At 50.5% G+C, this 68,009-nt stretch overlaps 5 protein-coding genes across 14 annotated transcripts; 2 read left to right on the top strand and 3 right to left on the bottom strand.

The window, feature by feature from the left end:
• The first annotated feature begins 15,405 nt into the window (after positions 1-15,405).
• On the top strand, positions 15,406-36,574 carry NYNRIN (NYN domain and retroviral integrase containing). 2 transcript variants are annotated; one of them, XM_069597680.1, is made up of 10 exons: positions 15,406-15,471; positions 15,613-15,827; positions 24,341-24,993; positions 25,110-26,286; positions 26,470-26,603; positions 27,509-27,639; positions 27,772-27,868; positions 30,288-30,389; positions 30,601-30,702; positions 31,863-36,574. In XM_069597680.1, the coding sequence occupies exons 2-10, from the start codon at positions 15,630-15,632 to the stop codon at positions 34,723-34,725; spliced, it is 5,457 nt and encodes a 1,818-aa protein (XP_069453781.1). In that variant the 5' UTR covers positions 15,406-15,471; positions 15,613-15,629; the 3' UTR covers positions 34,726-36,574. The 2 variants fall into 2 exon arrangements, with proteins under 2 accessions (XP_069453781.1, XP_069453780.1); XM_069597679.1 differs by having other exon boundaries at positions 25,110-26,603.
• Positions 36,575-38,139: 1,565 nt separating this feature from the next.
• On the bottom strand, positions 38,140-47,059 carry CBLN3 (cerebellin 3 precursor). 4 transcript variants are annotated; one of them, XM_069597690.1, is made up of 5 exons: positions 46,481-47,059; positions 46,080-46,199; positions 45,657-45,770; positions 39,805-39,966; positions 38,140-38,468 (listed from the first exon to the last, which is right to left on the bottom strand). In XM_069597690.1, exons 1-4 carry the CDS (start codon positions 46,778-46,780, stop codon positions 39,844-39,846), a joined length of 657 nt encoding a protein of 218 aa, XP_069453791.1. In that variant the 5' UTR covers positions 46,781-47,059; the 3' UTR covers positions 38,140-38,468; positions 39,805-39,843. The 4 variants fall into 4 exon arrangements, 3 of the variants coding, with proteins under 3 accessions (XP_069453791.1, XP_069453790.1, XP_069453789.1); XR_011258430.1 differs by lacking the exon at positions 39,805-39,966 and having other exon boundaries at positions 45,299-45,770; positions 46,481-46,874; XM_069597689.1 differs by lacking the exon at positions 39,805-39,966 and having other exon boundaries at positions 46,481-46,874.
• Positions 47,060-47,457: 398 nt separating this feature from the next.
• On the bottom strand, positions 47,458-48,297 carry LOC138444044 (basic proline-rich protein-like). The gene has a single exon (XM_069597384.1). It carries the CDS (start codon positions 48,295-48,297, stop codon positions 47,458-47,460), a length of 840 nt encoding a protein of 279 aa, XP_069453485.1.
• On the top strand, positions 47,617-56,458 carry KHNYN (KH and NYN domain containing). 6 transcript variants are annotated; one of them, XM_069597681.1, is made up of 8 exons: positions 47,617-47,910; positions 48,551-48,771; positions 49,595-50,715; positions 50,873-51,003; positions 51,090-51,186; positions 54,155-54,262; positions 54,469-54,570; positions 55,028-56,458. In XM_069597681.1, exons 2-8 carry the CDS (start codon positions 48,571-48,573, stop codon positions 55,278-55,280), a joined length of 2,013 nt encoding a protein of 670 aa, XP_069453782.1. In that variant the 5' UTR covers positions 47,617-47,910; positions 48,551-48,570; the 3' UTR covers positions 55,281-56,458. The 6 variants fall into 6 exon arrangements, with proteins under 6 accessions (XP_069453782.1, XP_069453784.1, XP_069453787.1 ...); XM_069597683.1 differs by having other exon boundaries at positions 47,728-47,910; positions 49,456-50,715; XM_069597686.1 differs by lacking the exon at positions 47,617-47,910 and adding an exon at positions 47,972-48,146.
• A 1,344-nt stretch (positions 56,459-57,802) lies between these two features.
• On the bottom strand, positions 57,803-61,152 carry SDR39U1 (short chain dehydrogenase/reductase family 39U member 1). The gene is made up of 6 exons (XM_069597687.1): positions 61,050-61,152; positions 60,621-60,727; positions 60,449-60,531; positions 59,935-60,056; positions 58,796-58,939; positions 57,803-58,534 (listed from the first exon to the last, which is right to left on the bottom strand). The coding sequence occupies exons 1-6, from the start codon at positions 61,063-61,065 to the stop codon at positions 58,122-58,124; spliced, it is 885 nt and encodes a 294-aa protein (XP_069453788.1). The 5' UTR covers positions 61,066-61,152; the 3' UTR covers positions 57,803-58,121.
• Between the last annotated feature and the right edge of the window lie 6,857 nt (positions 61,153-68,009).

Below are 68,009 nucleotides of genomic sequence, written 5' to 3'. Positions count from 1 at the left end.
CATTGGCTACTGACCATCGCCTCACCTGATTTGGGGGTCATTCAATTTTGAGTGGCTCTGGCTATGCTCCATTTCCTGCCTCCATCAGGACTTCACATGGTTTCCCTGAAGTTGTAGTACAAGAGAGTAGAACAGGAGGGTGATCTTTTCTTCTCCGAAATGTGACACTGTCACAAGTTTGCTCTGGCTTCATTGTTCATTGCTCTGCTGTGCTTAGTCACTCAGTTGTGCTTGACTCTTTGAGACCCAATGGACTTCAGCCTGCCAGTCTCCTCTGTCCATGGGGATCCTTCAGGCAAGAATACTGGAGTGGGTTGCCATGCCTTCCTCCAGGGGGTCTTCCCGACCCAGGGATAGAACCTAGGTCTCCCATATTGCAAGCAGATTCTTTACCATCTGAGCCACCAGGGAAGCCTTCAGAAGGAAGTGGGAAGTTGTATTTGATTGGGACCTCAGACTTCAGATAGGGTTTTGATGGGTTGAGGAAGTGAACGAATGTAATGGACAAAAATTCAGAGTCTGTGTTATCTTTGTGCAAAGCAGATGATCAGTATGGTCTGAATGTTGGGAAGGTGAACAGTGCATTTGGGGGTGGAAGGACATCAGATTGGGCTGAGTGATTAGTCCTGTAAGCTGGGTAGAATCATGATGTTCAGATAATATGCACTGATTTTTATATCTCATATTTTAGACTTCCTTTAAGATTGACTATGAGCAGGAGTATTAACAAAACCACTAAGAGCTAATGATTGTCAAATATTTACTATACATGCTAGTAAGCACTTTGGACTTCCCAGGTGGCACTAGCGGTAAAGAAACTGCCTGCCAATGCAAAAGATGTTAGAGACACAGGTTCAGTCCTTGGGTGGGGAAGAGCCCCTGGAAAAGCATGTGGGAACCCACTCCAGTATTCTTGCCTGGAGAATCCCATGGATAGAAGAGCCTAATGAGCCACAAGTCCATAGGGTCACAAAGAGTCAGACACGACTGAAGTGACTCAGCATGCATGCAAGCACTTTATGTGTTTTATCTCCTTTAAAGCCCCATAATCTCCCATCTCCTTGACAAGTAGTATTATCATCGTCTCTTTAAAGATGAATTTGGGATTCTTAGAACGAGGATGTCATCTCTGGACTACAAATATCAGAGCCTGTGCTTTTAATCATTATATTCTGCTGCCATCACCAAATGGGTTCCATGGATAAGAATATTGGAAAACCATTTGTAGGAGTTACTGTAAATGTCTGAGCAAACTCATGCCACAGAGAAAGTGGCATTCTTCTGTAACCTGCAGATCTGGATTCTGAGTCAAATCAGCGGTGAAGGTGGTGGGGGCATCTGGTGACTGGGCAGACTAGTGTAAAGATCACTTCCACAGCCTGGGCAAATGGTGTCTGTGGCATCTAAACCAAATAAATATCAGAAGATAAGGGCACATTCATGGGTCAGATAAGAAGGAGCAGTGAATGAATTGTTTGCAGAACACTAATGTAAGCACACCACTTCCTTTTTAGAAAGCTTGTAGGCTCCCTACTGCCTGCAGCTCTGAGTCTCACTGTTATTACATTATTGTATACATATAATTTTAAATAGGGCCCTAATGTGGCCCTAATGTAACTGTGGACTTTGGTTGGCACTGATGTGTCAGTGTTGATTCATCTATTGTTACAAAACCACCACACACCACACTGATGTGGGATGTTGATAGTGGCACGTATGTGAGTGGAGGAGGCATATGGGAACTCTGTACAGCACTTTCCACTCAACTCTGCTAAGAACCTAAAACTACTCTAAAAATAAAGTCTCTATGTTCAAAGTAAGGCGGGGTGTGAATTTCTGAGGTCAGTTTAGGAAACACAGGCAAATAAAGTTAATTTCTTAAAGCAGTTGCAGGACTTACAGCATTCCTTTCTTTCATAATGCTTAATACAATTACAATGAAATACTTAAGTCGTCCTTTTTGTTCAGTGCTAGAGATAGGCTCCAGGGACCATGATCACTGATGCACCTCTCATACTTAGAACACCATTTGGCACACAGTGGGCACTCACTACTTACTGGTTGAAGAGAAATCCATCTACCAGACTTGATGACAGGCTGGATGGGAGAGGCCAGGGAGCAGGAGGTGGACATAGCTTTGGAGTAGCTTTAATTAGCCATAGCCTTGTTAGAGATCCTGCTCCAAAGCTCCCCACAGCCTGTCCTGCTTTGTTTGACTTGTGCTGGCCTCTGACCTCTGGAGCCCCGCTTGGGCAGCTGGGCTCCCCACCATAGTGGTCTTCAGGAAGTCCTCATTTGCCCCAGTGACCCCCACCAGACCTCCAGCCTCTCCATACTGCTCACCCTAAAAGTCCTTCCACCCAGCTTCAAAGCCCCAGCCCCACACCCACAGAGCTCTGAAATATCGCTGGTCTTGGTGTTTTGCAACAATTACCCAAAGTGCACCAGTGTTTCATGGCCATAAATACAAGGAAAACGTGGGAGGGGTCCACGGGTGGCCCTGGGAAACCAGGGAGCGGATCCTCGTAAGCCCCGCCCCAGGCTTGTTCTAGGGAGGGCTGGAAATCTGCCAGGACTAAGGCAGGCAGAAATGGCCCTATCTGGAATGATGTTGGGGACAGAGACTCTTTGCCAGCTCAAGCCAAGATAAACAATAATCCTAAAACCCTAAAGCTGGTCTTTGTTTCAGGAATGAGTTCAAGAGAGATGTCACTGAGAAAATTCTCAATAACAGACGGAATCTATTCTTTCAGTAGTGATATATTTGTATAATATCAGCTATGTCTCCTTCCTGTTAGTATTAAAAACTCTAAAGGCAGTGCATGCGTGCTCAGTCGTGTCTAACTCTTTGCAACCCCATGGACTGTGTATAGTCCAGCAGGCTCCTCTATCTGTGGGATTTCCCAGGCAAGAATACTGGAGTGGGCTGCCATTTCTTTCTCCAGGGGATCTTCCCAATCCAGGGATTAAACCCAGGGCTTCCCTGGTGGCTCAGATGGTAAAGCATCTGCCTACAATGCAGGAGACTTGGGTTTGATCCCTGGGTCAGGAAGATCCCCTGGAGAACGGAATGGCAGCCCACTCCAGTATTCTTGCCTGGAGAATTTCAGGGACAGAGGAGCCTGGAGGGCTACAGTTTAAGGGGTCGAAAAGAGTTGGACACGACTGAGCAACTAACACTTTCACTTGCAACACTCCCACATTGCAGGAAGATTCTTTACCACTGAGCCACCTGGGGAGCCTATACTTGTTCACGAAAAAATATTTTTAAAATGTAGAGGACTCAAGCAGAAAGTGGAAGTCTCTTCCAACACTGCCTACCCACCCCCACTACCCTCATTTTAAAATCAAGTTCTATGTCTTGTTTTGCAGCCTGTGCCCTGCTCCCCCACTTTGAGGAACTGGTCAATCATCTCCCTCATTATTTTTATTGGCCATGTAATTTTCCATGGTCTCAGAGCACCATAATTCTGGAGAACAACCTGAGCAGGCACAGCCTTTAACACAGCAATTCTATTTCTAGGAATCTGTCCTACAGAAATGCCAACACCCGCTGAAAGGCTATATTACGTGAATGTTTGCCAGCAGTGAAACACGGGAAACAGTTTGTTAATTTGTCTTACAATTGGGGAGAGACAAGGAGCAAATGCTTTAGGTATGAGAAACTTGGTATCAGATAGAGGACAGGGGTTTCCTACTAATAAAAGTTTCCTTTTAGGGGAGTCCAAACAGATAGTATCAGCCTAGCTGGACTCCTGAGGTTTAAGCCAATAGAAGGGACATTTCAGACAGTAGAAAATTTTTTTCCCCCAAAGATAGAGGGTAGCAAGGGATTTAGCATTTTGTTTATTATTTTTGGTATAAAGCATAGAAAATCACAAAAATGTTTCTTTAACGTTAAGAAAAGCATAAATGTCACAAATACTGTAACATCCAGAAAAATATCATGGTATTTAAAAATTTTTACTGACTGCTGTGCAGTTCATGTGACCTATACCTCGGTGTGACCAGCCCAGATATGGTGATACACTGGGCAACAGGAATATTTCCGGAAGCCATTTCGACACAGGGACCCCAAGCAATAACTTGGTTCTGTCAGGGAGGTTACTCTAGGCCATATAAACCCATATCACCAACCTGTAATTAATGTGTCTCCAACCCACCTTCCGCCTGGCTTGGCTGCCCTGATGCCACCTGACACAAGGTGTCACAAGGTGTGACAGAGGGGAGTGTGAAAGGAAAGACACTGGTTTTATCAACTGGATTTTAAATATCTTTTGCAGATTTTACAAAAACACAAGATCTGAGCACAGCTGGCCAGGGCCTGTCCCAGGGCCTTAGCAGTGGCCTATGTGAGGGAAGAGCCCAGAAGCCTCAGCTCCCTTAGGGACACAGTGAATGAAGCTTTGGGTGTGGGTACTGGTGGATGGATTGGGGCAGCCAGCATCTGAAGGTACCCTCAGCCCTCCTTCCCTTGAACTTGGCTTTTTAAAGTTCATCCTCAGATGTCTTGGACATAGTTCCATATTAGGACAAATAGAGGACCTTAATTCTCAGTTCAGTTCAGTTCAGTCACTCAGTCGTGTCCAACTCTTTGTGACCCCATGGACTGCAGCACACCAGGCTTCTTTGTCCGTCACCAATTCCTGGAGTTTACTCAAACCCATGTCCATAGAGTCGGTGATGCCATCCAGCCATCTTACCTCTGTCGTCCCCTGCTCCTCCTACCTTCAATCTTTCCCAGCATCAGGGTCTTTTCCAGTGAGTCAGCTCTTTGCATCAGGTGGCCAAAGTATTGGAGTTTTAGCTTCAGCATCAGGTCTTCCAATGAATATTCAGGACTGATTTCCTTTAGGATGGACTGGTTGGATCTCCTTGCAGTCTAAGGGACTCTCAAGAGTCTTTTCCAACACCACAGTTCAAAAACACCAATTTTTCGGCACTCAGCTTTCTTCACAATCCAACTCTCACATTCATACATGGCTACTGGAAAAACCATAGCTTTGACTAGATGGGCCTTTGTTGGCAAAGTAATGTCTCTGCTTTTAATATGCTGTCTACGTTGGTCATAGCTTTCCTTCCAAGGAGCAATCATCTTTTAATTTCATGGCTGTAGTCACCATCTGCAGTGATTTTGGAGCCCCCCAAAATAAAGTCTGACACTGTTTCCTCATCTATTTGCCATGAAGTGATGGGAACAGATGCCATGATCTTCGTTTTCTGAATGTTGAGTTTTAAGCCAACTTTTTCATTCTCCTCTTTCACTTTCATTGAGAGGCTCTTTAGTTCTTCTTCTCTTTCTGCCATAAGGGTGGTGTCATCTGCATATCTGAACTTATTGATATTTCTCCTGGCAATCTTGATTCCAGCTGTGATTCATCCAGCCCAGCATTTCTCGATGTATTCTGCATATATGTTAAATCAGCAGGGTAACAATATACAGCCTTGATGTACTCCTTTCCCAATTTGGAACCAGTCTGTTGTTCCACGTCTAGTTCTAACTGTTAGTTCTTGACCTGCATACAGATTTCTCCAGAGGCAGGTCAGGTGACCTGGTATTCCCATTTCTTGAAGAATTTCCCACAGTGTGTGATCCACACAGTCAAAGGCTTTGGCATAGTCAATAAAGCAGAAGTATATGTTTTTCTGGAATTCCCTTGCTTTTTCCATGATCCAATGGGTATTGGCAATTTGATCTCTGGTTTCTCTGCCTTCTCTAAATCCAGTTTGAACATCTGGAAGTTCACATTTCACATATTGTTGAAGCCTGGCTTAGAGAATGTTGAGCATTACTTTAATAGCATGTGAGATGAGTGCAATTGTGCAGTAGTTTGAGCATTCTTTGGCATTGCCTTTCTTTGGGAACAGAATGAAAACTGGCCTTTTCCAGTCCTGTGGCCACTGCTGAGTTTTCCAAATTTGCTGGCATATTGAGTGCAGCACTTTCACAGCATCATCTTTCAGGATTTGAAATAGCTCAACTGGAATTCCATCACCTCCACTAGCTTTTTTTGTAATGGTGCTTCCTAAGGCCCACTTGATTTCGCATTCCAGGATGTCTGGCTCTAGGTGAGTGATCACACCATCGTGATTATCCAGGTTGTGAAGATCTTTTCTGTACAGTTCTTCTGTGTATTCTTGCCACCTCTTCTTAATATCTTCTGCTTCTGTTAGGTCCATACCATTTCTGTCCTTTATCGAGCCCATCTTTGCATGAAATGTTCCCTTGGTATCTCTAATTTTCTTGAATACATCTCTAGTCTTTCCCATTCTATTGTTTTCCTCTATTTCTTTGCACTGATCACTGAGGAAGGCTTTCTTATCTCTCCTTGCTATTTTTTGGAACTCTGCATTCAAATGGGTATATCTTTCCTTTTCTCCTTTGCCTTTTGTGTCTTTTCTTTTCTCAGCTATTTGTAAGGCCTCCTCAAACATCCATTTTGCCTTTTTGCATTTCTTTTTCTTGGGAATGGTCTTGATCCCTGGCTCCTGTACAATGTCAGGAACCTCTGTCCATAGTTGACCAGGCATTCTGTCTGTCAGATCTAATCCCTTGAATCTGTCACTTCCACTGTATAATCATAAGGGATTTGATTTAAGTCATACCTGAACGGTCTAGTGGTTTTCCCTGCTTTCTTCAATTTAAGTCTGAATTTGGCAATAAGGAGTTCATGATCTGAGCCATAGTCAGCTCCCGGTCTTGTTTTTGCTGACTTTATAGTGCTTCTCCATCTTTGGCTACAAAGAATATAATCAATCTGATCTCAATATTGACCATCTGGTGGTGTCCATTTATAGAGTCTTCTCTTGTGCTCTTGGAAGAAGGTGTTTGCTATGACCAGTGCATTCTCTTGGCAAAACCCTGTTAGCCTTTGACCTGCTTTGTTTTGTATTCCAAGGCCAAATTTGCATGTTACTCCAGGTATCTTTTGACTTCCTACTTTTGCATTTTGACCTTAATTCTACTCTCCACTTTTTGTTGAATGATAATATTTCATTATGTGAGTCCACATTTAGATTTTTTCCAATCTGCCATAACAAACGATGCTGCAAAGAATATCTTTGGTCATATATATTTTTAAAGCACATGTGAGAATATATCTGTAAAATACTATCTTAGAGTGCAGCTGGTGGGACACAGAATATATACAGTTAAAACACCGCCAATTGATGGATATTACCAGTTGCTGTCTTTGGAGTCTGTGAGGACATACCAGCAGGATACAAAAGTGGCTAACCCCGCGTGTTAACAGACATTGCTGATCCTTGCCACTTAGTAGGTGAAAAATGCTGTCTGGCTGTGGTTTTAATTTGTACTTCTCTTATTTGGAGTGAAGAGGAGCATCTTTTTAATATGTTTAAGAACCATCTTACATTTCCTCTTTTGTGGACTTTTTATAGCCTTTGTTCATTTTTCTGCTGAGTTAGACTTTTTCTTATTGATTTGTAAGATCTGTTTAAATACCAAGGAAACTAGGTCTTGGTCTGTGACATAATTGGCAAATATGTTTTTCCAGCTTTTCATTTTGTCTGTTGGTTCTGCTTAGGGTATTTACTTTCCTATGGGAAAAAATTCTATATTTATGTAACTGAATGTATTAAACAAGTTTTTAATGACTTCTGCTGTGGTGTCATTCTTAGAAAGTCATGCTTCTCCCAAATATAACAACAACAACAAAAATTCTCCCATAGTTTGTTGTAATATTTTCATGATGTTATTTCTGAAGTTTCACTTCTTTCTTTATTTTTGGCTGCATGGCACTTTGATGCTGCATGAGGGCTTTCTCTAGTTGCAGTGCTCCGGCTGGTTATTGCAGTAGCATCTCATGTCGTGGTATGTGGGCTCTAGGCATGCAGGCTTTAGTAGTTGTTGCCCATGGGCTTAGTTACCCCATGACGTGTGAAATCTTCCTGGACTAGTGTTCCAGGAATCTTGCTGAACCGTGTTCCCTGCATTGGCAGGCAGATTCTTAACCAGTGGACCACTGGGGAAGTCAGTGTCATTTTGATATTTAAATATTTGATTCTTCAGGAATTTGCTTTGTTGTATGAAGTGTGGTTTTATTTTATCGCAGAAGGCTATCTCATTGTCTCAAGATTATTTATTAAAAAATCCATGGTATCTCTTCAGTTCAGTTCAGTTCAGTTCAGTCACTCAGTCGTGTCCGACTCTTTGCAACCCCATGAATCGCAGCACGCCAGGCCTCCCTGTCCATCACCAACTCCCGGAGTTTACTCAAACTCATGTCCATCGAGTCGATGATGCCATCCAACCATCTCATTCTCTGTCGTCTCCTTCTCCTCCTGCCCCAACCCCTCCCAGCATCAGGGTCTTTTCCAATGAGTCAGTTCTTCGCATGAGGTGGCCAAAGTACTGGAGTTTCAGCTTCAGTTCCAAAGAACACCCAGGACTGATTTCCTTTAGAATGGACTGGTTGAATCTCCTTGCAGTCCAAGGGACTCTCAAGAGTCTTTTCCAACACCACAGTTCAAAGCATCAATTCTTCGGCACTCAGCTTTCTTCACAGTCCAACTCTCACATCCATACATGACCACTGGAAAAACCATAGCCTTGACTAGATGGACCTTTGTTGGCAAAGTAATGTCTCTGCTTTTAATATGCTGTCTACGTTGGTTATAACTTTCCTTCCAAGGAATAAGCATCTTTTAATTTCATGGCTGCAATCACAATCTGCAGTGATTTTCGAGCCCCCCAAAATAAAGTCTGACACTGTTTCCACTGTTTCCCCATCTATTTCCCATGAAGTGATGGGACCAGATGCCATGATCTTCGTTTTCTGAATGTTGAGCTTTAAGCCAACTTTTTCACTCTCCTCTTTCACTTTCATCAAGAGGCTTTTTAGTTCTTCTTCACTTTCTGCCATAAGGGTGGTGTCACCTGCATATCTGAGGTTATTGATATTTCTCCCAGCAATCTTGATTCCAGCTTGTGCTTCTTCCAGCCCAGCGTTTCTCATGATGTACTCTGCGTGTAAGTTAAATAAGCAGGGTGACAATATACAGCCTTGACGTACTCCTTTTCCTATTTGGAACCAGTCTGTTGTTCCATGTCCAGTTCTAACTGTTGCTTCCTGACCTGCATACAAATTTCTCAAGAGGCAGGTCAGGTGGTCTCGTATTCCCACCTCTTTCAGAATTTTCCACAGTTTATTGTGATCCACACAGTCAAAGGCTTTGGCATAGTCAATAAAGCAGAAATAGATGTTTTTCTGGAACTCCTGGTGTTTCAACGATCTAGCGATGTTGGCAATTTGCTATATACTAAATTCCGAGATGATGTTATGACCAACCTAGATAGCATACTGAAAAGCAGAGACGTTACTTTGTCAACAAGGTCTGTTGAGTCAAGGCTATGGGTTTTCCAGTGGTCATGTATGGATGCAAGAGTTGGACTATGAAGAAAGCTGAGTGCCAAAGAACTGATGCTTTTAAACTGTGGTGTTGGAGAAGACTCTTGAGAGTCCCTTGGACTGCAAGGAGATCCAACCAGTCCATTCTAAAGGAGATCAGCCCTGGGATTTCTTTGGAAGGAATGATGCTAAAGCTGAAACTCCAGTACTTTGGTCACCTCATGGGAAGAGTTGACTCATTGGAAAAGACCCTGATGCTGGGAGGGATTGGGGGCAGGAGGAGAAGGGGATGACAGAGGATGAGATGGCTGGATGGCATCACTGACTTGATGGATGTGAGTTTAAGTGAAGTCCAGGAGTTGGTGATGGACAGGGAGGCCTGGTGTGCTGAGATTCACGGGGTCACAAAGAGTTGATCATGACTGAGCGACTGAACTGAACGGAAATTCTGAGATGTAGTCCAGATTCTTTTCTAGATTTTTAGTCTGTTCCATTGAACAATTTGTCTATTCATGCACCAGTTACATATAGTAGCTTCATATATTTTGTTTCAGGACTTTCAGCTTCCAGAACTTTGAGAGACTACATATCTGTTGTTTTAAGCCATGTTAGGGAAATTAAAATGGAGGAAGTCTTGTTCAGGCTTCAAAAGCAGGAAATCAGGCCTCTGACCTGCTTCTGACCTGCCTGGATTCCATGCTTGCCAATAAACTCAAGTCAGGTGCCACTTTAGATAAGAAAGGGAATGGGTCTCAGAATTTTCTTGAGCCCTTGAGGGTCTGGCTAACCCCCAGGGTCTAAGAAGCCTCGTGATCTTTTCCCATCTGGGACTCCAGATTGCTGTTAATGAGGGACCTACCAGCGTTATTCAAGTCTGGATGTTGGTCAACATAATTTGGTGATGTATGTGCTGTTACTGTTCTCTATTGTTTATATTTCTCTTCTCTTAATGACTATATATTGAAATTAAAATGAATAATCCTCTATTAAATATTGAGATTTTTTGTTATGTGTGATGAATGTTTCTAATGAATCCCTCAAAACTAAAAAGAAAGTAAAACTTTCAGCAAAACAAGCCACCCACTTGGGGTAATTTGCAACAGCAGCTCCTCAGAAACTGATACAGTGAGAGAGCTGGGGTTTGTACACAAATCTTTGTAAGTCCTGTGTTCTGAATAGGAGTGCAAGGATATTCTTCCCTGTTCCTAAATGAGTGCTGGTGAGGGGAAGATTAGTATAAATTCAGTGCCCTGGGACCTCATTAGCTTGTGGTTGCTAAGGGATGAAGGGGTATGCTGCCTGTTCTCTGTCCCTTCCAGCCTCCCTCCTTGCTGTTCTCCAACCTTCCCTATGTCCTGGAGGCTGACGTCAGTGGCCAGTTTGACCCCGCTGCCTTTGGCTTTTTATGGAGTTTGGCCAATGCTTGACTACTGGCAGAATGTTGAAAGGTAGCTCCCTTCCAGCTTGTCAGTGGCTCTCCATCTTTCCCTAAGACCACAGATCACATCTTGTGGCCTTTGGCAGCTCCAGCTCTGGCCTGTTGTTTGGTTCCCCTATTCCCTTTCAGGCTTCCAGGTATTTGACTGCTTTCCCTCAACAAGCCCTAGAGTACTACTGGTTTTCTCACCAGTCTCTTACTGGTTTTCCTTAATCCTGCCCACTCCTCATAAAAGCCCCATTCCTAAAACTTCCTTCAGCCTCCCCTTTTGAGGGGATTATGTGTTTCCTACCCAGATCCTGACCAACATGGGAGCCCCTGCTTAACCCATTTCCTCAGCTCTTGTCTCCACCTGCTCATTTGGAACCACCTTAAGTGCTGATCTTCCATGTGCCTTTGGGAGGTCATTTCTGCTCTGATGGAAGCCTTCCAGGAGTGCAAGCCGCTCAGGCACTCTGGCAAAGTTAAAGGGAATCCTGCCTCCCCTTTTGGTCACTCCCTCACAAAGGTCCCAAGCAGGCTGACTGGCTCTCAGGGCTCCCCACCCTCCATCCCCAGGAACTGGGCTAGGTGTAGATCTGAGCTAGGCAGGGAGGTATTGAGAGACAAGCCTCTTTTCCCACGAGAGCCTTGGAGGTATAAGAAAGATTCTATTACTCCGTCAGTCTCACAGGGCAGGCCCCTGCTTTAACCAAGACCGCCTTCTCCTCTGAGGCCTCCTGGCAGGGTGTGCTATCCTGTTCTCAGACATGCCTGCTGCTGCTGCTGCTGCTGCTGCTGCTGCTAAGTCACTTTAGTTGTGTCCGACTCTGTGCGATCCCATAGATGGCAGCCCACCAGGCTCCCCCATCCCTGGGATTCTCCAGGCAAGAACACTGAAGTGGGTTCCCATTTCCTTCTCCAATGCATGAAAGTGAAAAGTGAAAGTGAAGTCGCTCGGTCATGTCCGACTCTTAGCGACCCCATGGACTGCGGCCCACCCGGCTCCTCCGTCCATGGGATTTTCCAGGCAAGAGTGCTGGAGCGGGGTGCCATTGCCTTCTCCGCAGACATGCCTAGACAGACCTAATTCTACTTACACTTGAGCTGGGATCCTTGTGTAGAAGGTTGAGAAGGTAGATTTGGGCTCAGGGGAGGAAGGTTTCCAATGCAACAAGGTTTAACCCAATATTCTAGGCAAGAAACCACTGAATGTATCTGTGTTGGAGAGAGATTTAGGTCAAACACTGGGACGAGCTCAGTGTGTTGTCATCTCAGTGTCTGCGGTCTTGTGCCCCCTCTAGCTGAAATATCATCTCGCCTGAGAGGACCCCTTTGGGAACTCTCCACCATCACACCTTGTCTTATTCTCAGCAGAGCATTTCTTATTCTCTGAAATCACAGCTGTTTTCTTCTTTCTTCACCCATTCCTTGAGGGCAGGGAGCTATCTTTCTTAGTCAATGCTATACTCCCAGGGCCCAGCTCATAGTAGACAATCAGTATGTGTTGAATTTGTTGAGGGAGTAAATGTGTTTGACTCAATGAATGAATTCAGATGAGGAAGACTGGATCGATCAAGGGACTTGGTTACCTGCTAAGAGCACATCAAGTTGTACTAGAACCAGGGTATATAACTAAATCTGCTACATCTAGGGGAGAGACAGGAGTGGGGGATGGGTTTGCAGGAAGGATGAGGAGAGCCCGATCTAGGCGATGGGCCGGTGGCCGTAAGCTGTAAAAAGACAGAACGGGACTTCCCTGGCAGTTCAGTGGTTAAGACTCTGCACTCTGCCTAAGGGGGCACAGATTCAATCCTTGGCTGGGGAGCTAAGGTCTCATATGCCATGCGGGGCGGGTGGCCAAAAAAAAAAAGGCTGGGAAGGAGGGGATCTCTGGGAAGGTATTATGATGTACTGGCCAGAAGTGAGGTGGAAGAAGAGACAAGAACAAGGTAGGGAAGATGAAAATGAACTGGGTGTCTACTTGGTGCCAGGCGATGTACCAGGTGCGGCACCCACGTGATCTAATTTACAACCCATGGCATAGGTATCATGGTTGCTGTTGCTCATTCACTAACCTGTGTCCGACTCTTTGTGACCCAGGCTTTCCTGTCCTTCACTATCTCCTGGAATTTGCTCAAACTCATGTCCATCGAGTCAGTGATGCTAACTAACCATCTCTTTCTCTGCTGCTCCCTTTTCCTTCTGCCCTCCATCTTTACCAGGATCAGAGTCTTTCCCAGTGAGTCAGCTTTTTGTATCAGGTGACCAGTGGAACAGTGTCAGACTTTATTTTTGGGGGTCCCAAAATCACTGCAGATGGTGACTGCAGACATGAAATTAAAAGATGCTTACTCCTTGGAAGGAAAGTTATGACCAACCTATATAGCATGTTAAAAAGCAGAGACATTACTTTGCCAACAAGAGTCCGTCTAGTCAAGGCTATGGTTTTTCCAGTGGTCATGTATAGAGGCGAGAGTTGGACTGTGAAGAAGGCAGAGCGCCGAAGAATTGATGTGTTTGAACTGTGGTGTTGGAGAAGACTCTTGAGAGTCCCTTGGACTGCAAAGAGATCCAACCAGTCCATTCTGAAGGAGATCAGTCTTGGGGGTTCATTGGAAGGCCTGATGCTGAAGCTGAAACTCCAATACTTTGGCCACCTCATGCGAAGAGTTAACTCACTGGAAAAGACCCTGATGCTGGGAGGGATTGGGGGCAGGAGGAGAAGGGGACGACAGAAGATGAGATGGCTGGATGGCATCACCGACTTGATGGACATGAGTTTGAGTGAATTCCAGGAGTTGGTGATGGACAGGGAGGCCTGGTGTGCTGTGATTCATGGGGTCGCAGAGAGTCGGACACAACTGAGCTACTGAACTGACTGAACTGACTGACCAAAGTATTGGAGTTTCAGCTTCAGCATCAGTCCTTCTAATGAATATTTAATAGGGATCATTGTCCCTATTTTATGGGAAATGGGGATGCAAGAGTTCAAATAAATGACCCTCTTCTTACCCCCTTATCAAGTCCCTGATGCCTGAGTTTGACCTTGTCCCACCCTCTGCATGGCCCCTTTGAACATAAGATTAAGCCTGAGAGTTTTCCTTCAGGATGTCACCGTGCCTGCAGTTCATAGTCAGTTGTAAGAGGGCAACAAGAAATAAGTGTTTATTCAAGGAAGGAGGGGTGGGGCCTGGGTAAGAGGCTGTCGTGTGCTTCAGAGGAGAAACTGAGGCACAATGAAGCAGGGGCTTCTTCTGATAAAGGGAGAGCAGTTAGCAGTGGGAAGAGTGGAGAGAGATGGGCGCTTCACTGGAGGGCCTTCTGCTGCAAGGCGCTCTGGAGGGGCAGCCCAGGGACAGCAGACCTTGGAGCCAGAGATGACATTGGTCCGCTTTTCTGGATTTTACCCTAGGGTAGGTGGGAGTGGAGCTGTGGCACAGGAGGGGCTGAATCCAGACCAGAGGACTGGGTGTGGGCCCCTCTCCCCGCCCCTTCTTTGCAATGGGGTGCCCCTGGCTCTTTGCCTGCACAGAAATGTGCCATGGCCCCTGCAGCCAGATGTCCCAGGGCAGGCCTGAGGTCCACTGCCCTTTGTCCCCATAGGTACACTCACGCCTGTCAGACAGAGGCTCTGGGTTTGGGGTTGGAAAAGGAAGTTCCCGGAGGCCCAGGATGCAGACTCTGCCCTCCACAGAGCCGGGTTCTGTTCAGGCCACAGGGCTGCATAAGGTGTTCTTTGTGCCCCTGATGCCTCCTGAGAAGGATGTTGGCGGCAGCCCCCCAGTCCAGGGCTGGTCCCTGACCACCGAGGCCTAGCAGCTGACTGGCGGCAGGTCAGGGGTTGAGGGAACCCTCAGAGGTTGTCAGCAACCAGACCCTCACTCCCATCCTAAAGCTTCCCCTCTCGGCTTAGCTCAAACTTGCTCAGAAAGGCTTTCATAAACAGTGCAAGTCTGAAAACTCCCGTAAACTCGGGCGCTCTCCCCGCCCCTCCAGGCCTGGGGGCTTCAGGAGGCTCCGGGCTGCCTGCCAGCCCCAGGCTGTCCCCAGACTTAGGGGCGGGGGGTGAGGGGGCGGTGCTTTTACCCTCTCCTTCCTGCTCGATCTCCGGCCCGGAGTTTTCCACAGGCCCCAGCCTCCCAGGCTCCCCACCCTGCTCTCCTTTAACCCTTTCTTGCGAGGGAAGGAGGGGCGCGGCTCTCGGTTCTCCTGGGAGGCCTAGGAGGCGGCAGGGCTGGCCGGAGGAACGGAGAGAAAGGCCGGGTGCCGGAAACCAAGCCCCCTCTCCCCCACCGGGGTGCCCTTCCTTCCTCTCCCTCCCCCTGGGGAAAGGGGAATGTGGAAGGAAATTAACTTTGACCCCCGGATTCTGGCTCTGAGCCCGAGACTTGAGTGGAAGGCAGAGGTTTTCAGGACCCCCGCCCCCGCCCGTCCCTCTCCCCCTTCCCCCGCCCCGCCGCCTCCCTCCGCGCCCCTTTAAGCTGCCGGGCAGACACAGTTAAAGTTCATCCTGGAGGGGCTGGCGCGGCGGTGAAGCGGGGGAGGGTGGGGGCGGAGGGAAGGGCGGCGGGAGCCCGATCGGTCCCACCCCCGTTGCAACCCCTGGCAGGAAGAGATTGTCGCGGGAGCCGCCGCCGAAAGGCTCGGAGCTCCGGGGGAAGGGCGCCCGAGCCGCGGCGGGTGGGTGCGCGAGCCGGGGGTGGGGTGTGTGTGTCGGGGGGACCCAGGCCGAGGCGGGGGCGCGCCGCCCGGAGGAGGGGGCGTGGCCTAGGCGCCTCCGGCCGGGGTACGCCGGTGACACTGTCGGCTCCCTTCTTCCAGGGGCGGGCGGGGCAGCCATGCTCCTGTCCGGGGGCGACCCTCCGGCGCAGGAATGGTTCATGGTGCAGACCAAGTCGAAGCCCCGGGTGCAGCGGCAGCGGCAGCAAGTGCAGCGCATCTTCAGGGTCAAGCTGAACGCTTTCCAGAGCCGCCCGGACACCCCCTACTTCTGGCTGCAGCTCGAGGGACCCAGGGAGAACATGGGCAAAGCCAAGGTAAACAGCGTCTGGCTTCTTATCACTTCCAGCCAGACCTTTCTCCCGCCCTTCGCGCCCCTTCCCTCCCCCTCCCCCCCCCCCCACTCGGGGAGGGAAGGGTCCCCAGAGGCCCCCCGACCTGGACTGGGCAGTATGGCGGGCAGGTACTGGGCCATTCCCTGCCGCTCCACTTCTGCAGCTTTGGGTCCTTCCCTCTGGTTCCTTCTTTCTTTTCTGCCCCACCCCTCTCTTGCGTGTCACTTCAGTCCCTCAAGTGTGTTGAGAAAGGCTCTGCGTTGTGTGTCCCCCCAGGAGCCTTCTCTGGCCAGGGGCCCGCATTTACAGCCTGTTCCTCCATCGGGGGAGCAACTTAAGGTCTGGTATTTCTGTGGTCTGTGCAGCGTATCTCTTTGTTCTCCACCCAGAGGCTGGAAGGCCCAGGTCTTTCTGCCTTCATGTAAGTCTCCTTAAATCCTGGGCTGCGTCTGGCAGCCTGAGCGCTGGGACTGGAGGGGCCATTAGAAACTCCTAGAGAAATGCTGGCATTTTACAGATGAGGTACTGGGGACTGGAGAGCGTCAGGGGATACTTAGGGTTGGGAAGGTGGGGGTGGCAGGGGCTCTGGGCTCAGCGCCCCACACTCTTGATGCCCTAGGCGGCCTCTTGCAGGGGCTCAGGGGCAGGGGTGCAGCTGCTCTGGAAGGTAGCAGGCTTTGGGGATGGGTGGGAATCCTCTGGGAGGAGGGCTGTGGGCTTCAGATGAAAGGGCCTGCTGTGTGGGGCTGGATGCTGGGCAGGCCAGGTCACCGTGTGCCTCTCTCGCGTTTGCTCTAGCTTCTCTCACCCGCTTCTCCTCCACTTGGGCCTCTCAGGTTCCCTCTGATCCCCAGTCATGGTCAAGGTCTCCCTCTTCCCCCAGATTCCCTTATCTTATCTTCTCCTGGTAGGAATACTACAGCCTCCCTCAGTCCCAGACCACCCTTCTCCCCCATGCACCCCACCCCACCCCAACACACTCCCCTTCCCCAGCTAGGTCTCTACCAGTATCCTAATTGGTCAAGGCCATGGGTGGGGGAGGCCCAGAACACGCTGGCCAGTGGACAGGCAGGCTAGAAAGTTCCTGCCTCAGCCCCTCCGCTGAGCTGCTTCGTCAGCAGTTTGTCCAGTTCTGACAGAGGTGCTGGGGGAGGGGAGGGGTGCCTGCCCACATAGCAGATGTGCAGGAGCCCTGGAGATGCAGGCTTTTCAGTAGCTGGGATAGGCGGGTTAGCCCGAGGAGCCTTCGGGTTCTTTGGGGGTCTTAATCTTTTTGTTAATTTGAAAGACACCCGCTCACCCTTTTGTGAAACTGGGGGTGTCTAGCTCCCCTGACCCCTACTTACATCCTTCATCAGCTTCTCCAGCCTCAGCTACTCCTCCTCCCACCGCTGCCTCAGGGTCCCTGGGGCCACTGACTTTCCCTCACACCCCAGGCCCTGCTAGTGCAGCCAGTGGCTTTCTCCAATCCCCCTCATCCCTCCCCATCCTTTCACCTCTTTCCCACCCGTTTTCTTCTGGAGAAAAGCACAGTTTAAGATGGAAACAGCATGAGGGGTTTTGGGTAACTCCCTGCCTTATTGTAAAGAATGAGCAGAAAGAAGAGATGAGTAGAGCTTTGGAGCGGGAGGGCAGGGAACGTGGGGAGGGTGAGGTTTTGTTCTAGAAGTAGGAGATCTGGGCTCAATTTGCTGTCACCAAGTTAACTGCTGGGACAGATGGGTGTGGTGGAAAGAGCTGGAGATTGGGGTTTGCTACCTTCTAACTGGCTGACCTGGGTCAAATCACTGACCTTCTCTTGAGCTTATTTCCTCATCTAGAAAACAATGTAGTAATACTCACTTCATAGAAGAGTTGGTAAGAGTCAGCTGAAATAATGCATGCTGACTTTTGCCAGTGTGGAGAGTTATAGGGTAGAGATGTCAGTAAGTGTTGTGGTTAACAAGCTGTGTAACTTTGAATGAGTTCTTTTCCCTCTCTGCGTCTGTCTCCTTGTTTGTGAAGTGAGAGGCTTGGATGAAATGCTTTCTAAGGTTCAGCGATCTGATGCAGGAAAATTTCCCATGTATAAGGATGTCTTGAGCAGCTGATTAGTAGCTCAGCGGTAAAGAATGTGCTTGCAATTTGGAAGACCTGGGTTCAGTCCCTGGGTTGGGAAGATCCCCTGGAGGAGGAAATGGCAATCCACCCAAGTATTCTTGCCTGGAAAATTCCATGGACAGAGGAACCTGGCGGGTTACAGTCCACGGGGTCGCAAAGAGTTGGACATAACTGAGCACACAAGAAGAAGGAAGTCTCGGGGTTTCCATGTAGAGGTGCTGTGGCTGACCCCCATCCCAGCTGTAAGGACACAGAACCATGCACCTTGATAGTGAGTTGATATACACAGCCAGCTGGCAGAGAGAGCTCAGTGAGACTGAAGCTTGTGGCATGGAGAAGGGGTGATAGATGTCCTGTCTGTGAGGGAAGAAGGGGTCAAGAAGGGTACGGGCTTCTTTGGAGAAGAGCTCAGGTGTGTTTTTCTATTATATGCACTGGTTTTCTAGGAAATCTCTGTAGAACTCGAAAGTACCTTGAAGTAGTTTTCTTGTGGTGGGATTTAAAAAATAATGAAGGCATTGCTGGAAATCACATTCCTAGGCAGCAAAAACAAGCCCTGGGGAGGCGTGACCTTTCTGAGGGGAAATCAGCAAGTAGAAAGGAGAGTTTTTAGTTAATGATCAGAGTCTCTCAGAGATAAGCCCTGCCCAGCTTTTCTGTCCTCCTTGACAACGGTGTGAAGAAGGATTGGGTGCTGAGAGGACAGGTGACAGTTCGATTCTACTCTTTTTTGGAGATGATGGAACAAGGTGAGGGGGAGCTCGAGATTGAGATGGGGAGCCGTGGGACAGGGTGTGGTTTGCTGACTCTGGGCTTGGCTCTCAGGTGCAAGTTGGCCTGTTCCTGCCCCACACGGACTGTGAGCAGTACCATGAAAGCTGGTAGTGGCCAGGGGTGTGCTGAAACTGGCTCCTGCTGACCTGTTGTTGAAAAGTCTTGAAGTTTTTGAGTCGGCGGAGTCCTATTCGTAGTTTGAAATCAGCCAGGATGGGAGTAGTTACACCGCAGAAATTAGAAAATGCTACAGATCAGGACCGCCCTTCCCACAACTGGCTCCCCACAACTTACCAGCACACATAATTGTGTTGTGAGCACCTGAGCCTTCTCCTTTCATTATTTGTTTTCATTTATTTTTTTTAAAAAGATGCTTGCGCATTTATTTCTCTCTCTTCCTCTCGAGCTTCCCTCCCACGTCCTTCCCATTCAACCCTTCTGGGTCATCACAGAGCACAGAGCTAAGCTCCCTGTGCAGGACAGTAACTTCCCACTAGCTATCTATTTTACGCATGGTAGTGTTTATATGTCAATGTACTCTCTCAATTCCTCCCACCCTGCATACGTGTAGCTGATTCATGTTGTTGTACAGCAGCAATGACATTGTAAAGCAGTTATGCTCCAATTTTAAAAAGATGCTTATTTACATTTAGTTTTATTTAGTTTTTGGCTTTGCGGCACGTGGGATCTTAGTTCCCTGGCCAGGGATCGAACCCGTGCCTCCTGTAAAGGAAGCAAGGATTCTTAACCACTGAACTGCCAGGAAGTCCCTCCTTTATCTTGAACTTAATTTTTCTTTATCAAAGTAATACATAATTTAAAAGGCCAGTAATTTTTTTTAAAATCCACAGTATAATGCAGTGATTCCCTGCCTTGTCCTGCCAACTCCCTCTTCTGTGCTCTTTCTTGTAGAAAATATCTGTTCTGGAATTTATACATCTCTACATTCCTAAAAAATATGTAGATCCTGTATCTTTCAATTAATTTTAGATACCTTTTTACTTCCTATTATTATAGGTGAGGACTTTCCTGATAGCTCAGTTGGTAAAGAATCCGCCTGCAATGCAGAGACCCTGGTTCAATTTCTGGGTGGGGAAGATCCCCTGGAGAAGATCCCCTGGCTACCCATTCCAGGATTCTTAAGCCTTCCCTGGTGGCTCAGAGGTTAAAAGTGTCTGCCTGCAATGCGGGAGACCTGGGTTCGATCCCTGGGTTGGGAAGATCCCCTGGAGAGGGAAATGGCACCCCACTCTAGTACTCTTGCCTGGAGAATCCCGTGGACGGAGGAGCCTGGTGGGCTACAGTCCACGGGGTCCCAAAGAGTCAGACACGACCGAGTGACTTCACTTTCACTTTCCAGTATTCTTGGGCTTCCCTTGTGGCTCAGTTGGTAAAAAAATCTGCTTACAATGCAAGAGACCTGGGTTCGATCCCTGAGTTGGGAAGATCCCCTGGAGAAGGGAAAGGCTACCCACCCCAGTATTCTGGCCTGGAGAATGCCATGGACTGTATAGTCCATGGATCGCAAAGAGTCAGACACGACTGAGCGACTTTCACTTTCATTATAGGTGAGGATTTAGGTCCTTTATATTGCCATCCCTTTTGTCTTCCCAATATAACTATATTTCATTTTCTGTTAAATCTGTATTTATTATTCACAACATTGTGCCCACGCAAATATCACTCACATCTAAACATTGAAGTGTACTATGATTGGGTTTTCTGTCTTACTTTTCAATTTTTTCTGAGGTAAAGAGCTCACACCGTACCTGTTTGTTTGTTTTCCTTTGAACCCATTGCTAATTCTTATAACTTTCAGTAGCTGCTCACGACAGTTTTCTGCAAGAATAAGGCTTTGATTTCAAGGTGGCCTGTTACAGATTTTTTCCTGGGGGCACCCTTCTTTCTGTCTGGTCAGGCTTGCGTGGCTATCATCCTGAGACTCCTGTTTGCTGTCATTCTTGGCATCCTTTTGCTGTTTGTTAAACACCTTGTTTCCTGAACGCTGTGTCTTTGTCTTGGGTTGGCGAAGCACGTCTGTCAGTAGCGTCATTAAGTTAGAAAGATGGTGCTGTGCTAAAGATCATGCTGATAACTGAGGTCAGCCTTCCTGTTTCTGGAATTCCACTCTTCAGCCTGAACTAGTTGCCCTCTATGCCTCCCAGAACAATGCTTGAACATAGTAGATGCTCAGTAGTGATTTCTTGAATGGATGAATACATTCTGAACTTTCTCTCCACAATCATTCTGGAGATTGTCTTTGCTTTTTTTCTGAGTTAGGTCTCCTTTCTTGGTTTTTCCTTTCTTGATTTGCTGGAAAATACTCTTCAGGAACTTCCTGAGAAAGGCTTTAGAGGAGGTAGATTCTTGGGGTTGCATATCTGAGTATCTCCATTGAATAGCTGAAGGTCACTTGATTGACAGTTTGGCTGGTATCGAATTATACATGGAAGACTATTTTCCTTCAGAAGTGAGAAGGCATTAATCTATTGACTTCTTGCTTTGGGGACATCTGAAGCTATTCTTGGTCCCTGGTCCTTTGATGTGAAGTGTGTTTTTCTCTCTGGAAGTTTGTAGTTTCCCCCACTCTTCTAAGATGCCCCAGGGAGACCCTTTTGTGTGGGCATCGGACTTCATCCATTGTTGGTTACTATGGCTGAATCTCTGAATGAGAAGAATGAGTTTCTCTGCACTCAGTGCTCACTGTAGACCTCACTGTTGGCCTTCTTCTCTTCCTCCATGATTTTGTATGCTACCCACACTCTCAAGTACACTGATCAGCTTCTGCAGAACAAACTTCAGTGGGTTGGGTGGTACTTGCTCAGCCTTTGTGTAGTGGGGTCGGTAGGCTCCCAGATCTAACTGCTCCTCAAACAACTTTATCTTAGTCCACCTTTTATTTAATTTTTTTTTTAATGTACTTGGCTGCACTGGTTCTTAGTTGCAGCTTGTGGGATCATCAGTCTTTAGTTGTGGTACGTGAACTCTTAGTTGAAGCATGTGGGCTCTAGTTCCCTGACCAGGAATTAAACCCGGGCCCCCTGCATTGGGAGCATGGAGTCTTAGTCACTAGACCACTAAATCCACTTTTTAAAAAATGTTCTCCTTCACTCCTAATTCTGGAGTTTTTTGGGTGCTCCTTCAGTCGTAATTCTGGAGTTTTTTGGTGCTGCCATTTTTTTTTTAACTTTTTGAGTATTCTGCAGTGTAATTTGGTGTGCTTCTGGAAAGCAGACAATGAATGGTAACTGACTTATGAGAAAGAAGAATCCTAAGTCAGGACTGATAAAGTATACAGCAGTAGTAAGCTGTCTGGTGGTATTATTTTTATTTAACTTACACATTGACCGATGACTCACAGGACACAGGGCAATATATTTTAACAAATACACAAGGTTTTTCTGTGTGTACTTCATTCCTGCGTCTTCTCTACTTCTCCTCTTGGAGAAAAAGGTCTGGGTAGGCGTAAAGCAGGAAATCTGCTCCTGATTTTTCTGGATGTAAAGGTCTGGGTGGGCTTAAAGCAGGAAATTTTCTCCAGATATTTTCTGGATGTGAACGCCTTTTTCCTTATCTTTTTTTTCTCTAATGTGCCATTGGCTTCCTTAGTGGCTCTGTGGTAAAGAATCCGCCTGCCACTGCAAGAGATGCAAGAGCCTCGGGTTCTCTCCCTGGGTCAGGGAGCTCCCCTGGAGTAGGAAATCACAACCCATTCTAGTATTCTTGCCTGGAAAATTCCGTGAACAGAAGAGCCTGATGGGCTACAGTCCATGGGGTCGCAAAGCGTTGGACACGACTGAATGACTGAGAACACACACTCATATAGACAGCATCATGGTTAAGACCTCAGACTTTGGAGTCAGAGTGCCTGAGTGTCCCAGCCTCTGTCTGTGTGACCTCAGACATCTGTCCTTTCTTGCTCACCTTAAATGGGAAGGATGGTAATTTCCATATAGGTCTGAGAGAGGAATCAACGAGTTAATGTATGTAAAGAGCCTGGCACCTAGCAAGGACTCAATAAATATCAGTTCAGGTTTATTATTTTGAAAGTCACCTCATTTCCAATATACATTTACATTTTCTTTCTTTCTTTACTGGCTGTGCTGTGGGCAGGCTGTTCTCTAGTTGCGGCGAGGGGGGGCTGATCTCTGTCTGCAGTGCGTGGGCTTCCCGTTGCAGCCGCTTCTCTGCTCTTGTTCGCACGGGCTCTGGGTGTGCCAGCTTCAGTAGTTTTGCGGTTCCTGGTCTCTAGGCCACCAGCTCAGTAGGTGTGGCACATGGGCTTAGCTGATCCGTGGCACGTGGGATCTTCCCATGACCTGGGCCAGGTGGAAGAGGTAAGCTCAGACCTGAGCAACCTCGCTCACCCACCACCTGGCAAGGGTGAATCTGACCAGGTGGAATAACTCTTATAGGTCTGAATACCGTGATCCCCATGTGGTCTTTGGGATGGCTGTAGGAGATCCAAAATGGAGCCTTTGTTCCTTATGGATCTGTCAGGGGAAGGCAGGAAGAGGGGTGACTGTCACTGACACAGGGGTGAGGAGGTGCTTGAGGATGAATGCCGTCATCAGGGTTGGCCGATTAAGAGGCAATTCCCATGGTTCCTTGGAGCCCATGGGGTCATGCTGGTGGAACTCAATCAGAGAGTAGAAGAACCCAACCTCTTCCATCCCAACGGAATGGGAGACTCTAAAGGCTGAGTGTGTGAGCCCTGGAAACATGAGGGCCTGGTGCCCAGATAGCCAGAGGCCTCCCTTCCGGCTCAACCATTGTATATATCTGTGGGGATCCCTTGGATACCAGACCAGGGACTTATCTTCTCCTCTGTCCCCTCTGGGCAACAGTTACCATGGTTACAGTTACAGGTTGTGCCAGAGACCTTCTGCAGGGGGATTAACCAGAATCTCACAGGATTACCCCGTAGTCACTGTGTAGTCAACCCGCGGAGGTGGGAAGAGCTCTGGTTTCAGAGTCAGACAGATGGCAGCTGTGGTCTTCACCCAGTCACCCACTGACTGTGTGTCCCTGGGTCAGCGATATGGCCTTTCTGAGCCTGAAAAATGGGAGGAGACTGTACCAGGCTCAAGCTAAGCACTTCCTTTGTATTAACTCACTGAAACTTCATGATAGCCTAATGAGGGGGAAACCATTATCCCCATTTTACAGATGAGGAAACCGAGGCACAGGGAGAGTTAATAGCTTGGAGGGTCCTCAGTAATGTGCCCTCTCCTCCCCTCAGCTAGTTCCCAATTCTAGAATGCCAGGGTAGGCCTGGCCCTTGGGAGTGTCTCGTTTAATCCAGTTTTTACAGGTGAGGAGACAGAGCCTCTGAGAAGGTGATAAATTTTTCACAGTACCCCTAACGTATTGAGGTCAGGTTGGAACTAGAACCAGAACCCTTGACTCCAAGCCCAGGTACTCCTCTCCCGCATCTGTCAAAGCTCCCAGGAAAGAGATGAGAGTGTGAGGAGGCAGGACCAAGGAGAGAGGGCTGGGTCCTGGGCAGGGGTTGGGGCGGGGGGAATGGGTCATTTGGTGCACGTGCTTAGTGAGGGGAGTGAGCCCCAGGGACGGCCCCTAACAGCTGGCTTCCTTTGTGTTCTCCCCACCGGCTGCAGGAGTATCTGAAGGGCCTGTGCAGCCCGGAGCTATGGAAGGAGGTCCGCTACCCGGCGGCTCTGCACTGCGCCTTCCTTGGGGCCCAGGGCCTCTTCCTGGACTGCCTGTGCTGGAGCACCCTGGCCTACCTGGTGCCCGGCCCCCCGGGCTCCCTGATGGTGGGCGGGCTGACCGAGTCTTTCATCATGACCCAGAACTGGCTGGAGGAGCTGGTGGGGCGGCTGCGCTGGGGCCCGGCCCCTTTGCTCACTCCCCGTGGCATCTGGGAAGCTGAGGTGACCCGGGCCTTTGGGGCCCTGGTCTGGATCCGTGGTGACCAGTATGCTGGGGACCTGCTGCAGCTGCCCCCGGCGGTCCAGGAGCTGCTGCTGAGCCTGGTGCGGGATGCCGCTGGCAAGGAGGACATCATCCAGTGGCTCAGCCGCATCGGCACCTCCGACTCCCGCTCAGATCCTGAGCTCCTGATCTGTCCAACCCACCAGCAAAAGGAAGGTCCAACCATGGTGGCCGTGGGAGACGGTCCTGGCCCCTTTGTGGAGATGGGGAGCCCAGAAAATTCAAAGAGATTAACCAGCCTGGGAGCCACAGGGGCCGTAATCTCGGGTACCCCAGGCCCAAACACCCAGCAGGAGACAGCAAACCAGCTGGTCCGGTAAGTTCTGATGAATCAGTTTGGTTTCTCTCCTGTTTCTGTGCCCCAACCCCAGGGAAAGAGTTTGGGACCTAACTCACCTTCCCACCTTTCCAACAAACTCGGGTTTCCTCCAGGGTCACATCCAACAACCAAGGTGGTGTGGACTGTTCTCGCGAGGAAGGGTCAGTGCAAGCCAGCAGCAGCCAGGACCCCGTGGATCACACCCAAGCCTCGTCTCAGCAGAGGCAGGTCCGGAGAGGGGAAGACAAGCTCCCGCTCCAGCCTCCAGTATCAGCCCTGAGTGTGTGCTCACCCTGGAAGGCCTGGACCCCAGGGCCAACCTTTGCACCCATGTGGCCAGGGGCTATTGCTGCTACCTTCTGGAGGATCAATGAACTGCATTCTCTTCACCTGGCCTGGCTCCTGTCCCAGGCATGCTTCAGTTTCCCTTTCTGGCAGAGGCCACTGGGCCCCATTCAGTTCAAGCTGCCAGGGCAGAATCCTTTGCCCTTAAATCTGGGATGGAAACAGAAGGAGCTGGTTCCTCTGCCCAGTGTGGAAAGCCCAGACTGTACACCAGACGGCGGACCGGGAGGAGAGGCAGCCCTACAGAACTGCCCAGGGCCAGAGACCCCCAAAAAAGTCGTGAGTTTACTGGTGGTCTCAGGAGGCTCAGGGGTAAAGGACAAGTCTATCCCAGGACTTCCACAGATAGGGCCACCTTTGACCTCTACACCGCAGCTCCAAGCCAGAAGTGAGCTGGGGGATCAAGGAAGTGTGCAGTGGGATTGTAAGGGGCCAGAAGAGGGGCCCGATGCAGCACCACCCACTGGGCAAGGGGTGCCTGCTGCTCAAGGGGGACTGACAGCTCCGTTGGGACCTGACTCGAAGACAGTGCCTGAAACTCTCAAAGTGCCCATGGCTGCCGCAATGCCCACAGCTCAAACCCCACCCACAAGTCCAGCGCTGCCTGCAGCCCCCAAAGTGCCTGAAACCCAGATGATGGCGGCAGCCCATGAAGAACGTGCAGCCTCCGAAGTGCCTTCAGTTCCAACAAAGCCGGCAGCTCAAGTGGTGCCCACAGCACAAAAGGCCGCAGCTCCCCATACTCCCGCAGCTCAGAAAAGACAGGCGGCCAAAGCATCGCCTACAGGTCCCCAGACACCCAGAGCCCAGCCTGGGCCTGCCCCTAAAACCGGACCTACAGCTCCCAAAGCCCCTGCCGCCCCCCAAACTTCCAGAACTCCGAAAATGCCGGCGGCTCAGAAGGCGCCCGCAGGTCCGGGGTCCACCCTGGATCCAGGCAAACTCGTGAGTGAGGGCCAGCCTCCGTCAAGGGGCAGTGCTTCCTTCCTGAAGGGCCAGGGGCAGCCTGGAAGTCAGGGGCCACAGTGCAGTGGCGCCTTGGCTCCCAGTAGCAAGCGCCAGCCTCAGGTGGAGGGGCTCCTGGGGGCTGGGGAGGGGACCCCAAGGCAGCCGACTCGCCACCCACAGGCAAGCAACACAGTGACCAGCTTCCAGAGGTACCACGAGGCCCTGAATACACCCTTCGAGCTGGACCTGTCAGAAGAACCTGGGAACCCAGAGTTGCGGCGGGTGGTCATTGATGGCAGCAGCGTCGCCATGGTGTGAGTAGCCATGGGCCTGGGGTGGACTGGGACTGCCGGGGAGCTCAGGCACGGTGTCCCCAGGGCTTCCTTTCTCGATCTCTGTGTATGGGTGCCATGGGGTTCAAGTGGGGGAAAGAGGGGAGGAACAGGCACATGTTGAGCAGCTATCGGGCGCTGGGCGGTGCTCGCGGAATCGCCATAGCAGCGTTCGCAGGTGGATTTCTGTTCTCCTCCCTTGATAGAGGCAGAAACAGGCTCAGAGAAGTGATGGATCTTGCCCAAGCTCCCAGAGCCAGTAAGGGGCCCCGCCGGCCTTTGGGTTCAGCTCTGCCCAGGCCCACAATCTTTCCCTTTCAGCCTGCCTCATATAGCAGGGGGCCTGTAAACCCCAGTTTTCAAATGTCCAGCCCAGCCCTTAAGGCCCAGCACCGGTCTCAGTGAGGATTTTCCTCACTGTGCCAACCTGTAGCGATCAGCTCCCTGCACAGCACTTCCTGCTGTATATATATGTCAGCATAAGTACGTGCAAGGTGTCTTCATTTGCCCGCGTGGTGGAATCTGTGCTGAGAACATTGCCAGCACACGATCGTGGTCAGCAAATGTTTGTTTGCTTCCAGCCCTAAACTGAGCTCTTTAGTTGTAGAGGCTGCCCTCTTCCTTTTGCCCTGGAGGCCCCTACACACGCGCACACACACGCACACACACGCACACACAGAGCAGGTGAGTGGACCCGGCAGGTGCTCACTATTTGATGAGGGAGGGGAGGGAGAAGGCACGGTTGGTGCTGATGCTGGTGCCCTGGCATTTCTGATGCCCTGTGCTGTCCTGGGCTGGTTCTGAGGGAGGGGTGGAGAGGCAGGGCCATTCCTAGGGCAGAAAATTGCTCCCTCCCTGGTCCCCCTAACCCCTAACCCCACCTCCAGGCACGGTCTCCAGCACTTCTTCTCCTGCCGGGGCATTGCCATGGCAGTGCAGTATTTCTGGAACCGAGGACACCGAGAGGTCACGGTGTTTATACCCACCTGGCAGCTGAAGAAGAACCGGAGGGTGAGAGGTGAGCTGTGCCTGCCCCCCGGCCCCTCCAGTGTCACCACGCCTTCCTTTTCCTTGTCTTTCTGTTCCCATCTTAGCCTTTTCCTGTTAGCGCTTCCTCTGACCATCACTGTCTTCTGCCTTTCATTTCCAGAGAGCCACTTTCTGACAAAGCTACACTCCCTCAAGATGCTTTCAATCACCCCCTCCCAGCTCGAGAACGGCAAGAAGATCACCACCTACGACTACAGGTGTGTGGCTTTGCAGGCCTTCTCTCGTGGGGCCCCGGGCTTGGGCTGCACTGATGTGTGAGGCAGAGTCTTGCTTCATCTGCTCTGGGGAGATGGAGGTGAACATGTCAGAGGGTCTTGTCAGAGAGGGAAGTGTGGTGCATTGACCCTCTGTAGGCAGAGGTAGGAACACAGAGGAAAGGGCTCCAAGATGGTTCTATTCAAGCCCAGGGACTGCTCCTGAATTTGGGACTCTGCAATCCCATTTCTCTGAGTTAATAGGCTTTCCTCCCCCATCAACTGTGGGCTGAAACCCTCTACTGTCTTTGGATGGCACTAGCCCATCCTGGTGACTCCTGGTGCTTCAAGCAAGCTGCTTCCCCCAGAAGCTGATTTGGGTGCCAGTTTGGGTTGAAGCTCAGGTTTTCTCAAGGAATTGCTGCAGTCTTTTCCTCCCACTGCCTTGTCTCTGGGAGGAGGTGTGTGTGTGGCTGGAGCCCTGGCTCTGAAAATGGAGCCCGACTGCCCCTGCCGCCTAGCTAAAGGCTGAATGACTCCCTATCTGTCAATCCTCAGCACACACTCAGCATGACTGCTGGTCCAGTGTGCACAGGGGATGCTGTGATGCTGCCTCTGCTGGGGGCAGAGAAGGCCCTCCCAGCTCACTGGCCCTGGGCTGGAGTTGATGCCTAGCAGGCACAGGTCTTAGCTTCACTTAGACACCTCCCATGCCAGGCAGGGAGAAGTTTGGTTCCTCCCTAAGATATGGTATCCACTCAGCCTTCAGGTTTGGGTAGGGCAGCTCAAGCATCCTTCCTTCAATAGCATAGACCCTAAGCATGCAGCTTAGACCCTGTATAAGGTCTTTAAAGTGAAAGTGAAAGTGAAATCGCTCAGTTGTGCCCAACTTTTTGGGACCCCATGGACAGTAGCCTGCACCAAGCTCCTCCGTCCATGGGATTTTCCAGGCAAGAGTCCTGGAGTGGGTTGCCATTTCCTTCTCCAGGGAATCTTCCTGACCCAGGGATCGAACCCAGTTCTCCCACATTGTAGGCAGACGCTTTACCTTCTGAGCCACCAGGGAAGACTCTAAAGTGTTAGTTTAGCTGCTCAGTTTTGTCTGACTCTGTGATCCCATGGTCTGTCCATGGGGTAAGAATTCTGGAGTGGGTAGCTATTCCCTTTTCCAGGGGATCTTCCCAACCCAGGGATCGAACCCAGGTCTCCTGCATTGCACACAGATTCTGCTGCTATTGCTATGTCGCTTCAGTCGTGTCCGACTCTGTGCGACCCTGTAGACGGCAGCCCACCAGGCTCCCCCATCCCTGGGAGTCTCCAGGCAAGAACACTGGAGTGGGTTGCCATTTCCTTCTCCAATGCAGGAAAGTAAAAAGTGAAAGTGAAGTCGCTCAGTCATGTCCAACTTTTAGCGACTCCATGGACTGCAGCCTACCAGGCTCCTCCGTCCATGAGATTTTCCAGGCAAGAGTACTGGAGTGGGGTGCATTCTAGTGCGGCCTGGGTTTGAGGGAAGACAGCTTTTCTGTGGGGCTTCCCAGGTGGCGCTAGTGGTAAAGAACCTGCCTGCCAATGCAGGAGACTTAAGAGATACGGGTTTGATCCCTGGTTCGGGAAGATCCCCTGGAGGAGAGCATGGCAATCCACTTCCAGTATTCTTGCCATGGGAGATCCCATGGACAGAGGAACCTGGCTGGCCCCAGTCCATAGGGTTGCACAGTATCGGACAAGACAAGCGACTTAGCGGCTGCAGAAGGGCCCTCTGCTGGGCACTTGTGGAATTGCATGGTCGGGGCTGCTGGAATTGCTCACTGCCGCAAAAGCTGAGAAGTAGGTAGCCTTTGCTTTCTTTCCTGGTCACAGCCCTCTTTCAAGGAGAAGTGATCCTTGGAAAAATGGATTTGTTTACTCAGGTAGGTGTGTGGCTTGGCATGTACATGAATGTTGTCAATTGGTGAAGAATAATCATGGAGTATTGGATATTGATATCTGCTGTGTAGCAGGCACTGAGCTAGACACTTAAGCGTATTGTCCCATTCAGTTTAATTCTCACAGCAGTCAAGGGTAGGTATCTTATGTTTGATCGACAGGTATGGAAACCGAAGCAATAAAGAGGTATGTGTGGATGTGGATAAGGCATGGGTTTCTGTGTGTGCGTCTCAGCATGTGTATGGAATGCCTATGTGTAAAATAGGGGGCTTTGTTTGCATAGACAGTTGGGGGATGTGCATCCAGGTTGCCTTTCCGGGGGCTCGTGCTCCTCCAGCTAGCTGCAGAGACGAGGATGGGCTCTCAAGCCCTGGCTCCCTGACTATCAAGGGTGGTGTTTTTGTCCTACAAAAACAACAAGTTCAGTTTCTCAGAGGACTGGGGAGGTGAGAGGCTGGGTACTGGGTCCATAGTGACCCCCCCCTCCCCGCAGGTTCATGGTCAAGTTGGCGGAAGAGACAGATGGCATCATCGTCACCAATGAGCAGCTCCACGTCCTGATGAATAATTCCAAGAAACTGATGGTCAAAGATCGGTGAGGCGGCTTCCATGGGATTGGGCTGTTCCTCCCCCGTGGGTGCCAGGCAGCCCCTGGCAGGGGAGGGTTGGAGGCAAGGAGAGGGGCGTTGGAGCAGTGCTCACCAGCCCCTGCTGGGAAGATGTATTGGTCTCTGCTCCAGCTGGCAACAGGGTGTGGATGGGTCAAGGGCTCCGCAGTGACCTTTCTTCCTCTGTCCCGGGCCCAGCCTGCTGCCCTTCACCTTTGCGGGGAATCTCTTCATGGTGCCCGATGACCCCCTGGGCCGTGATGGCCCCACCCTGGATGAGTTTCTGAAGAAGCCAAACAGGTAATGGGCTGGACCTCCCCAACCCCCTGCCACCTCCCAGCTCCTCCTGGGACTTTCCGGAAGCTTCCCCTTGGTGCTAGCCAACATTTGTTTAGTGCTTAATAGTGAGCAGGGTGATTTGACTTTTTCAGGTCTTTGTACTTCCACCCACATCTGCGCATCCATAAACTAATTACAGTATGGTTTTACAGTTTCACAGTCTTGCACGCGTGCTTTAGCACTGTACGTATCCTTCCACAGCTGGCATCTGTCCCCATGTTTGATTGTTTTTCCCAGGCGCGTGCCGTGTTAGTTCCTGTGTCTGGCTTTAACGTCCATTCCCTATTCCATTGCATGAGTGCCCGACAGGTTTACGGGGTTGATGGGAGGCCGTTTGACAGTTTCTGCGTTATGCTGTGGGCACCCGTGCTGCGGTGAACCACCTCATTCTTGTCTCATTGCATGCAGAGGGTGCTATGTCTGGAGTATATACCAAGAGGAATTTTTTCCACGTGTCTTTCCCCCTTTGACCCTCACAGCTTGAGTTAGACACATGTGACCACTATCCTTGTTTTACAGATGAGGGATCTGAGACTCAAGTACTTTCCTCAGGTCACTGTGCTGGTGCCAGCAGAACTGATTTGCAGTAACTCAGTTCCTCTGGCTTCCACCCACTCGGAGCCTCCCAGTTCCCTGGGCCCAGCAGGGGACTGTGGTTAGCACCTTCTGGGTAGGGCACTGCTTCCTGTGTCAGGTCCCCCAGGCCTGTTTCCCCATTTTGAAGAAAAGTGCTGTGGCCGAGGTCTGTGTGCTGTGCCTCCTAAGCCCCTTGTCAGGCCCCCTTCCCCCTGTTGAGCTGCCCCGGCTTGCTCACCCTTGAGTCTGTTTGGAAGGACCGATCATCTAATTCTGATCAAACCATTGGCTTAAAACTGCTAGGAAATGTCACTTGGTCAATGAGGTTTTGATTAAATAAGCCTTCAAAGCCCAGATGAATATCTGACGTTGCGGTTTAGTGGATGCTGGGGCTGGAGGGAGTATCTGTGGGCAGGTCGTGCTGTGTGGGAGGCTGGCCTGGCCTCAGGGGCACTCAGCCATTTGGTTTCGCCTCAGGTGGCCTCTCAGGCAGGCTGTCCCGCACCTCCTCCATCAGACTCTTCTGCTCTGCTGTTTTGGTGTAGGTTGGACACCGACATTGGCAACTTCCTGAAGGTGTGGAAGACCCTTCCTCCCAGCTCGGCCAGCATCTCTGAGCTGAGGGACGACACGGACCCTGGCCCCCCGGAGAGTCTGCAGAATGTGGAAGAAGTCAGGGAGGAGCAGGAGGAGGAGGAGAGACAGGATGAGGAGCAGAGAGAGGAGCAGGAGATGCAGAAGCCAGCTGAGGAGGAGGAGGAGGACCTGGACTCTTCGCTGATGTCTGTGTTCAGGGCTGAGTGCCCTTCCCTCTCAGAGGAAATCCTCCGGTGCCTCAGCCTCCACGACCCCCAGGACGAGGCCCTGGACATTGATCTCCAGCCGGCGGTGGCCTCTCCCTCACTGGGCATCCCCTGGGATGGAAAGGCTCCCTGCCAGCAGGTCCTTGCCCAGCTGGCCCAGCTGACCATCCCCAGCAATTTCACCGCCCTCTCCTTCTTTATGGGGTTCACGGACTCCCACCGGGACGTCATCCCCGACTATGAAGCCCTTGTGGCGCCCTTGCACAGCCTGCTCAAGCAGAAGCCGGACTGGCGGTGGGAGCTGGACCATGAGAAGGCCTTCCTGGCCCTGAAGCGAGCCCTGGTGTCCGCCCTCTGCCTGTCAGTCCCCAACCCCCAGCTGCCCTTCCACCTGGAGGTGACGGTGAGCCAGGTGGCCCTGACGGCCGTTGTGTACCAGGAGCACTCGGGGAGGAAGCACCCTGTAGCCTATACCTCAAAACCCCTCCTCCCCGACGAGGACAGCGAGGGCCCGCAGTCAGGGGGAGACAGCCCTTACGCCGTGGCCTGGGCCCTCAAGCATTTCTCCCGCTACATTGGGGACACCCCTGTGGTCCTGGACCTTTTCTACGCCTCCCGGACCTCTGTGGACCCTGAGGCGTGGGACGGCCGCAGGGTTGCCAAAGCGTGGTTGATCAGATGGGCCCTCCTGGTACAGGACAAGGGCAAGAGAGCGCTGGAACTGACCCTTCTGCAGGGCCTGCTGGGGAAGAACCGGCTGCTGACTCCCACGGCTTGCATGCCTCGGCTTTTCCAGGTTCTGCCTCCTTTTTCCGACCTGTCCACTTTTGTCTGCATCCACATGTCGGGGTACTGCTTTTATCGGGAGGATGAGTGGTGTGCTGGCTTCGGCCTCTATGTGCTGTCTCCCACCAGCGCCCCTGTCTCCCTCTCCTTCTCCTGCTCCCCTTACACCCCGACCTACGCCCACCTGGCGGCCGTGGCCTGTGGCCTGGAGCGCTTTGGCCAGTCCCACATGCCCATTGTTTTCCTCACGCACTGCAACTGGATCTTCAGCCTCCTCTGGGAGCTCCTGCCCCTTTGGAGAGCTCGGGGCTTCCTCTCTTCCGACGGGACCCCACTACCTCACCCAAGCCTGCTCTCCTACATCATAGACCTCACCTCTGGCCTCTCATCCCTCCCGTTCATCTATCGAACCTCCTACCGGGGCTCCCTGTTTGCTGTGACGGTGGACACCCTAGCCAAGGAGGGTGCCCAGGGGGGCGATCAGTGTTGGAATTTGCCAAATGACGTGCCGGCCCCCATAGTGACCCCCCGTACCGTATGCAAGAGGCCCGACTTGCTGGCGTTGCAGCAGAGCGACAGCACCCTGGCCGATATCATGGCCAAGCTGCAGGCCGGGCAGAAGGTATCCAACTCCTCACCCTTCAGTTCTGCCTTTAGCTCCCTCAGCCTCGACAAGGAGAGTGGCCTGCTCATGTTCAAGGGAGACAAGAGGCCCAGGGTCTGGGTGGTCCCGCGGCAGCTCCGGAGGGACCTGATTTTCGCTGTGCACGATGGCCCCATGGGGGCCCACCAGAGGCCCGAGGAGACCTACAGGAAGCTGCGCTTGCTGGGGTGGTGGCCCGGGATGCAGGAGCACGTGAGGCATTACTGCAGGAGCTGCTTGTTCTGCATCCCCCGCAACCTCCTAGGCAGTGAGGTGAAGGTCATCGAGTCTCTGTGGCCCCTCAGGTCCACTGCCCCCTGGTCCAACCTGCAGATCGAGGTGGTGGGCCCGGTCACCGTCAGCGAGGAGGGCCACAAGCATGTGCTGATCGTGGCCGACCCCAACACCAGGTGGGTGGAGGCGTTCCCGCTGAAGCCTTACACGCACACGGCTGTGGCCCAGCTGCTGCTTCAGCATGTGTTCGCCAGGTGGGGCATTCCCGTGAGGCTGGAGGCTGCCCAGGGCCCCCAATTTGCCCGCCATGTCCTGGTGAGCTGTGGGCTGGCCCTGGGAGTTCATGTGGCCTCCCCGAGCAGGGACCTCCAGTTCCCTTGCCTGACGAGCTCCGGGGCCTACTGGGAATTCAAGAGGGCCCTCAAGGAGTTCATCTTTTTGCATGGCAAGAAGTGGGCGGCTTCCCTGCCCTTGCTGCACCTGGCCTTCAGGGCCTCCTCTAGCCAGGCCTCGCCCTTCCGTATCCTGACAGGGGCCGAGGAGAGGCTGACCGAGCCCCTTTGGTGGGAGATGAGCAGTGCGAACATTGAAGGGCTCAAGATGGATTTATTCCTGCTACAGCTCACGAGGGAGCTGCTGGAGCTCCACTGGAGGCTGGCCGAGAAGACAAGCGAAAAGGCCGAGAATAGGCGTTTCAAGCGTGAGAGGCAGGAGAAGGAGTGGAACGTGGGGGACCAGGTCCTCGTGCTGTCCCTCCCCAGGAATGGCAGCAGTGCCAAGTGGGTGGGTCCCTTCTATATCGGGGACCGGCTAAGCCCGTCCCTCTACAGGGTCTGGGGCTTCCCCACCCCGGAGAAGCTTGGGTGCATCTATCCCAGCAGTCTGATGAAGCCCTTTGCCAAGAGCGTCACCCCGCTGTCCTTCAAGGTCTTGGAGCAGTGAGCTGGAGCAGTGGGGGAGCCCCCCCCCCCAGGGTCCTGGGCTGCTGCTGCTAGGTCTCCCCCTGCCCCAGGCATGCTCTCACAGCCCCCCCACCCCTACCCCCGGGACTCTTCACTGTGCCTTTTGTAGAGAAGTTACTTCACAAAGCTTTGCTGAACTGCCTTGAACTGGGGACCAGCATCCCTATGAAACATCCCCAGTATGGGGTACTGGGAGGATCTGCTGAAGGCTGTCGGATGTTGGCCTCTGGCAATTCTACCTGGGGGAGCGGAGAGCTCCTTTCCCGAGGTAGGCCAAGTTCAATGTCTCCCCCTGAGTGAGAATGTACACGCACACACGCACAGCTCAGAATCTTGCTCCTGGCTGTCCTTACCATGAAATGGTGTGGCTCTGGACCTCAGAATTGAAACCACATTCCCCTGTCAAGCAGAAACCCCAGATACGGGCTCCTCCCCCGTCTGTCCATTTGGGGAACCTTTGCCCTTGAAGCCGTAACAGCTGAGACAAATCCATGCAGGCTAAGGAGAGGCACCCATCCTCGGTCTCATGGGCCGCTTTCTTAGGCCAGGCTAGGCCTGGCCATCGATCAAGGAAGGACTGGCAGTCCTAGGCCCTGAGGCTTAGAGCTGGGGTGGGAGGATGGCCAGCCAGGTGGGCGGGTCCTGCCTGTCGGCTCTGGAAGGGCAAGGGGGAGAGAGTCAGCCTACCTCATTTGACTCCAGCCAATGGAGACACTCCCTGACCCTGTCTTTAAGGACATGGACCCTGCAGGAGTCAAGGATCTCGATGCCAAGTGTGGCATCTCTACCTGAAGAGCTGCTTTGACTAGACCAAGGGGCCCAGGCCTCTGTTCTGGGTTGGCGGGGGGGGGGGGGGGGGGGTCACTGAAATGAGCAGTCTGGCACAGCGTGGTGCTGGCGTGGCTCTTCACTCCAGCCCCACCCCGAAACCCACAGCCTCCTCCTCCCACCGCCCCTGTGCGCTGCATCCCCAGACCCTACAGAGTGTGGCTGCTTGGTCTGGGTTCTCCCATCCCGCCCCAGTCCCCTCGATTTGCCTTCTGTGTAGAGACAATCCTGGCCCTCCCCTGGCACCCCCCAGCCACTCTGCAAAGATCAGTCAGTGCGTTGCCCGCAGGTGTGTGCTTTCACTCACCCTCTGAATTGCTGCTGCCGCCAACAGAGAGGGTTCGAGGTGGAGGCCAGCACTGTGTCACTCTGGCTGAGCCTCTATGTTGTTTAACTTCTCCAAAGCTGAGCCGGTCTCCTTGTCTAGCTCATGTTGCCAAAACACTTGATATCGCTAGAGCCAGAGTAGAACGTGCCATCAAGTCCAATTTGCTTGTTTTACAGCCAAAGGAAGAGGCCCAGAAAGGGGAAGTGACTTGCCCAAAGTCACACGGAGTTGGTGGCTGAGCTGGGACCAGGATTAAGCTTCTTAGTTCTCCGGTCACCGTAGATGGGGGTTCAAGTGAGAGCAGCTCTTAAAATCCTGTACCCATCTTCCATCCAACTCCCCATCTCCCAAATCTTGTAGACAAACTACTTAGGTGTTGCCCTTAAACCATTTCTAGCGGTTAATTCTGTCCAGGAAAGAACGATTGGGTGACAGCTGAGACACTGAGAGGTGAGCCGTGGGTTTTTTAGCAAATACCTCCTTCCCCCTCCTCCCGCTGCATGTCCCCCTCCTCTTCCCTTCCTCGTCCTCCCTCTGATGGTCTGCTCGACCTTGTTCTCCCTCCCCAGTGCTGTACCCCTTCCCCCGTTAACCACATTTATAATACTATACCTGTTTGTGACCTTTTTTTTTTCCATTTGATTTGTCAATAAATGGATCAAAATGGAGCTAATGTTCAAGTTTTTGTTAGTTTGTTTTAACTTTAGACTCAATTATGGGCTTTCTGGTGGCTCAGATGGTAAAGAATCCACTTGCAATGCAGGAGACCTGGGTGGAGAAGATCCCCTGGAGAAGGAAATGGCAGCCCACTCCAGTGTTCTTGCCTGGAAAATTCCACGGACAGAGGAGCCTAGCAGGCTACAGTCCATGGGGTCACCAAGAGTCGGACACAACTGAGCAGGTGGGAATGAAGATGAATGAAGGCTGGTGTAAGAATGGCATCCATGCTGAAACAACTTGGTTGTGTCGGAAACACAATAGAACTAGGTCTGAATGCTGACTCCATGGCTGCCACCTGTGTGGTCCTCTCCTGAAGTCTTGGTCTCCCCATCTGTCTAGGGCAGGCTAACAATTCCTAAATTTCAGATGGTGCAAGGATCTTATGAAATAATCCATGCAAAGAGGCTCCTGTGGTGCGGGGTATGGAGTAAGCCTTCGTCACCGGGATAGACTGCATGTTTGCGTCCCCTCAGATTTATAAGTTGAAATCTCAACCCTTAGTGGGATGGTATTAAGGTGTGGGGCTTTGAGGAGGTAATAAGGTTTAGATAAAGTAATGAGAGTGGAGCCCCCAAGATGAGATTAGTGTCCTTGTAAGAAGAGAGAGAAATTGGAGCTCTTCTCTCCACCACTTGAGGATACAATGAGCAGATGGTCATCTGCAAGTGAGGAAGTGGGCTCTTATTAGACACCTGATTTGCCAGCCCCTTGATCTTGAACGTCCGGCTTCCAGAGCTGTGAAAACTGAATTTCTGTTGTTTTTGTTATAGCAGCCACAACAGACAAAGGCAATCACACAGCTCATGTCTCTTCTTCCTGTCCTAGAACGCTGGCTGTTATTGCCCCTCAGGCTCAGAGACCTTCCTAACCCTGGCCAAGCTTCCGCACGTCAGGTGTCTGCTTCTTACTGCTCTTCTCACTTGTCCGCTCAGCACTGGTTGGGGGATGGAGGGGCCGGAAGGAGCCCTCCCTTCCTGAGAGCTCCCCAGCTCACGTGGGCACGGTCGCTTAGTGTTTATAAAGCATCTATTGTGTGCCAGGCCCTGCCTAGTGCGGAGTGGGTGGAGGCAACGGGAGTGGCATGGTCTCTGCCCCACTGCCAGGTGAGGGAGGCATTTCAACAAGCAAATACAATGCAGAGTGGTAAGGGAAGGGGCACGGCATAGGAGCCCACAGCACAGGAGCACATGATCCAGAGAGGTCTTGTCTTCCCTGACCCCCTTCACTGAAAATAATGCATGTGCTCTTAGGACAGGCCAGTAAGTGAAAGGTTCATAACCCCTCAGAGGAAGTTGATCCGGGAGGGGCTTGGCAAAATCACTACTTTCTACTCAAGAGAACTGCAGGCAATACTCCTGTTTTACACACATTGGCTTATGAGCCTCCTGTTGGTGAGATTTCTCTTCTTCGCTGTTGAACAATTTACAAGAATCTAATTTGAGATTCCCCCTATTTTTAGAGGGGCAAATAAAGAAGATGGTTCCATAGTTGAGCACCGTGGGCGCTGCAAACCACTAGTCACTGCTTCTCTCCTTTATTCCATCACAGTTTCCTTTTCTCATTTTGGGCACTGGCAGCTGAGTTTCCCAAGTCTCAACCAGAGAAATCACAAAGTCATCAGACAGTCCCAGACATAAACAAAATACAGAGAACATTCTATACTGTATCTCACTCTCACATTAAAAAGTACTTAAATTACTAACATATCATTGTAAATCAACTCAACTCCAATAAATTTTTTTTTAAGTACTATCTGGTGAGATGGGCACCCCCTAAGCCTTGCTATTCTGTGTTTTCCTAGGAACTCTTTATGATATCCTTGTGTTTCTGGGTAGACGTGAACACATCTGAAAGAAAGAAGCATTATAACAGGTAAATGGCTACAATAAAACAATACAAAAATCCTACGCACTTTAAAAAGATTGTCCAAGAATCCTTAGGACATGGATCAGTTTTGACTTGTTTCTTAGTTCCTATGGTAACAGTAACTTACACATATTAGATGCTTGGTCTGTGCTTTCCAGTCCTGTGGGATAGATACAATGTTTCCTCTATTTTGTAGAGGAAGATAAAAGGCAAGGGGAGGTTGAATAATTTGCTGAAGGTCATGTGCAGCTACTGAGAGGCTCCAGTGCTCATCACTTCACCACCGTATTTACTGGTTTTCACACAAGTATATTCACTTTGTTGCTAGAGTTACTTTCTCCCCACTAATCTATGGCCTCTCCATCTTTTGTTAATGTATTCTATTAATATACATTAGTATAATGTATATTAAGATTTCTCCATCTAGGTTTGATTTCTCCACTTCAGTCTGGTCCAGATTAAGACAATTTATAAACTAAAACAGAGTTGGTCTACTTCAGTTGGGTCCAAGAACAATTCTCTTGGCCCTGATCCATGTTGACTTGAATGTCATGCCCTTGCTTTCTGAGCTATAATGAGAAAAAAGCTATTTCGAGTTGCTGTTTAGGCATTTTACAGTATAATGACCCAGAGTTTGGACATTTGGATAAGGACTTGAATTTAGGATTCCTGCCCCAAATTACCACTTGCTTTTCCTGGGGCACCTTTGAAAACGACCATTTAGAGTTGAACCTGTATAAAGTTAGTGACCTGCACCCCAATCACCTTATACGTAATACGCTCTTGCTAGCCTGTTCACATGTGAACTGGGTCAGAGCACTGCCCTTCTCCTTACTCACTGCCTCCCTTTCCCTGCTCCTGGTTTCTGGGATCTCTAAGTAATAAGTCTTTCAATTTTACTTCCTTTGTGGATTGTACTGTACCTTCAACCAAAACAACTGCAGGTCTTTACTTCCCCAGCTGGGCAACCGAGGGAGTCACTTGCTGATCCCGTGTGGTTGTGCCTCCTCATTTAGCAGGTCATAATCTGCATATTCTTAATTTAATACGCCAGCTACATGTCCCCCAACACATAAAGGGTGCCATTTTCCCTCAGCTAATAAATGGTGCTATTTTGTAAGTTTCTACACTCCTGTAAAATGAATAAAAGGAGATTGCAGTATCTGGATTGCAAAGGACCTAAAAAAATCTCATTAAGGAATATGGTTTTAATCCTAGACCCTCTCCCTTCCCCCACAATCCCCTAAAGGGCTTTAAGGCAGTGAAGCTCTTTTAACTAGATCACTATGGCAATCCCAGTGTGAAGAACAGACTCACCAAAGGCCAAGGGGCCAGTTAGGATGCTTTCATAGAACTCTATCTGCGATGTGGGTCGGTAGTTTGAGCCAGGATGGGTGGGAAACAATGGATGGAACTGATGGATGTGAGTGACTGGATGGGGTCGTGGGAGAGGGAGGCAGGATTGTGGCTGGTTGTTTCCTTGGGGCAACAGAGATGGTCTATTTTTAGACACAGAGAATAAAGCAGGAAACAGATTAAGGGATGAAAGCCTAGTTTTAGCAAGTTTACTTTGAGGTGGGATAGGCAACGTGGCAATCCACTCCAGTACTATTGCCTGGAAAATCCCATAGACAGAGAAGCCTGGTAGGCTACAGTCCATGGGGTCGCAAAGAGTCGGACACGACTGAGCGACTTCACTTCACTTCAGGCAACGTACAAGCCTGAGATTTAGGAGGGAGGTTATGGACAGAGATTAAAGAACGTGGAAGTTGTCAGCACATGGACGGAGACGCGTGCTTTTAGGAGTGCGTCAGGACAAAAGGAATTCTAAGACAGAACCTCGAGGGAAACTGACATTTAGGAGATGGGCCGGGGTACAGGAGCCTGAAAAAGGCCTCAGCAGAGAGCTGCAGGGAGAGCCCAGAGCGTGTACAGTCAGGGAAGTGGGGGCAGGGAGTGCGTCTAGAAGGAGCAGGTGGCCAACAGGGTCAAATGTTAGGGAGAGCCTGAGTGACAGAGGACCAGACTATAGTGACATTAGTGACACGCGAGTCCTGCGTGACCAGCTGAGGGCAGTTCACATACAGCAGCAGAGGCCACAGTTGACTTAAGGCGTGAGCAACCTGGGCGCATAGGTATCTGGCTGTAAAGGGGAGGAGAGGTGACGCTCACTAGCATATAAAGCTGAGGGTAACTACATGTCTACCACGGTTTCCACATCCATCTCTTTCTGTTTTAGATTTAAGAGACTTGAGTCTATTTAACAGCTAAACAGAAGGAGGGAGTGGGGAGGGAGACATCTAACCTACAGGAGGGAGGAGAGGAAGAGAAAAGGCTATGTTTGCAGGAAACGGAATCCACGACAGGTGGATGAAGATAGCTGCCTCGACAGAGAGAAGGATACAACTTCTACTGAGCCAGATAGGAAGGAGAGATGAGGAGGACGGTGAGTTTCCGGATGTGCTGGTGGAAGGGTCTCTCCTGGGGTTTCTGCTTTCTCAGTGAAGCAGAGTGAAGAGTCTGCTGCGGGTGGTGGGGGCAGAGTTGGAGGAGTAAGAGGTTTAAGGAGAGAACAGAAGTCTTCAGCTGGATTCTGGGGAGGATGAGAAAAGAAGCTGGCAAAGAAAACCACAAAAGAACTGCTGGGAGAACAGAGGACCAGGGGCAGCTAGAGACCATGGATTTAGCAGCACAGCATACCCTTCAGCAGGACTTTTCTTTGTAGCAATCAGCTGCCAGGGCGTGGGTGTAGAGAAGGTGGACAGTTGGATTCTATTCTTAGGTTCCTTAAAGTCCTAGGAGATTTTTGTGTCTGGAGAGGAACACTAGCCACCATCTGTGCTTTATTTGTTGTCTAATTTATTTACTTCACAAAACCACTTATGCAAAAATCGTCTATATATTCAAACACTATTTATATAACCAAGTCAAAATCTACACATTTTGCACATCAAATTATCTAAACATTGATCGCAAATTTAAATCTTCCTACACATTTCAGTAGAATCATCATTATAATACGTCAGCTTCTCTACATGTTTCAAACATTTCGGTAAAGCACACATATCTTATAAGGATTATAAACTTTTTTACACTTACACTCATTATAAAAATGGGTTTGTAAACCCAAGAGAAGGACATTATCTCAGTTTAGACCAATTATTGAATTTAGATATCCGAGGTTAAAGCGTCTGCCTCCAACACGGGAGACCCGGGTTTGATCCCTGGGTCGGGAAGATCCCCTGGAGAAGGAAATGGTAACCCACTCCAGTATTCTTTCCTGGAGAATCCCATGGACGGAGAAGCCTGGTAGGTTACAGTCCACGGGGTCGCAAAGAGTCGGACACGACTGAGCAACTTCACTCACGCACTCACTCAGAAGAATATTATCTCAGTGAGATGATGTTTTGAATTGTTAATCAAATTATTAATTATTATCATTAATTATGAATTCTTGGTTGGGACCTGGGAACTACTTGACCTTCTAAGATGATGAAAATATGAGCCAGTGTTTACGTTATATGATGTTTTGAATTGTTAATCAAATTATTAATTATTATCATTAATTATGAATTCTTGGTTGGGACCTGGGAACTACTTGACCTTCTAAGATGATGAGAATATGAGCCAGTGTTTACGTTATACATCACTGGAAATTTTCAAGTCCACACTTTTCCCACGAATTAGTGTGTTATAACTGGATACTTTCTCTTTAATTATTTCATCTTTAAGTTTAATGATTATAACATGCAGATGTCCCAAAGATGTCCATACCCAAACCTCCTGCGTTTAATGGTAAAGGGACATTTTCTATGTAATTAAAGTTACAGGTCTTAAAATAGAGAGCTTTCCTGGATTATCTGTGTGGGCCCAATCTAATCATATGAGCCATTAAAATTAGAGAATTTTTAAAGTCAGAGACATAACCTAAGGGTAGGTCAGAGAAGTACTGTGAGAAGTACTTGGCCTGACCTTGTTGGCCCAAAGATTGATGGGTAGGAAACTCAATCCTGCAACTATGAGGAACTGAATTCTAAATGAGCTTGGGAATGGATCCTTTCAGTTCAATGAAGATGGCAGCCCTGCCTACATGACCTAATGAAACCCCGAGCAGAGAATCCAGTCATGCTTTGCTGGACTTCTGACCTATAGACACTGTGAGATAATAAATCAGTCAAAGTTGTGTTAAGAAATGAACTTTGCGGTAGTTGTTACAGGGCAATAGAAAACTAACACAATAACTTTACTGACATCATTTATAAACTTAGCTCATTTACATTTTTACAAACTCCCCCAATATGGTTGTTTTCCCCAATATCCAATTGCTCCTTCTTTCTTATATAACTCCTGACATTTAGCTGGACATGGCTGCCTGGAATAAGGACTTATTTTCTAGCCTTTCCACCCCTACCCAATGTGGACACATATGACAAAATTATAGCCAATGAGATGCAATCAGAATTGTTGGACTTCCCTGGTGGCTCAGATGGTAAAGCGTCTGTCTACAATGTGGGAGACCCAGGTTCGATCCCTGGGTTGGGAAGATCCCTTGGAGAAGGAAATGGCAATCCACTCCAGTACTATTGCCTGGAAAATCCCATGGACAGAAGAGCCTGGTAGGCTACAGTTCATGGGGTCACAAAGAGTCTGACATGACTGAGCGACTTCATGTTCACGTTCACCTCTCAGAAAGCTTCTTTTAAAGGAAATGGGTGTGTCCTTCCTTCCTCCTTCCTGGGGACTGTAAGGCTGATGTAATGGCTGGAGCTCAAGGGGCCATCTTGGGTCAGAAGGTGATATGCTAAAGGTGGTAGAACAGCAGAAGGGAAAGTGGGCTGTGATGCTCATAAAACTGCCATTCACTCCTGGGCTCTTTATTTGCAGATTCTTCTATGTGAGACAGAAATAATCTACCATTTCGTTTAAGCCAGTATTATTTTGGGTTTTAGTGTTACTGTAATCTGATTATAATTAGTAGGGTAGTATAGAGGCTTTCTTTCCCAAGAAATGAAGGATCATGTTTGAGCAGTGAGCAATTATCTTTTGGATGTTTGACTAATTCATCACCGTGTAACACACTGCTGGAATTTCTTCCTTCCTAGTTGTAATATATGGCCAGATGGTGCCAATCAGTCTCTTTCATTTTTGGTACAGTTCCAATTTTTTTCTGGAATTACTCAGAGCTCTCTTGATCCACCCGTCCCTACTTTTGCAGATAAGAAAAATAAATGTACCTTATGAATAAATATAATATCTGCTATATGTATACTCTTCTACTTATCAAAATTAACTAAAAATATCCTATTATGGTCATACTTCTTCACTCGGTATATTAACTACATTTTTGCACATTGTATAGTTGCTTTTTTCTTTCTGAAAATCACAACAGAGTTGTGGATTTTAAAATTTCACCTTGTTCCGATTAACTATATTATTTTCCTTTTGATTATCAAATTGTCACAAATGCCACAAAGGTCAATTTGTAGAAGCCTATTAAAATTTGCTCCTTTGCCTTCATAGATCTACCCCATACATTAAAAAAAAAAAAATCTTTGCTTTTTGTCTTCACCAATATGTTTGAGGCCTAGGGTCATTCATGGCATGGAACTATTCTCTGAGGGAGCCTGAATCCCTTTAAAGGTGAATAATATTTGAGGCAAAGATCCAGGTGCTAAGAATGCACATCAGAGTTTTCCCTGATGTTTTATGCTACTTTAGTGATAAAGTTTGAAAAAGTAATTGCTTTTGAAAACCACAAATTCACATTGGTATTTCCTATTTAACTCAAGCACTACCAAATCCTTTTTTATTTGACTCTAACATACAATTTTACATGTATTGTCTCTACAACATAGCTCCTTGTATCCTGTAATCCCTGAACCTAGCTGTAACACCATCTTCTCTCTTTAGTGATCCTATAGCATCTCACTGACCATCATTCTCTAATTACTTTACTGACAGAGTCATCCATGCTGGGCCAATGGGACAGAGAGGTGAGACAAAGTTTATAATACTGGCAGGAGAGTGGTTGAAGGGATGCACCATGGAATCCAAGCTAACAGGAAGTCTGAGAAGGAGGATAAGATGCCGTAAATCAGGAGAAAAAAGAGAGGTTATGAGATGTGTGAAATAGGTACAGTGAAGGTCAATGAGAGAGTTGGGAGGAAGGAGGTGGTGGTCAGAGCATGAAGTGATTGAACTTCAGACTATAAAGGTGGAGCAGTTCTAGGAGGCAGCCACAGTCACTGATGTGTTCTATGCCTGCAGACCTACCATGGCCTGCGTGTGACCTACCTCTATCTCTAGCTGTCAAAAGAAGCTCTGTATACCTGCTCTCAGCCAAAGCAAACATACACACACCATGTCTTGGGTGGAGAGATGAGGGCCAGAGTCCATCTGGGATCTGCCACAAATAGATGCCTGGGTTCACCTTCACTGGCTGCCCCAGTGTACACAAAAATGAGTACTGTGTTCAGGCTGGGTGCATGCCCCCTTCCTGTTGCACCAGTCACGGGCTCTTGGCTGCTCTGCTGCCCTCCCTACACTTCTGCTAGTGGCTGAGCCTTCCTCCTTCCCTGGTCCACACAGTGCTGGCTCAGCTTTTGACTGCAATGGCTGAGATCTGTGATGCTGGCACTCCTCACAGGAAGGAGCCTGCTGGGTATGCTGAGGCTGGTCCATCTGGTCCCATGCAGGGGCCTGTCAGGCTCACCTGAACCACCTGTTCCCAAATAGCACCAAGCAGGAAGCAGCGTTGGGGGGGTGGGGGACAGAAAGAGCAGAGTCTGCAAAGTAGCACAGGTCTCCCTACCTGTCAAACCCTGCCCTGATCCGAGGACTGCAGGCAGGAGATGCAGTGGGAGGCTGGGGGGGCAATTGTGGGGGTGGAGTAAGAAGGGCAGGTCCTGAGACACCAGAGCTCTAATCTTCACCTTGGATGTCTGGCACAGGGTCCCATGCAAGCAAGTAGAATAAAAATACAGCCAGAGGGCATCTCTCTCCTGCCTTAAAGACAATACTTCTGGGGCAGAGGGCAGAGGGCAAAGGTCAGGGGCTAGGTTTCCATCCTTGAAAGGCGTGAGTCTTCAGAGTGGGAAAATGAGGAAGCCAGAGAAGCTTGAATATTTCCAACCACCCAGCAGGTTCCCTCGACGCAGGCGCAGAGATACCCGGTCTCCAGGGTCCAGGGGCAGTAGCACAGAGCTGGTGGCTGCCTCCCGGGTCACATCTGGATCGTTGGCAAAGGCTGAGACGACAGGCCATGTGTTCAGCATCAGGCTCACCTGGGGAGGGGAATCCACTTAGCACTTCTCCTTGGCCCTTGGCCCAGGAACCCCACTTCCCTCCTTTTCTCCACCCCCAGAGAGACACTCTGGAAGCTGGGGCTCAGTGCACCCTCCTGGATGACTAATAGGTGGCCAACATTGGACTCTGTGCCTCCTTCCCAATCTCTGCTAAGCAGGCCCTCCCCCCTCTTGCTTCTGGCCCTCCAGGATATAGGTTAATGGAGGTGTGACTGGGGGTCCCCTGCGCTCCCCTCCTCCCTCCCCCTCCTGAGCCAGAGATGGGACAGGGCCTAGGGTTCAGGTCACCTGGACAGTTTGGCGGTTGTACACCTTCACCACATGGAACCGGAAGCTGTAGACACCCCGTACAGGGGCCACGAAGGAGCCAGAGGTGCGGTCAAAGCCACCTCCCTCGTTCACCAGGACCTGTGGGAAGCAGACCCTGCTAAGTGGGGCTCGGGGATGCTTGGGGCTCTGAGAAGCCACAGCACTGGGGGAAGGGGCAGTGAGTAAGGAAAGGAAGGGGTGGCAAGTAGACTAAACAGGAAGAATGGACAGATTTAAAAGAAATGATGAGAAAGGGAAGGAAGGTATGGTGGGAGTGAAGGGAAAGGAGACGGGCAGCGGGCCCCACAGCAGAGCCATTTCCTTAGCAGCAGAGTGGGCTTGGACAGTGATTCCAGGCCTTTGCAGGGTAGGGGGATTACCTGGTCGAAGTAGATGGCTCCACTTGTGCCATTGCCGATCTCCCCTGCTGGCTCGTGGTGGTGGCTGCGGACTGCAGCAAATGCCACTCTTCCAGGGGGCGCCTCTCCCAGGGCTGCTCCCCCTGGCCCTCCTGCAGCAGCTCTGCTGGGCTCACAGACCACCAGGCACTCGCCTTCCAGGAGGACTGGCTCTGACCCCTCCTGGGCCCACCCAGCCCTCAGGGCCAGAAGTGTGAGGGCCAAAGGCAACCCCAGGCTGAGTGAGGGACCTGGCGGACAGTGTCGCTTTGTTCCCAGCATGGCTGAGTGGCTCTGTGACCCACGAACCTTCTCTTTCTGCTCCTCGGTTCTTCCCGCCTCTCCCCCAGGCTCTCGCCACCCCTCAACCTGCTTCTCAGCTCTCTCTCTGGGGCTCCTGGTCACCTGGTCTCGGCGTCTCTCTCTCCATCCCTCTCCATGCCCCACTACTCTGTCCTGCCTCTCACCCCTGCTATCACTGCAGTTCCCGCCTCCTTGGCAGGGCACAAAATGACAGCAGTTGGGCGTTAAGAGGGAGAGGAGAAATGAGACAGCCAGACAGGAGGGCTACAACCAGAACCCCAGGGCAGCCCCGCCGGAGAGCACTGAAGGCTGGAACCGGGACCACTGGGTGTCTGAGTGAGACTGAGTGCACGTATGCGTGTGTGAGTGTGTGCAGATGTGTGACAGCCCCTTCCTCTTCACTCCTACCCTCTTCAAAAATCCTTCACAAGTCAGCAGCCCTCTTAGCAGTATCTTTTCCACTGTTGGAAGAAAGGGAATGTTCTTGTGTTTTCCCCACAATTGTTTTGGTGGAAAGTGCTTGGGTCAAGGGTGTCACTATCCTGTGACCGTGGGCCAGTCTTTTTCTTTTCTTAGTCTTCTATGTCATCATCCGAAGGGACCGGATTAGTCCCTTTAAGGCCCTCTTCACCTCCATCTCTCCCTGAAGTGGTTCCTCATTCCTGAGAAACAACTGCGCCGAGCCCCTGAAAACTCCGAGGAGCGAGGAGACCCGACCCGGAAGGCTCGGAGCCAGAGCGGGCGAGTGGGCGGGGCGGGGCGGGGCCGGGGGCGGGGCCCCGCTGGGGCCAGGGCCGGGGCCGCGGCCGGGGCTCGGGCCGGGGGCGGGGAGCAGCTGGCGGCTGGCGGGGGCGGGGGCGCGCTTCGGGGCTCGGTGCTGGCCCATCCCCGGGAGGGGCCCAGCTGACTCCGCCCCCGGCCAGGAAGTGACTCAAAAAACTGTTTGTGATGTGGGGAAGAGAGGTCCCCGTTGGGTGAGGAATCGGAAAGGCCCGCCCCGACTCGGGCCCCCCGCCCTTCTTCCCTGGGCCGGGGGCGCGGGCGAAGCTGGGGCCGGCGGGCACCGAGCGGCGCCGGCGGGACCGAGGCCGCAGCGGGCGGCGAGGCGGGTAGGCGCGCTCTCCCCCGCGCCCGGGCGGCGGGAGCCAGAGGGCGCAGCGCCGAGCGCAGGCGGGGGGCGGCAGCCGCCAGCGGCTGTGGGCGGGGCCCGGCTCGGCCCCTCGGCCCAGCGTGGGGCGCGTGGCGCGACCGAGGGGGGCAGCAGGGGGAGGGGAGGAGTGGGAGTGGCCAGAACCTTGGAAATGGCCGACGAGGGTCCCCAGAGGAGAACCCAGTTCAGGCCCCGGTGAGGATTCATCTCTAAGAGGCCGTCTTGGACCCGGAGGTTGCAGAGACCCGGAGGAGAGGGACTCTTTGTCGTCACCTGTCCACTCCTTCTGGCCTCCAGACCCAGCTGGATCCTCCTCCCCGTTCCTGCTCAGGGCTGTGGTCGTCATTTTCCCAAGGCCACACGGCCATCCCAGATAGACAGCCTTGTTTATTCGTGACTTCGTCTCCGGGGAGAAGCCCCCCGTGTCCAGATAATCTGACATTCCCTCCCTATTCCAACTGGACTGAAGTGGTGGTTACCTCCTGGGTTGTTTACAGGTTTGATAACTAGGTGCGACCTGTTGCTAGCTGGTTAGGCCAGGAAACCAAGATTTGCGCTGAGGGGACATCAAGGCTCTGAGCTGCTTTCCCTTTTCCCAGGGTCGGGCGGCCAAGCAGCCATGCCTACCTGGGGGGCCGGCTCCCCGTCCCCTGACCGCTTTGCGGTGTCTGCGGAGGCCGAGGACAAGGTGCGGGAGCAGCTGCCCCGCGTGGAGCGCATCTTCAGGGTGGGGATGAGCGTCCTTCCGAAGGACTGTCCTGAGAACCCTCACATCTGGCTGCAGCTGGAGGGCCCCAAAGAGAACGCCAGCAGAGCCAAGGTGAATGCTTCTCCTTGACCCTTCCGGGGAAACGATGACTCCCTCCCCCGAGGAGGCCGGAGAGAGGAGGGGCTGGGGAGGATCTTCACTTCTTGCTTGTCTCACTGGCCCTGAGCTTTGACGAACTTGCACATTCTCTGTCCAGAGTTTTGGTTTCATTTCTGCTGTAATGACCCAGGTTCTGCCAGGGTTTGGAAAGAAGTGATTCAGGTCAAATCAGTTTGTACTCTTGGGGAGGATAGAGATAATCTGGTTGGGCAAGCAGGCCCCACCAAGGAATTCACTGTGTGGTGGAAGCCCACATTGCTTCCTCTAGAGTTAGTCAGGGCTTCCAGTAAGGCACCACCACTGAATACTATCCTTGTAGTCCTAGTTTCAGTTTCCTTATCTTTAAAGTATGAATAATAACAGTATCCACCTCACTGAATTTACTGTGAACGAGATAAAGCACGTAAGGCATAATGCATGATCTCTGTAAAAGTTAGTGTTGATGATCCTTACGATGGAAATATGCAACATACGTACACACACATAAATGTTTAGAAGAGACAGCCTTTTAACCAATTACTTATAACAATATCTTAAGTTGAGTCGAGTTCTAAATGGAAATTCAGCCACAGGTTGTTAACTGAAAAGGGAAAGAAGTGAGTTTCTCCATCCTCTTTTAATCCCCACCTTTTTCAGGATCTATAGGGCTCCATTTCTCTGCCCAGGCATCCTGGAGCTCAGGAGACAGCAGTGGGCCAGAAGAGGCTATGGGACCACTTAAGATTCCAGCAATCTCCTTTTTCTTCCTACCTGCCTTCCCTCCCTTTTCCCCCAGGAGTATCTGAAGGGTCTCTGTAGCCCGGAGCTACAGAATGAAATCCACTACCCACCCAAACTGCACTGCATCTTTCTGGGAGCCCAGGGCTTCTTCCTTGATTGCCTGACTTGGAGCACATCTGCCCACTTGGTGCCTGGAGTGCCCGGCTCGCTGATGGTCAGTGGCCTGACTGAGGCCTTCGTCATGGTCCAGAGTCGAGTGGAGGAGCTGGTGGAGCGGCTGAGCTGGGACTTTCATCTGGGGCCATCCCCTGGAGCCTCTCAGTGTGCTGGAGTGCTGAGAGAGTTCTCTGCCCTGCTGCAGGCCCGGGGGGATGCCCACACAGAGGCCCTGCTGCAGCTGCCCCAGGCCATCCAGGAGGAGCTGCTGAGCCTGGTGCAGGAGGCATCCCGGGGGCAGGGGCCCCAAGCATTCCTGTCCTGGGGTTGGGGGGGCCCAGGTCTGCTGGGCGCTCAGCAGCAGGGAGTCAGGACTCCCCTGGGTGACAGTGGAGTGTCTCTGGACACGGGACCTACAGGGTGGCAAGAGTCAAGGGGAGAGAGACATGCCGTGGAGAAGGAGGGGACAAAGCAGGGTGGTGCCAGGGAGATGGATTTGGGGTGGAAGGAGTGGCCCGGGGAAGAGGCCTGGGAGAGACAAGTGGCCTTCAGGCCACAGTCGGGAGGAGGAGAGGCCGGGCAGGCAGGGCCTCCAAAAGGGAAGGCCCTGGGGAAGGAGGTAGTGCCCCAGGAAAGAGGAAGGCTCGGGGTCCAGGGCCAGCCTCCTGGTACCCAGGGCCCCTATCAGAGGGCATCTCAGCTCCGGGGAGCCTCCCTCCTCCAGCGGCTCCATAATGGGGAAGCCTCACCTCCAAGAGTGCCCAGCCCCCCACCCGCGCCTGAACCCCCGTGGCACTGTGGAGACCGAGGGGACAGGGGAGACCGAGCAGACAAGCAGCTGGTTGTGGCTCGAGGCCGGGGGTCTCCATGGAAACGAGGCACCCGGGGGGGCAACTTGGTGACTGGCACGCAGCGTTTCCAGGAGGCTCTCCAAGACCCTTTCACCCTGTGCCTCGCTAATGTGCCGGGCAAGCCAGACCTCCGCCATATTGTCATCGATGGCAGCAACGTGGCCATGGTGTGAGTACCTGGTGGGGCTGAGGGTCCCAGGGAGGGGATGAGGTAGAGGTGGGCAGTTGTGTTCACCCTGGGGACGTGTGCCAAGCGGAGGGCAATGCAGCCAGGCTGCCAGGTCTCCACTCGAGGGCCCTTGAGTGCTGACCCCTTCCCACTGCAGGCACGGCCTCCAGCACTACTTCTCCAGCCGGGGCATCGCCATTGCCGTGCAGTACTTCTGGGACCGAGGCCACCGCGACATAACTGTCTTTGTGCCTCAGTGGCGTTTCAGTAAGGACTCCAAGGTCAGAGGTGAGTTGGGCCTGGTCTCTTGTGTCTGGGGATGGGCCCTGAGTTCACCTCGGGGATAACCCCATTGTGCGTCTCTGTTTCTCTAGAGGGTCACTTCCTGCACAAGCTGTATTCCCTCAGCCTGCTCTCCCTCACACCCTCCCGGGTCTTAGATGGCAAGAGGATCTCCTCCTATGATGACAGGTACTTGCTTCTCTCTTGTCCACAGACTTGACATTCAGGGAGCCTGGTGGGAGACTGAGGGGGAGACAGAAGCTCTGGCCCCTTCACACTAAGACTTGAGTCATGGGAAAAGGGCCGCTTCTCCGTGTGCCCCTATGTCTGGGGAGGTGAAGCTGCCCTGCAGACAGGATGAGATGGAGGGTGAACAACTCTGTTTCATCCTTCACTTTTTTACTGATCAAACTAAAGGATGCTTCGTATTTATATTAATAGTGCCTTACCATCTAGAAAACACTGTTTTAATGGAAACATGGGAAAGCTGGTGGTACGAATAGCTAGCTGACAAATGCCTCTTACAACCTAGATGTCCAAACACATAGAGAAATTCTCCAACCTTCTGGGAAAACCAGAGTAAATGATCCAAATAATGATAAATAAAGCATGGATTCCATGCATAATACGGCTGTACAAAACATGGTATTTAAAAAAAGATAAGTGAAAGATCAATGGTCTTAGAATTTGAAGGTCTGAATTTGAGCCTCAAGTTGCATAGTTATTGTAGATTCTCTTAGTGGATTAACCTCTTTGTCTTAAGTTCCTCTTCCATTCATTCATCCTCCTTGTGAATGTCAAAAGAAGCTAAGGTATGTGCTTGCCTCACTCAAGGTGCTCTGCCGGAAGACAGTGATATTCGTTAGTTTTTCAGGGACTCAATCAAGTGTGGCAGGGCGTCTTATCTCCATTGTACAGAAATGGAGACAGACAGAGGGTTGGAGTAGTTAGTTCTCTTGGCAAAGGCTATGACGTGGCAAAGGAAAAACGAGAACTTAAAGCTGCTAGATGGTTTAATTGAAGAACACAAGACACATTTCCTCCCTGGTGTACAAAGTGTGGGAGACAGGTGGATCTTATTATTCTTATTTTTCAATAGGCTTTTTTCCCTCCCTTTGGCTGCATTGGATCTTTGTTGTGTCAGGTGGGGTCTTAGTTCCCCCAACCAGGGACTGAACCCTCATTCCCTGCATTAGATGGTGTATTCTTAACCACCGGACCACTAGGGACATCCCATGGGTGGATTTTAAAAGCTAACTAACCCATTTGAAAAAATTACAGTGATAAGTTCTTTATTCTCCAGGATTCTGAATTTTAAATTAAAAGAGTTCCCAAGCTGTACTGATTATATATTTTGTTTTTTCAAATACTTAGCTTTTACTCCCTAACAGGTAAATGGTATTCTACAAAAAAGACAATTCATGTTCTCCCAGTGCAGTTCTGTTTTAGGCCTAGATTTCACAGGTTATCCGAAATACAGAACCTTCTTTACATGCCATATTGACACAATTAAAACTGAAGGTTGTCACTTGTAATAAATTTTGAAGGCACGTGTCTGCACAGTTGTGTAGGTCCTGACAGGCAGAGGCACAATATAAATTTTGTATTTTGCCTAGTTACAGTGGCATGTAGCACAGACCTACTGAATACTGGAGAACAACATACGATCTCATGTGGTAATAGTACAGTTATCCTTAATTTGAAAATACCTTTTGTGTATTATATGGTACCCTATATATTTATAATGTCATCTCTTTGTTTCCCAGATAGAAGCTCAGAAGCAGACATCTGTCATACTGAATGCTGGTTAATGGTCCCCTATATACCACACTAGGGCTTCCCTGGTGGTCAGACAGTAAAGAACCACCTGAAGTGCAGGAGACCCGAGTTCCATTCCTGGGTCAGGAAGATCCCCTGGAGAAGAGAATGGCTACCCACTCTAGTATTCTTGATGGGAGAATCCCATTGACAGAGGAGTGTGGCGGGCTACAGTCCATGGGGTCACAAAGAGTTGGACACGACTAAATGACCAAGGCTATACCACACTGTTTTTCAGATACTGACTGCCTGTGGGGTCCTAGGTGTCTGGGCTGCTGAAGGAGGCAGGAATCAGGGAAGACTGCATTCATGACTTCAAAAAGCCCAAAGAAACTATAAATCAAACACTACAGAACTGAGAGGAAAGGGATCTCCCTTCTGGCTGGGGTCTTGTGGGAAAGGAAGGATTTGAGAGTTTTTGTTGATTGACAAGGATATCGGATGCACTGGATCTCTTGGTTTCTAAACCTGTTAAAAGACTTATCTCATGAGTTCTACCCCACTCCTGTGGAATCAGAATTATTAAAATGGGGCCCAGGCATCTTTTTTTTTTTTGACGTTCCCCTTGTGATCCTATCAGTGAGGTCTGGTTTCCTTCCAGATGGAGGGAACAAAGGGAACAGTTTGAGAAACATGAAAGTCGGACAGTGCAGGGCATGTTTGAAGAACAAGGTGAAATCTGATCGTTGGTTTTTGGCAGGAGCTATGAGTGCATTAGGGAGGATGGGGAGAGATAAGGCAGTAAGAGTGGCTTGGAGCTAGTTGCTAGGCCTTAGCTGCCAAGCCTGGGATGTGGAAACATCTGGTAGATAAAGGGCAAGTTTGGAAGACTTGTGTAGGGGAAGAGCATGTTCTATCAGGGGAGGAGAGGCTGGAGGGTGGTAAATGGCTGGGGGCAGGAGACCGCCTTATCAGGAGGCTATGCAGTGGTACCTCAGTTGCATTGTCCAAGTAGTGCAGGTGGTAATGGCAGGACTGGAAATGAAGGAAGCGGAGTGGAAGGCCTCAGGGGAGGCGCATGAGGGATCTGTCACTGATTCAAGGGGCAGCGGGGAAGAAGCCAGAGCCAGAGCCAGGTCTTTCTGTCTCATTCTGACAAGACACAAAGTGTTGTGGAGGGTTGTGGTGACTGGAGGGGTTGCTCTTGGGAGACCATGAAAGGGTTCATCTTTGTTTCCTTTCTAACCCATGGCGCCTGTATCCAGTCAGTCATCTGGTGGTTGGTTCAAGGTGAGGGGCCAGATCTCCATCACTGGAAGTGCGTCACGGGAGTCAATAACGCGCTCTGGGGTTGGGACCTTGGAGAATCCCAATATGGCTGCTGTGGTTTTCGAGACAGGTTCATGGTGAAGCTGGCTGAAGAGACCGACGGGATCATTGTCTCCAACGACCAGTTCCGGGACCTGGCAGAGGAGTCTGAGAAGTGGATGGCAATCATCAGAGAGCGGTGAGGGAGCCCTCCCCTGAGAACAGGGCACAGACTCAGACTTTTCTCTAAAGCCAGCTCTGCCCTGCCACCGGGTGAGGACTCTGGGAAGGGGCTGACACTGCTTTGAAGGATGGTAGCCGGCAGCTTCTGATGGTGTTGGTCTTCGCTGTCTGGGCGGTGGGCAAGGGGCCCTCTGTGACCACACATTCTCTGTGCCCATCCAGCCTGCTGCCTTTCACCTTTGTGGGAAACCTCTTCATGGTGCCGGATGACCCCCTGGGGCGAAATGGCCCCACCCTGGATGAGTTCCTGAAGAAACCAGTCAGGTAATGCCCTGCATGCTCCTAGGCAGCCCTGCTCTTGCTCTGCAGGGCCTAGCAGGCCTGGAGAGTCGGGTGAAAAATGACTCAATCCAGGCCAGCTTTATCCTATAGTAGTTCAGGTTGCCTGGGCTTTGGCCCAAGGAATCCTGACGCAGACCCTTCTGGCTGGGAAGGAAGCTCCTGCTTCCTGTTTCCCCTCATCAGTGTGTTGGACGGAGTTATTTACGGAGTTACTTGGTAAATTGTTGCTTTTACTCCTAGCTGGTTGCGTCGAGTACGCCCTCTGCTGGACAGAAAGTAATTATTAGACTAAAGCTAGATTCGCCATCCGGTTCCAAAGGAACCAGCCATCTTCCCTTCAGAAGTGGGTTGATACTGCCACTCGGTGGTCAGTTTCTAGAACTTCAGGCTCACTCTAGGATGCTTACCAGCTCATTCTGTTCTCTCTGCTTCTTCCTAGGGCACCGGGGTCTTCTAAGCCTCAGCATTCTGCCAGGGGCGTCACAGAGCACAGTAATCAGCAGCCGGGGAGAAAAGAAGAGGAAAAAGGCAATGGTGGCATTCGGAAGACGCGGGAGACAGAGCGGCTTCGGCGCCAACTGCTGGAGGTGTTTTGGGGCCAGGATCACAAGGTGGACTTCATCCTGCAGCGTGAGCCGTACTGCCGGGACATCAACCAGCTCTCTGAGGCCCTGCTTAGTCTCAACTTTTGAGCCTCACCTGGCTGAGTGGCTGCCCCCCCGCTCAGCTCCAGTCTCACCCAGTTCAGCTCATCCTGTGAGGTTCCCTCTGCTGCTCACACCCCTCCCCAGTCTCCCCCTGAGTTGGTGCTTTGTGTCAGGGAAGTTCTGAGGAAGAGCATTCGTATGTGAGGAATGCTCTGGTGTGGAGCACTTTGGGGACAGGTCCATGACGTGACCTGATCTCGAGTCAGGACCTCGACCAGCTCTCAGGAGGTTCTTCTCAGCCTTAACTTCTCAACCTTGCCTTATGCAGGGTTTCTGTAGGGAGTGGGGGCTGCTGCAAGGGGTGGGTTCCGGAGATTGGGACTGCCTCCTCCATGCCGAACTGGGGGTGGAGGCTAGGGTAGGTGGGAGGGGAATGGAGAACAGGTGGCCGGGAAGCTAAGCCTTTCCTCCTTGTGGCTGCTGCTCTGAAGGCCAGAGGACAGGGATGCTTCCCAGGCCTGGCTGGGCTCCTGGGCACACCAAAGGGAATGCTGGCCCCTGGAAAGGCTAGTGTTCCGGGGTCTGGGTCACAGTGGAGCAGCAGCGAGCTGGTGGAGAAGGCAGAGGGAGGCTTGGCTTCTGGTCTCAGCTCTGCCTGCCTGTCACCTTGACCGATCTTGGTCTTTACTTCTGCCTACAAGATGGGGGTAAAAATGCGTTGGGAGGAGAGATGAGAACGTGGAGGAAAACCCTTTGGACGAAAGGTACTTGGACCAAGTCTCAGGTGTGTCTGTCTGTGGTTGCACAGGCTTCTTAACCAGAACCTCACTTTCAGAGAGCTGAGGGTCCTCTGTCCCCAGGGCCTGTGCCCTGGATTTTAACACTGCACCCTCAGTATAATGTGCCCTGTAATGGCTGCATCCCTTTTGGGCAACCCTCCCCCCCAATCCACATTTACAGAACAGGTGATTAGGGTGACTGCATTACCAGTAAACTCTCAGGGTTTGTTCCTCTCAACGGCAGCTCTCCTGTTGCATCCAGGTGTTTGTTTACAGATGAACGAATGTGTCGGGTGGTCCCAGTCTCTGCTTAACGCACTTGCTCGAGTGCTGAGCAGTCACCAAACCGATGAAGCCATGTTCTGTGAGGACAGCGATCGTGTGACCCGACCCCAGCATTTTCTCTACAGGACAGATATATCGCATAAAGTGAATCCCACTTCTGCTCTGTGTGTGCGTGTGTGCAGATGGGAAGGGTCTACAGAGGTTGCACCTAGAGGAACTAATCTGGAAAATGACAATGGAAGGATCAGAGTCGGACCAACTGCTGTCACCTCAGGACTTTCTTTGTCCACCTTGGTTCCTACATGTCGTTGTCCTGTATCTGCTTGTAGTCCTCCAGTGCCAGGGAATCTACGACCTCCGAGGCAGCACATTCATCCATAGACAGTACCAGTCAGTCCTTCCTTCTGTGCAGCGCTAAACATGCTTCTGTTACTTCTACCTTTGAGGCCAGTCGTTCCCTCAGGAACAGTACAGAGCCAGGCAACTTCCTAGAGTCCAAGACCGGATAAAGAAGCAGGACAGGTGCCTCTGGGTTCAGAGCTGTCTGAGCCTTGCAGCAAGTCCCTGGACAAGGCTCTCTTTTTAGGCTCTGATTTCTGCTGCCTGAGTGATAACAGGGAGTTGAAATCACCTGAGATCCTCATACCAGCAGCTAGCATGTGGAGATGAATGATGGAGGACGCCCTTGGGTCCCGGTGTTGCCACCCTTCCCCATGGCTGAGGCGCACACTGAGCAGGGCTGGGGGCAGTCGTATTGGGGAGAGACTAGTTGGGGCGGTGACAATGATTCAGAGACAACCCACAGTCCCCTCAGAAGAAAATAAATTGGTTAACATGGTCTGAATTGGGAGCTAGGGGAATTACTTCTAGTCAAACTGTGGCAGAAGTCAGGGTTGATAGAGGGAGATGGTCCTCGATGAATACTTGGGACTTTTTTCCCCCGAAATGTTCAAGTTTGTAGTTTTTGATAGGTTCCTTGTACCTTTCACTTTCAATGCTGGTGGATGTGCAGTGGGCTTGAGGTAACATCTGCCCTTTTGTGCTAGGGACTCTGGTTGACTGAAGCGGCCTGAGATGAGAGGCAGGTCCTTAGCTACCGACAGTCCTAAGCTTTGCACAGCTTTGTCCTGCTGCAGCTTGATGAACAGGCCAGTGTGTGATTGTTTATCAATTCACTGCTGTCCAGTGACAGGCCAGAGGCTGTCCTAGACTCTGGCCTTGTTTCTTCCTCTGCTGGTACCCTAATAGCATTGTGTGAACAAGTATGCAGGGTGACCACTCCGCCCACTGGAAATGGATCACTGTCCCTCTTGTCTTCTCGCCTCTACCTTTGTTATAACCTTGTGCCTCAAATCTGTTGCCAGCTCTTTTGGCAGTCAAGGGACCAAGAAGGGAGATGTTGCACATTACCATTTTCAAAACTCCACGTAAAGGAAAGGGTCATCTCAGGACATTCCTTGAAATAAATTTTAGGAGAATCTAGAACAAGAGATGAGCTGAAGCTAGTCAATTAATTTGTCTTTATTGCCTAAACTGCAAAACATTCTCTGAATACCAAGAAGGAGAAATGGGGCAGGAACAGGACACACAAGAAGACCAAACATATTTATCTATGAGGAGTTGAAGGTCCCAACCTGATGCAACTGTAGCCCTGAAATAGCAGAAATCTCTATAAGATGGGGCAATGGGACAGTGAGCAAGAAAGAGGGCTTAAGGACCAGATGGTTTTCAGTCTCTAGAGGAGAACCCGAGCTTATGTAGTCTCTCACCAGCAAGCCCCTGCTGAGTAACAGGCCTCAGGCCCTGCCTTGAGCTTCCTGGTTTAGGCTACGACTTCCTTCAAGGCAGCCCCCAGCTCTGGGAAAGAATACTGGTAGCCAGCAGCCAGTGTCCGCCGTGGAACCACCTTCTGGCCCTCCAGCAGCATGACGGCACGTTCTTGTCCAAAGACAGCTTGTACCACGGCAGTGGGGAGAGGGATGAAGGCTGGGCGGCCCAAGGCTGTGCCCAAGGCCCGGGCAAACTCAGCATTGGTAGTGGAAGAGGCAGGAGCCACTCCGTTCAGGATCCCCTGCACATGGCTTGTTTCAAGGGCATGGGCCAGGATTCCCGCAAGGTCTCTGATGTGAATCCAGGGGAAGAACTGGTGACCTGAGCCAATGGGGCCCCCCAGGCCCAGGCGGAAAGGCAACAGCATATGACCAATGGCACCGCCTCCACGACCCAGCACAACCCCTAGAGCAGGCAAGAAGGATGGTATAGGGAGGCCCCTCGACCTCCAGGCACCCCCACTGCTCCTCTCCGTTTTTCCTTCATCACTCTTTACTTATACTGACTCTGTGGCAGGTGAGGGCTGTGGCTCTCTTTGGGCTGACCTGCAGGTGAGTCAGCCAGAAGTGGTGGCATCTCCTGTGAGCTCAGCTTCCCTTATCCCCACCCTCTCCTGGCCCAGAGAAGATACCAACCCTGTCTGATACCCAGACCCCTTGTTCTCACCGGAGCGCACCACCACTTGGCGTGTAGAATCTCCAGGAAGCCTGGCTGCAGCTTCCCATTTGGTTACGAGGTTGGAAAAAAAGTCGAAATCCCCTCCTGGGCTGTCCTCGTCGTACTCCGCAGTCAGGCTGGGCTGGTAGTAAGCTGCCGGAGGAATAGCACTGGTTTGCCCTGGGTGTCCTTTGTCTCATCTGGCCCGTTGCAGTCAAGGCTCCCCTTACCTCACCCTCCTTGGTACCTTGGGAATCTCTCCATGGGTAGTCAGAGCCATGGATATTTTCCCCTACAACTTCTCCATGAGCTGACCTGTTCCTGCCTTGGAGTCATTCTTATCTTTCATTAGAGGGCTAAGCTGAGACTGCTAGTGTGCAGAAGCTAAAAACAGACTTTGGTGCCAGGCTGCCTGAGTTTTAATCTCAGCTCCAAAATTATTTGTCACTTTAGGCAAATTACATAACCTCTCTGTGCCCAACTTTTACATCTTTAAGAATAATACCCATCACATAGGTTTCTTGTGAGGACTATATGGAATATGTGCAAAGCACTTAGAATAGTGACTAGTGTATATGTACGTGTAGTGTATATAGTGTGTATGTGTAGGTATGTATATCTACCCTGGTGGCTCAGTGGTAAAGAATCTGTCTGTAATGCAAGAGACGTGGGTTCAATCCCTGGATCGGGAAGATGCCCTGGAGAAGGGACTGGCCACTCCAGTATTCTTGCCTGGAGAATCCCATGGATAGAGGAACCTGGCAGGCTACAGTCTGTGGGGTTACAAAGAGTGGGACACAACTAAGCGACTAAATGTGTGTGTGTGTGTGTGTGTGTAAAATTTGGTCCCAAAGTCAAAATACAAAAACTGACAATTCTGTTCCTAAAGCTCTGTCCTATGAGAAATAAGGGGCCTGGGAGTAGGTGGGGCTTTCTCAGGCACTGGGAGCAGTGCCACTCCTCTCACTTTCTCTGAGGTCCCCATTTCTCAGTGAAAGTACACAAAAGTCAGGAGAAATATGGGTGGAATGAGGCCCTAGGTAGTTCCTATACCTGGAAAAGGCCAGCACTCTGGAGCCTGAGCTACCCCTCAATGTACTCCCTCCTTTCCCTGGCTAGTCTAAAGGCTGGTGACTTGGGGGGCATACCTACACCTGTGACTAAGGCCCAGGCCTGGGGGGGTTGTGGGGCCTTGGCTATGGCTCTAGCCAGTGTTTGGGTGGTCTCCAGGCGGCTGCTGAGAACTTCTTTTTGAAAGGCTGCATTCCACCTGCAGGAGAAACATGCGTGCATGCACGCTCAGTCATAGGAGAAACACGGGGGAATAAAACACCACTAAATACACGCACATACCCTTCCTTCCCTCTTTCCCTGGAGCCCACCTATGTCCACACCTAGTAAAGCCCTCATTGCGGCTTAGAGAAACGGTCCACCTCTCCTGTAGAGGGAAAAGGCACAGGTACTTGGGGGCATCCTGAATGGGGAGTACGGTCCACTGACTGGGAAGAAGGGCAAGTGAGTGTGGAGGAGAGGGTGAGGGAACGAGTAGTTCGGAATATGGGTTGAGTTCTCCACCTGCCAGCCCCAATCTCCACAGCTCATAGGTTCCCATCAGAATCGGCCCTCTGCTCTGAAGAATGTCGGCTTCAGGGCCCGGCTGACCTGCGGAGAGGGTTGAGGATGTTCTCTCCCGCCAGGTTGACTGCAGCATCACAGCGGGGCAACCCCGACGTCGTGAGATCATCCTGTGGGAGAAAGCACACACGGGCCTCGAGGCCTCGCTCAGCGCTACCCAACTAACCCTTCTTGCCAAGCCTCCAGAATATGGACATACCCACGTGATCCGATCTGGCCCTGGCTTTCGGGAGATCAACGTCACTTCGTGGCCCCTGGCCTTCAGCAGCTGGGTTAGGGCTGTCCCAATGAAGCCCGTCCCGCCACCTGATCAGAAAATACGAGGTGTTTATCCGCCCCGGGGGTGGGGGGGCCTTCCGTCCTCGCATGTGGCCCCCTTCTCTGGTGCCCTTCCATCTGACTTCAGCCTTCTCCCCTCCTTTCTGCCCCCTCCCCGCGATGCGTGCACGGTGAAACACAGGGTTTAGGGAGATTCGGTCCCTAGCGCTTGGAGGCAAAGGCCAGGTAGCCTGGGCACGAGACGGTACCCTTTCTCAGAAACAGTCTCCTAAGCCCTCAATTTCTGGCTGTATCTTCTTGTTATAAACCTGCCCCCTCCCGCCCCCACCCCTTTCCGGCCCTCCCTCACCCACGAGAACTCTCATCCCGACCACGACCTAACGCGCCTGCGCAAGGTTTAGAGCGTGCCTTTTCTAGGACGCCGCTATAGCCTTTTGCGCATGCGTTTTTCCGGGACGCGCGCTCCCCCTGTGGGGCGGGCCGGATTGAGGCTGGGCGTGGCCCTGCCTGGCGACCCGGAAGAATTCGTAGAGAAGGCGGTATTTTTCATTGCAAGGCGTGGCTGGGACCAGACTAGGAGGCGGGGCCGGGGAGTAGACTGAGGGGACAAGGCAAACAGGAGAGGAGGCGGAGGAGGGAAGATTTTAGCGTAGAAAAAAACCTTTGACCTAAAGCCCGAAGCTACTCAAATCGCCGAATTCTGGATGTCTATTCAGTTAGATGGATCAGTAGTCCAAGAGAATCTGTCCAGCGGTACAATGGATTTCTTTCTGCCCAGCCTATTATTTTACCTTTTCTTCTGCCTGTTCCAGCTCCTTGCTGTCGGCATTTAAACGTCCTCAAGTTCTCTTCTACTTAAAATAATCCTTCTCCAGCACTGTTCTTCCTCTGCTAATGTCTTTATAATCAGAGTTCTTTAAAGAGTGGGGTCCGTTTTCTACTTTTACTTCGCAGCCTCTCTCGCCAAGATCACCAATTTCCCATGTGTCACCAAAACTAACGCCTAGTTTTCGTTTTTCTTGACCTCTGCATCGCTGGACACTTGTTGACTCGTCCCTCCCTTTAGAAATGCTTGTTTCTCAGCCTCAGCAAAAGTCTCACTCTCGTTTGGGTCTTTTGCTTATCTTTATTCAGTCTCTGTTGCTTGCCCTACCTCCAGGTCTTAAAATGTTGATATTCCTCGAAGCTGGGTCCTAGGATCTTCATCTCTTCCCATTTTGCACTTTCTCCCAGGTGTGTATCTCGGGGAACTCAGTTGCCAATTTTTAAAAATAAGACTTCCCAAATCACCTGCGACCCATAGGAGAGCCTGAGAGCTACTAAATTGTATAAAAACTTCCCATTAGATATCTCTTCTTGGATATCTAAAACTGTTGACTTTCAGTTCAGTTCAGTTCAGTCCCTCAATTCAATTCAGTCGCTCAGTCGTGTCCAACTCTTTGCAACCCCATGAACTGCAGCACACCAGGCCTCCTTGTCCACCACCAACTCCCGGAGTCCCCCCTAAACCCATGTCCATTGAGTTGGTGATGCCATCCAACCATCTCATCCTCTGTCGTCCCCTTCTCCTCCTGCCCAAAATCTTTCCCAGCATCAGGGTCTTTTCCAGTGAGTCAGCTCTTCGCATCAGGTGGCCAAAGTATTGGAGTTAGAGCTTCAACATCAGTCCTTCCAATGAACACCCAGAACTGATCTCCTTTAGGATGGACTGGTTGGATCTCCTTGCAGTCCAAGGGACTCTCAAGTCTTCTCCAACACCACAATTCAAAAGCATCAATTCTTCGGCGCTCAGCTGTCTTTATAGTCCAACTCTCACATCCATACATGACTACTGGTAAAACCATAGCCTTGACTAGATGGACCTTTAAGTTAACCTTAAATTAAATAAGGAGGGTGACAATATACAGCCTTGACTTACTCCTTTTCCTATTTGGAACCAGTCTGTTGTTCCATGTTCAGTTCTAACTGTTGCTTCCTGACCTCCATACAGATTTCTCAAGAAGCAGGTCAGGTGGTCTGGTATTCCCATTTCTTGAAGAATTTCCCACAGTTTGTTGTGATCCACGTAGTCAAAGGCTTTGGCAAGTCAGTAAAGCAGAAATAGATGTTTTTCTGGAACTCTCTTGGTTTTTCGATGATCCATTGGATGTCGGCAATTTGATCTCTGGTTCCTTTGCCTTTTGTAAAACCAGCTTGAACATCTGGAAGTTCATGGTTCAGGTATTGCTGAAGGCTGGCTTGGAGCATTACTTTACTAGCGTGTGAGATGAATGCATTTGTGCGGTAGTTTGAGCATTCTTTGGCATTGCCTTTCTTAGGGATTGGAATGAAAACTGACCTTTTCCAGTCCTGTGGCCACTGCTGAGTTTTCCAAATTGGCTGGCATATTGAGTGCAGCACTTTCACAGCATCATCTTTTAGGATTTGAAATAGCTCAACTGGAATTCCATCACCTCCACTAGCTTTGTTCGTAGTGATGCTTTCTAAGGCCCACTTGACTTCATATTCCAGGATGTCTGGCTCTAGATGAGTGATCACACCATCGTGATTATCTGGGTCGTGAAGATCTTTTTTGTACAGTTCTTCTGTGTATTCTTGCCACCTCTTCTTAATACTTCTGCTTCTGTTAGGTCCATACCGTTTGTGTCCTTTATTGAGCTCATCTTTGCATGAAATGTTCCCTTGGTATCTAATTTTCTTAAAGAGATCTGTTGACTTTACTTACTAAATATCTTCTAGATCCATCTATTTCTATCTGTGCCACCATTACTCACCTTCAAGTTATTAATATTATCCTCTTTGATCTATTTTCTGCAATAGTCTCTTTAATAGATCTCTGTTTTTGCCTGTTTTTTTCCTCTCCAAACTGTTCCACACACTGAAAAGCTGAATGAGTTTTAAAAAATATGTGGGAGGAACACTGTGCAGCATAAATTCCAGTTACAGAGTTCCTGAATGTTCTGGATAGACTTGAACTCATCTTCACTTTAATGCGTTGTTGAGTTAGCTAGAAAATAAATCTCCAGAGACTAAAAACAAAGTGTGTTTTGGGACTGAGGCTACCTTGTGGGTTGCCAGACTATCTTTGTAACCCAAAGGCTTGGTTGCCAGACAGTGCCTGGGAAGAGGCAAGGGTGAGGAGCTGTGGGGAGAAGCGGAGGAGTGTTTGCTAAATCAGGTACCTTTAGACCACAGATTCAGGAGGGTGGAGGTCCATCAATAGCCTCATGGAGGTGAGGTGAGAATCTCTTCTAGAGCTTTGTGCCCCTTGTAGGAGGGGATATACATACAGAGTGGGACAGCACTCTGATCCCAGCCACCACTCCTCCCCTGGGAGGCTGATGGAGAGCAGGCTTTTAATGCCTTAAAGATGTTTTTGTTTGGTGTTCTGGGGATTGGTGGGTCAGCTTCTCCTTCTTCTTCAGCCTCTGCTTTGACAACTGATATAGTTAGATTAAACGGTTCGCAGATCTCACAGTCTGTCTGACACATTGGCAGTTAAAACATTCAAATGTGAGCCAGATAACAAGACATGAGAAATTTCCATCTGCACATCTGGGTGGAAGGGCAAGTGCAGCTGGTGCCCTTCAGGAAGACAAGGGTCCCTCCTGAGTCTGTTGTAATCATAAGGACTTCATTCATTGAAATGGAACTGTTTCCCTCACAGTTGCTTCCTGAAACAGCAAAAGGAGCTGAGCACAGTCCCTCTGGGTGGTCAGGCCATCACTGTGGGGCAGGACAGTAATTCAGGACTCAGGGAGGTATCCTTCCTTTAGCAGGGGCTGAGGCAGGACAGGATGGGATGTTTGCTGGTGGCTCTGCATCTTCCCTGTGCAAGCTCTAACTGTGTGAATGCCCTCTTCATTTTGTTTGGGCAACTTCTCTCAGGCTCTTGGATGTGACTTGCTAAATGCTGTTCACACCATCATTTCACGTAGTTTCTGATTAAAATATGATAGAAACAATCAACCAAAATCCTTACATGGAGACCCAACAGATAGAAGACCATAGAACCCCTCTGGTCTCCCTTTTTAACACAGTCTCAGACCCCAGAGTTTGTGGTGATAGAAACAGTGTCCTCTGAGCCTTACCCTCTGTGCAGATGCCAACTCTTCTCCCAGGGCCATACCTCCTCTTCTCTTCCCTCCATGGAGATATCTAGATGCCACCCTCTCTAGCCAGACCACTATCCAGATATCCTTTCCCAGTGGGGCCTTACTCTGGAGTTGATACTTTCTCACCTCTGGCATCAGCCCCATGTCTTTCTGCTCTTGCTCTGGATCTACCATGAAGACCAAGAGCCCTTGAGATCTGTCTTTTTCTTTCCAGATGCTCCTGTGTGTTTGAGTACTGGAGTGTGTGTGTGTGTGTGTGTGTGTGTGTGTGTGTGTGTGTTTGAGGGATTGACCTTTGGTCAGGCTGAAGGGAAATGTTTAGCATGAGTAGCTCTTGTTGCACCACCAGAGGTCTCAGTAGCCCAGAAATTCCACTTCCTAGCCATTCAAAGGAAGGACTATGTTGTGATCTGAGCGTAGGTTGGAAAAGAATTTCCAGACACAAGGAAGAATGAGAAATGAAGAGAGTTTATTAGAGTGAGAGAGGACATTTGAAGAGCGCGCCGGGTCAAGGGAGAACTGAGCCTTTTAAGGGTTAATAGCAAATTTTTACAGCCTCAAAACAGAAAATTCCTGCTGAATTGGTGGCATTAGTTCATTGGTTAGGGTGTTATAGGGTGGATATTTTTATCTACTGTGGAGTCAGGGAGCTGGCTGGTCAAGATTAGGGGCAACTCATGCTAAGGGGCTTGGTCAGTTCTGGAAATGACCTTGGTATAGATCTCCACATTTGTGACCTTGGTACAGGGCTCCACAGGCTACAGGCTGCAGATTGTTTCCAGGGTTCTGGCTTTGGGCTGTGAAACGGCCATCAGGAGACTTTTCCTGGTTTTGTTTCTCCCTGACTGATAGTACAGCAAATAGACAAAGGCAGGAAAAGCCAAGCCAGGTGAGAGATATGGTCCTCCTAGCTCATTGCTGGATCGTGAATCTTTTTATTTCTTTGGTAATTTACTAAAATTTGCTGCACAGGCTGAAATCACGATTGCCATGAGAAATATCAATAACCTCAGATATGCAGATGACACCACCCTTATGGCAGAAAGCAAAGAAGAACTAAAGAACCTCTTGATGAAAGTGAAAGAGGAGAGTGAAAAAGTTGGCTTAAAGCTTAACATTCAGAAAACTAAGATCATGGCATCCAGTCCCGTCACTTCATGGCAAATAGATGGGGAAACAATGGAAACAGTGACAGACTATTTTGGGCAACTCCAAAATCACTGCAGAAGATGACTGCAACCATGAAATTAAAAGATGCTTGCTCCTTGGAAGGAAAGTTATGACCAACCTAGACAGCATATTAAAAAGCAGAGATATTACTTTGCCGACAAAGGTCCGTCTAGTCAAAGTATGGTTTTTCCAGGATGTGAGAGTTGGACTATAAGGAAAGTTGAGCGCCGAAGAATGATGCTTTTGAACTGTGGTGATGGAGAAGACTCTTAAGAGTCCTTTGGACTGCAAGGAGAGCCAACCAGTCCATCCTAAAGGAAATCAGTCCTGGATGTTCATTGGAAGGGCTGATGCTGAAGCTGAAACTCCAGTACTTTGGCCACCTGATACGAAGAACCGACTCATTTGAAAAGACCCTGATGCTGGGAAAGATTGAAGGCAGGAGAAGGGGCCGACAGAGGATGAGATGGTTGGATGGCATCACCGACTCGATGGACATGAGTTTGAGTAAGCTCCGGGAACTGGTGATGGACAAGGAAGCCTGGCGTGCTGCAGTCCATGGGGTCACAGAGTGGGACACTACTGAGTGACTGAACTGAACTGTTACATCATAGTGCCTAGCACACGTCATTCACCCATAAACATTATGTTTATAATAAGAATAGTACTTTCAGCTTTATTCAGTCTAAGTGTTTGGCACCACATAAGCAAAAGAAAGTGGAAATCCATTCTATTTAATTATTATTATTGAGTAAAGCACTTAAAACAAAGCTTGACCACCATTGTTGTTGTTCAGTCCCCCAGTTGTGTCTGACTCTTTGCGACCCCATGGATTTCAGCACACCAGGCCTCTCTGTCCCTCACCATCTCCCAGAGTTTGCCCAAGTTCGTGTCCATTGCATTGGTGATGCCATCCAGCCATCTCATCCTCTGATGCCCCCTTCGTCTTCTGCTCTCAATCTTTGGAAGCATCAGGGACTTTTCCAGTGAGTCAGCTGTTCCTATAAGATGACCAAAATACTTAAGTTTCAGCTTCAGTATCAGTCCTTGCAAGGGGAGTATTCAGGGTTGATTTCCCTTAAGATTGACTGGTTTGATCTCCTTGCTGGCCAATGGACTCTGAGGCGTCTTCTCCAGCACCACAGTTCCTTCCTGGGTCCTACTGCCCGCCATGGTCCTAAATAATCTTTGGGGCTGTTGCTGCTGTTGCTCCTAAGTCGCTTCAGTCGTGTCCGACTCTGTGTGACCCCATAGACAGCAGCCCACCAGGCTCCCCGGTCGAGTCCCTGGGATTCTCCAGGCAAGAACAGTGGAGTGGGTTGCCATTTCCTTCTCCAATGCATGAAAGTGAAAAGCGAAAGGGAAGTCGCTCAGTCGTGTCCGACTCTTAGCGACCCCATGGACCGCAGCCCACCAGGCTCCTCCGCCCATGGGATTTTCCAGGCAAGAGTACTGGAGTGGGGTGCCATTGCCTTCTCCGATCTTCGGGGCGATGGTCCTTAATTCTGGGCATCCCAAACCCAAGCGAAAACCCACCCCCAGCGGCCTGGCAGCCCCGCCCCTGCAGCCAGAGCCGCGCGTGCGCGCTGCCCGGCAGGTGTTCAGCGAGTTCAGCTCCCGGCCGCCGAGCGCGCGCCTGAGCCCAGCCTGCCCGCTCGCTGTGTGCTTGGTCGCGTGCCAAGCTCTCGCAAGGCACCGCGGCCTCGTTCTCTCCCTCTGCCACTCTAGTTCGCACACCCCGGCAGGCAGCCCACTTTCTGTATTTAAAGGAGCTACAGCATTCACGCCTCCCTCCGCAGGCGGCCTTTCATTGGTGTCCGTGCCAGAGGTGCCCGGCCGCCCAGGAACATGGCGAAGTGGGAGCCAGTCCTGAGCCTCGAGCCGCAGCAAGAGCTCAAATCCTGGGGAAACGCCCCGCCTCCCCGCCCGGGCTGCGGGGTGGGTCACAGATTAAGAACGGAGGTTTGAAACCCTCTGTGGCAAATGAACAGCATAAGAGGGCTTATCTGATTTACCGGGACAAA

This window comes from Ovis canadensis, chromosome 7, assembly GCF_042477335.2.
Source record: "Ovis canadensis isolate MfBH-ARS-UI-01 breed Bighorn chromosome 7, ARS-UI_OviCan_v2, whole genome shotgun sequence".
In the NCBI taxonomy this organism is placed as follows: domain Eukaryota; kingdom Metazoa; phylum Chordata; class Mammalia; order Artiodactyla; family Bovidae; genus Ovis; species Ovis canadensis.
The sequence above is the reverse complement of the archived record's forward strand: the minus strand, read 5'-3'. Positions and strand labels throughout refer to the sequence as shown.

Coding starts and splice junctions, on each gene's coding strand:
- KHNYN (XM_069597681.1), top strand. CDS start 48,571: ATGCCTACCTGGGGGGCCGGCTCCCCGTCCCCTGACCGCTTTGCGGTG. Junction 48,772..49,594: donor AGAACGCCAGCAGAGCCAAG/GTGAATGCTTCT, acceptor CTTTTCCCCCAG/GAGTATCTGAAGGGTCTCTG. Junction 54,571..55,027: donor TTCCTGAAGAAACCAGTCAG/GTAATGCCCTGC, acceptor GCTTCTTCCTAG/GGCACCGGGGTCTTCTAAGC.
- CBLN3 (XM_069597690.1), bottom strand. CDS start 46,780: ATGCTGGGAACAAAGCGACACTGTCCGCCAGGTCCCTCACTCAGCCTG. Junction 46,200..46,480: donor GAGCCATCTACTTCGACCAG/GTAATCCCCCTA, acceptor TGCTTCCCACAG/GTCCTGGTGAACGAGGGAGG. Junction 39,967..45,656: donor CCCTGGACCCTGGAGACCGG/GTATCTCTGCGC, acceptor TGTTGCCCCAAG/GAAACAACCAGCCACAATCC.
- NYNRIN (XM_069597679.1), top strand. CDS start 15,630: ATGCTCCTGTCCGGGGGCGACCCTCCGGCGCAGGAATGGTTCATGGTG. Junction 15,828..24,340: donor AGAACATGGGCAAAGCCAAG/GTAAACAGCGTC, acceptor CACCGGCTGCAG/GAGTATCTGAAGGGCCTGTG. Junction 26,604..27,508: donor GGCAGCAGCGTCGCCATGGT/GTGAGTAGCCAT, acceptor CCCCACCTCCAG/GCACGGTCTCCAGCACTTCT.
- SDR39U1 (XM_069597687.1), bottom strand. Junction 58,940..59,934: donor GGCCTTAGTCACAGGTGTAG/GTATGCCCCCCA, acceptor TTCCTCCGGCAG/CTTACTACCAGCCCAGCCTG. Junction 58,535..58,795: donor CCAAGTGGTGGTGCGCTCCG/GTGAGAACAAGG, acceptor TGCCTGCTCTAG/GGGTTGTGCTGGGTCGTGGA.
- LOC138444044 (XM_069597384.1), bottom strand. CDS start 48,297: ATGACGACCACAGCCCTGAGCAGGAACGGGGAGGAGGATCCAGCTGGG.